Source organism: Pteropus medius, unplaced genomic scaffold (assembly GCF_902729225.1).
Source record: "Pteropus medius unplaced genomic scaffold, Ma_sr-lr_union100, whole genome shotgun sequence".
Taxonomy (NCBI): Eukaryota; Metazoa; Chordata; class Mammalia; order Chiroptera; family Pteropodidae; genus Pteropus; species Pteropus medius.
Window position 1 is genome coordinate 5,334,376 of NW_024344370.1, and position 72,089 is coordinate 5,406,464.

Below are 72,089 nucleotides of genomic sequence, written 5' to 3' on the forward strand. Positions count from 1 at the left end.
GGCAAACAGGCAAGCAGCCCTGTGGGAATGTGAAAGGAACTCATAAATTACTTTTGGGAATTTTCACCTTGATCCTGAGTTTATGGGGAACAGAGGGTGGGTGGCTGGGAAAACTGTAAGATCTAGGGAATTTATCTTTATTATGGGGACTAAATACAAATGATGTGAACTTTAAATAAATATATAGTCATTTTTCCAGCAGACTCAATTAACTGTGCTTATTTGAGCCCTCTGAATTTAAATGGATTACTTAAAATGCAAAGAACTGGAATCGTACTTTGTGGTATGGAAAATCATTTCGATCCCTGCTTCTTTGATGACTCTGGTGGACACTATGCCTCAGCCCTGCAGGGTAAAAAAGGATTGAAGTGTTGTCAATATTATCAACAGCTACTAACACAGGCCTACTAATCTTCCGCTGATAGATAATTAAGATACGATATGGATTTCCTTTATTTTGCTATTAGTAATTGCCCATTGGTGATTACAATGAGCTGGGCACCCTTGATTTATTTCTGTAAGTTTGCATTCACCCCAAGCAGACAATGTTCTGAAAATGAGGTGTTTTTTTTTTTTGTCTCAGGCTAAACTTTTCAAAGTCTCAGTTGTGGTCTATGTAAAGGATAATTATACTTCGTTTGTCCTGCTGCAGTCGGGCTTTTTAGGGCTATGTTACCCCTCTGCTGTTTATACAGTTGAGCTTCTAAAGCTGGCTCACGTCCTAGGCTGCTGCTTAGAATCCTTCCGCCCTCTTATGAGGGGAGGATGTTCCCTTGGTTATAATCTTTCTGTTTGTGTTTGTGTATACCCTCCTGTGTCTGGCCACCTGGTAATCTTCTTTATTCTCCTCCTGCTACATTGGTCTTGAATCTTCTTTCCAGTTTCAAGTCAGATAGCTACCTTAGACTTTTACCATTGTTGGGGTAAAACTTCTAGTTCTAGGTTTTATTTCAACCTTGCTACTCAAAATGTGGTCCAAAGATCATCAGCACTGGCGATACCTGGGCTTATTTTATATTGGAATTTCAGGCCTCACACCAGACCCACTGAATCAGAATCTGCATTTTGAAAGAGATCCCCAGGTGATTCATATGCACATCAGAGTGTGAGAAGGTGCTCTAAACTTCATTCTCTTATTCTGGACTCTGTTTTAATGTACTATAAGCTAGAGGGCTATTGAGAGAAGCCTTCTCACGAAGTAAGGAATAGTGTATCATCATTTGTACTGTATATGTGTATTTTTTTTTTTTTCTGTTTTTCCTTGTTGGGGATGTTTCATTCATTTGTTACCTCCCTAGGACCTGTTATTAAAACTCTGATGGAACTGCATGTGGGTGTACTTGTAATTGTTAATTAGTACATTAGTCTTTCTCTCTCTCTTTTTCTTTTCTCTCTCATTTATTTCAATGAGAACTTTGGCCACAAGAAGAGTCCTAACTCATATCCACACAGCACAAAAAAGATCTTGAGCAATAACTGAGTGGAATATGCTATTGAAGGTCTCATGATGTATTTTCTACTCACTCTCTAAAGACAGAAAGCTTTTATCTTTGAATTGATTTTTCAAGTCTCTCAGAGCATCCTCCTTGTGTAGGCTGCCTGGGAGTGCATGTTTTATGATATTTAGAAGTTATTGTTTCTTATTCATTGGATTTAGCTGATTGTTTGTAATTTGTATGACTCATGCTCAATCTTATTTCTTTTTATTGTAAACACTTGAGAAAGTCTTACATAATCATTTTCTCTGCCATACTGTCACTTGCATTATTTTTTAAGTTAAATTTTCTACAAGATAGTAAGATTTAAATTATTAGATTCAAAATATGCTGTGGAAAGAAATTCAGAGAACGCTATGTACAGGGATCTGATAGACTACTTAATACTTTAACTTGTTATTTCTCTTTAGGGAAAAACAAACAAATTTTCTTCAATCATTTTGTCAACTCCCAATAAGCATTAATATAATAAGCATCCCAGTATTGAAATGGGTTCCATTTCATGTGCACCATTTTAGTCTCTGAACAAAGAAAATTACATAGACTTCAATTTGTCCTTTAGTAGATTTCAATTAAAATGAATGTTACCTCTGATAATCTCCCATATCTAATTGCAATGTAGTGCAGATTTTGCTGGGTCGTTCTTTTGTAGGTTTAAATCTGTGAAGAACTTGGGATGCTCTTCTCTCTGGCTTCATTGGCTCCATCCTACCAATTTATTTTTCTTCCTCTCTGGCAGCTCCCACTCTGCTTCTTCTCTTCTTAGGTTCATATTTGTCTGCTTTGACATTGATTTCTGTAATTTCTCAAAGCTCAGACCTATACCTCCTCCTCATTCACTGCATATTCTCTCCCCAGCAATATCATTCATTTCCATGGCCTTAAATACAGCTATGTACCTATGTGTAGATGTTGCACAGATGACTATCCATATCTATATCTATATCTATCTATCTATCTATCTATCTATCTATCTATCCATAGATATATATATGTGTGTGTATATATATATATATATATATATATATATGTATATGTATATGTATATTTAGGCTCTCATGTGAACTTCAATCTTTTTATTTTTTTAGATATATATATATTTTATATATATATATATATATATATGTATATGTATATGTATATTTAGGCTCTCATGTGAACTTCAATCTTTTTATTTTTTTAGATATATATATATTTTATATATATATATATATATATATATATATATATATATATATATATATATATATTCTGCTTACAGCACAACTCTACTCACCCAGGCTAAGAATATATATATATATTCTGCTTACATATATATATATATTCTGCTTACATATATACACACACACACACATGCACATATATGTCTATGTATATGTTTATGTATATGTGTATGTGTATGTGTATGTGTATGTGTATGTGTGTATGTATGTACGTACATCCACACATACACATACACACATACATATATATATATATTCCACTGGAGGGAGAAAAGAAAGAAAAATTAGGAGAAAAAATAGATCTGATATAAAACAGAGGTATAACATAGAAAGACAATATGAAATTAAGAGAAAACTTTTGACTAGAAGTGGGGTAAAATAGGAAAACAAACCCTGATGATCTAGAACAGATAGAATAAAAGTAAATCTAATTGAGTTAAACACAAATGGGCTTATTGTGTTTATTTCATTTATTTCATCTCTATATGGTCTAAATTCCAAATTTCATCACATGAAAATAGTTGGTATACATGAACTCACAGTACACATGCGCACCTGTAGAAGGCACTCTGGGAAAACCCCAGGAGATCCTTTTTGTAAGATGAGGGGAGGTGACTCTTGGAGAAGAATCCCCTGAGAATGTAAATACTAGACACAATGTGTATCCTAGAGAGACAAGATGAGAAGGTAATTTTCTTTTAGTACATATACCCATATGCATACTCCAACCCATGCCAGTTGCCATGGTTTCCTTAGCTGATAGCATCCTTCAGAGCAGCAGCCCATCCTCCTAGGGTAATGTCCGGAGCTCCAGTGCAGCAATCAGCTCCCCATCCCTTCTTCCTTAAAAAACTTACTTCTATGCCTCTTTCTCTCAGGATCTTTTAGGAGAATGACTTCTGACTAATAATTTCATCATTAAATAATTTAATCATTGAATAATCAGTAACATCTGATTAATATTTTATACTCTTAACAATGTATTTTTCTTCCACTCTCAAGAGAAATCATATTTAAAGAAAGGCATCCTGGAGGCATCAATGCCTTAACCTAAAGAAAAGATTCAATAAAGAGAAAATCTCTGACCCAGAGGTTGTCAATAGTGAAACTGGAAAGCTGAGAGATTTTCACACGCCAAATGACATGTGCTTCACTCTTATAAAAATCCAAACACAGCTCACGGTTACTTTATTAACACGACACTACTATTCCAAGACATTCTAGCCTAGGAAGATGAAGTTAAAAATAACTTTATTAGTTATTTCAAGAACTTTTGGAAAATCTATTTTTTGAGCAATAGGCACTCAGCTGCCTTCCTTATCCGTTCTCAGCATACCAGATCTCTCTATGAAGTTCACTTAATACCTGGCCACTCCTCAAGACTTATTTCCATATCTCACCTCACTCCACCTATTCTAACAACTTTATCACGACCTTTGCCCAATCCCAATTGAGCTCCCACATCCCCACTTTCCACCAAAGAACGATTCACCTTAAACCAGACCACAAACCTTATAAGTATCTTGTCTTTTCCTTCTCTGCTCCAAGATGTTACTACAGCTCTGTCAAGGTAGTGGTCCTTCTTAACTGCAGTAAGCTGTAAACTTATCTTTGTTTCAGCCATACATTATTAGGGTAGTATTTTCAGGGAATCTGCAGTTGACACATTGGTCCACAGTGGGTTTTATAAATTATGTTTGCAAAAATGTCACCCAGAAGATGCTGTTTGGATATAATGCAGATTTTCATATTAGAAATGTGCAGTGGTCGAAGATGCTTGTGGACTTCCCCAGTAGAAGACTTGGGTTAGAACATAGACATCTCAACTGCTTAGGAACCATTTCAGAAGCCAGAAAAGAGCTGCCTGCTCCAACCCTTGACCCCTGACTAGATTGTAATGAAAGCTTTGAGGCATCAGAACTCTATGTTACTGTCATTTTATTCACTACTATCTATCAACAGAAGAAAACTCTGTGTAGGCACATACAGAAAAGATAAAACATATTAGAATTGTTTTATCTTTTGAAGGATGAAAAATCTGTTATCTTATGAAGGGTGAAAAATGTGTTAAAACACCAAATGTTTATATATTTGTTTGTTTATAACTAGAACTTAGACTAATGTCTTCACAAAAAGCAGAGAACAATCAGAAAATTTGCTAGAGCTCATTAGGATGTTTAAAGAGATGAAATTAATGATTGCGAAGAGCATCATAGTTACATAAACACCATTTCTGTTGCAAAGCATAAATGGTTTCTTGAAAACAGAAGAAAGATTTATTTAACTTTTTGAGGTAGCCAGTCCTCTGTAATCAAAATGTGGCCTGCCGAGTTAGCAAATTTCTCTATTGGGTAAATACTTCTACGTCCACTGATGCAATTCTGAAAAATGTACTTACTTTTAATTTGAAAATATCCCATGTTTATTTATATCAGATTTCGTGATTTAGTTAAAAACCAGGCCCACTGACTGTGAAATGGTTTTGAAATGGATTTATAATTTTGACTTAGGTTGCAAGATGGAAGAGGGATATTTTCTTGATTCATTTTGCTGGAGCCCAGTCAAGTCCTCCTCAAAGAACTCTTTCTTGGTTACAGTGATATTATCTGTGAAAAAATTTTCTACTTTGAGTATTAACAAATAGAAATCTACAACAGCAACTAGCATTTATTGTCTTTACTAAGAACTAGGAGGACATGTGCTAAGGCTTTATAACAGCATCATCAGGATCATTTTTGCAACACCCCTATGAGGTATGTGCTGTTATCACCACCACTTCTCATATTGACTAACTAAGGCTTTAAAAATTAAATAACCTGCCCAAGGTCACATAGCTAGTAAGTGACTTGTAGGACTTATCTCATTTTTGCTTGACCATGAAGTCCCTGCTTGTTACCACTTTGCTGTATTACAATATGCAAATTCCTTAAGAATAAGAACCATATTTTATATTGTAGTTCCCTTAGTGCAATATTTTACAAAATATAGTAATGTCTTGATTGATTCAAAAGCTATTAAGTGATATGAACAGATGGACACTAAATAAATGCTGGAGAGGATAGTAGATAATTCAGTGAAAATGCTTTTTATTTCCTTTCAAAAATGTAAGCTGACTAGTCAGAACATCACTTATAAGAAACAAAGGAGCCAAGTTTCTTTCATTCATTTAATAAACTTTTATTCACAGTATGTTTACTGTGGGACAGACATTGTGCCAAATGCCCTGGAAACAGAATTGAGCATAACAGTAACACCATCCATGCTTTCAAGTCTAATAGGAGAGAAAGAGAAAGAGAGAGAGAGAGAGAGAGAGAGAGAGAGAGAGAGAGAAAGGAATTCAACAATTAAAATAAAGTATGATATGAAAAGAAGTCAAAAGTCTAGAAATAGAACTATGCAAGTATAGTCAGGAAGTGTAAAAGCATTTCAATAAAGGCCAGTCTTTTTAACAGATGTCATTAGAACAATTACACAAAAATGAACTTCAACCTAAAACTCACACCTTATACAGTAATTAACTTGAAATTAATCAGAGATCTAAATGTAACATGTAAATCTATAAAACTTTTATAAGAAAACATAAGAGAAAATCTTCATGACTTGGGACTAAGCATGACTTAATTTTTAAATGTGAAACCAAAAACATAGCCCATAAAAGAAAAATCCATAAATTGAACTTTATCAAAATTTAAAACTTTTGCTCTGAGAAAGATTCTATTAAGAGAAAAAAAGGACAAGTCACAGATGGGAACAGATATTTACATATCACATTAGTTGACAAAATAATTGTAGCCAGAATATATAAGGAACTCACTAAACTCTGTAACAAGACAAGCCGATTAGAAAATGGACAATCTTGACGCTTCACTAGAGAATATATACAGATGGCTGATGAAAAGATATTCAACATACTTAGCCATTAGGAAATGTGTAATTAAAGCCATAGTGAGAGATCACTACACATCTATTATAAAGGACAAAATAAAAAAACTGACAATATTAACTTATGGCAAGGACTGAGGTCTATTGGATCTTTTATACATTGTTGGTGAGAACGCAAAATGGAATAGCCACTCTGGAAAACAGTTTGTCAGTTTTTTTTAAAAAAATAAAGTTATACATATACTTACTATATCATTCAGCAGTTAAATATTTATCCTAGAGCAATTAAAACTTATATTTACATAAAAAGCCATTCACAGATGTTCATAGGAGCTTTATATCTCCAAACTGGAAGCAACTTAAATGTCCTTTCATGGGCGAATGGATAGACAAACTGTGGTACATCCATACTTTGGAATACTACTCAGCAATGAAAGGGAATGAACTTTTGATATATAAACTAGAATATGCCTCAAAGATATTATGTTGCCTGAAATAAGCAAGTTTTAAAAAGTTACATACTATCTGATTCCATTTGTATGAAATTTTTGAAATGATAAAATTGCAATGATGAGCAGAACAGTAGTTGGCAGGAGTTATGGTTGGGGAGAGAGTCAAGGGGAGCAACAGGAAGCTTCGTTGTAGTGGTGGACAAGTTCTGTTTCTTGATAGTGGTAGTAGTTACACAAATCTATACTTGAGATCAAATTTTGTAAAAATATACACAAACATGATGCAAGTAAAAACTGTTAAAATCTGAGTAATGTCTGTAGTTTAGAGTATTTACCAATGTCAGCTTCCTGGTTTTGGTAATGTTTTGGTCATGTAAGATGTTATTTATCATCAGAGAAATCCAGGTGAAGTGTAAATTGGAATTCTCTGTATTATTTTTGCAACTTCTCATGAGTCTAAATTTATTTCAAAATAAATAATTTTTTTTAAGTAGGAAAAATAGTCAAGATGTTTATGGGGGTACCGAGATGAAGGTAAAAGATCACTATTCATTTTGAGGAGGAAAGAGAAGTAGACATTTTGAAGAAAAATATAAGAGGAGGAAATACTTAGCAGAGTTTTGATGATAAGAAGAGGTTAGCAAGCATCAGAATTAATTTGTTGCAGACAGGGACACCTCCATGGCCAGCATTTGGTCCAGGAGCCCTTGCTCCTTCATCTGGAATGTGGAAAAACTTCCTAACTGATACCTCTACTTCCTCCCTGTCCCACACCAATTTTCAGCCCTACTTTGCCTGAGCAGTCCTTTTAAAATATAAATCAGATGATATTACTTGATTAAAAGGCTATCCTCTTATTTGGAGAAATAGCCCCTGTCCTTACAATGGCTTCTGTGCTAGGCTAGCACCCCACCACCTCTCTGGCCTCAAGTCCAGCTACCCACCTTTCACTCCTCTACCCCAGCCTCGCTGGCTTCCTTGCAGCTCCTTTAACACATCAGGTACCCCTTCCCTTAACCCCATTCCAAGTCTTTCTTGCCAGCTGTTCCCTCTGCTTAGAATCCCCTTCTCTTTTGTCTCTTGCGGGCTCCTTACCCTCCTTCAAGTGTTTGTTTAGCTCTCTGTTTCTCACTGAGGCCTTCCCTAAATATACTATTTAAAATTTTAATAACTTCCAGCTGCCTTTCCTATCTCTCCTTCCTGATTCATTTTCCCCCTAGTGCTGATCACCTTCTACTTTACCACATAATATACTTTATTATTATTATTTGTCTTTTTTTCTCCACTAGATTATAACCTCTCTGAGGGCAGAAATGTATGTCTGCTATCTTTTTCTTCTTTGCTTTATACCCAACACTTAGACTCCTTTCATTCTTTCAACAAACATATATGAGGACCAGTATTTGTTTCTTATTGCTGCTGTAACAAATTACCATAAACTTTGTGGCTTAATATAACACAAATTTATTATTTTACTGATTCTAGAAGTCACAAATCCAAAATTGGTTTTAAGGAGCTAAAATCAAGGTGTCAGCAGGGCTGTGTTTTTTCTAGAAGCTCTAGAGAACCGTTTCCTTGCCTTTTTCAGCTTCTAGGGGCTGCCTTTAGCCATTGGTACATGTCCTCTTCCTCTATCTTCAGGCTGCATCTTTCTATTCTCTGCTTTCATTGTTACATCTTTCTCTCTGAGTGTGATTTTCTTTTAGGACCCTTGTAATCCTCTTATAAGGACCTCTGTGATTACATTGGAACCACACAGATAATCCAGGATAATCTCTACATCTCATGATCTTTAACTTATTCACACTTGGAACTTCCCTTTTGCTATGTAAGGTAAGATAGTCACAGGGTATGGGATTTGGGATGTGGACATCCTTCGGGGGCCATTATTCTGTTTGTCATAGGGCCTATTATGTGTTAGGACCTATTATATGCTCAGAATAGACCAGTCAGTAATGGGTAAATAAAAAATAAACAAGATAATTTTAGCTAGTAATACATGTGATACTAATAAATGTGGAAATAAAATAGGGTAATCTAATCTACATAGAGAACAACTGCAGAGATAGGAATGAAAACCTCCAAGGAAGAAACTATGAGTTGAGAGATAAATGACAAGAAGAACCAACCACATAAATATTTAAGGGAAGAACATCCCAGGTAGAAGGGGAAAGCAAATGCAAAGACCTTGAGGCAGTAGAGAACTTAGCTTTTTCTGACATGAACAGAGGCCGGTCTGGTAAAGTCAGAGGTTGGAAAAGTAGAGAGAGCCAAATAATTCATTTAGGCCACAATGAGGAGCTCTGATTGTATTTGGAGGTTAATAGTAAGCCATTCGAGGGCTTTGAGAGAGAGGTGATCTATGTTCATTTATGTTTTTAAAAGATGACCATGACTATGGAAAAAGGATTACAGAGGGCAAGAGTGGATGTAGAAGACCTGCTATGAGGCTACCGCAGTGGTTGTCCAGGCGAAAGACCAAGGTCTGCTGGGCTACGGTAGAAAGCATGAACACAGAAAAAAACTCGATATTTTTAGGATGTATTTCATATATAAAGCTGATTGGATTATTTGACTGTGGGAATAAAGATTATTTCAAGGTTTTTGGCCCAAGCAATGGAGTATAAGGCAATGCTTTTTACTATGGAAGACTTGGAAAAGAGCAGATTTGTGGGGAATATCAAAAGTTCTGTTTTAGACTAGTCAAGTTCAAGATGCTTATAAGCCATCCGAGGGGCCATGACAGGAGAACTTAAGCTATATACATTTGAAGCTCAGAGGAGCAGTCAGAGATAGAGCTATGCATTTAAGTATTATGTATCCTTAGATGGCATTTAAAGGCATGGGGCTGGTTGAGACCATTTAGAGAGAGAACAGGTAAAAAGCGATCATGGAAAGATCCAGAACATTAATAATAATGGTAAATTCTCATATAACACTCTGTGCCAAGGCCCACACTTCAATCTTTACCTATATTAATGTATTTAATCCTTAAAGAATTCAATGAGATGGTTTCTATTATCATCATACTTCATTTTATAATTGAGAACACTGAGGTAGAGAAATTAAGAAACTTTTCCCAAGGTCACGTGATTAACTGGGACTCAAACTCAGGATACATAGTTCAAGAGTCCATGTTCTCTAACCTCAAGTTCATACAGTATTGTGCCCCTCATAAGTTGGTCTGAACGAATTAGATTATGGACAAAATCACCACTAAGATTCACTTTTTCCCAGGGTTCTATTAATCTAAGCAACTACTCTGACGCAGATTGGAATTGGAGTAGTGATAAGAGAATTCAGTAGTGAGAGAGTTTAGTTCCATGAAATATATTCTTTTCTCTTAATTAAAAAAAATTAAATTACAGCGGACATTCAATATTTGTTTTATGTGTACAACCTAGTGATTAGACATTTATATAACTTACAAAGTGATCACCTTGATAAATCTAGTACCCATCTGACACCATACATAGTTGTTACAATTTTATCAACTATATTTCCTATGCTATACTTTACATATCTGTGTAAGCTTTCAAATTAAAAACAAACAAACAACTTTTCAAAAGCCCTAGAACCAATACTCTTCATGCCACATTGGCTTGAGATTTGATAAAATGTATATACGTGCTTTCTATAAATAGGTTTCCCAGCAACCCCTAGGAAATTCTGTGGTTTCATGAAAATCAGTTCACCCATCATGGCAAACAGCTCATCCTTGAAAGGATAAAGTATTTGAAATTGGATCCCAGGATGAATCACATTTGAATAATTGCACAAGATTACTCACAACTTCAGGGGAGTTAGATTTGAAAAAACTAAATAAAAATCAAATAAACCCAATTTATAAATTTTGCTTTCAACCTGTTCTCATATAACACCCACAAAATGAAGACTGAACATCAAGATGCACTGAAGGAAAATTTTCACTTCTGTGACTTTGTCAGTAACGCGATCAATGTGGTGATGTGCAATGTTCTTATTTCACTGTGGGGAACATAGAACAGTTTGCTGATTAACTGATGAATGTCTCTTCAAGACAATCTAGAGGTCAGTGTCTGAAGAGTGAGTCAAAGGGCAGATGTCTCAGGAGAACTTTAAACGAGCCTGAGTCTCCAGTCTAAGGATGAATGCAACGATGATGAGAAAGCTGCCTCTGATTCAGGATGTCCTTTGTGTGCAGTGATTCAATAAAATCATTCACTGATGTTTGAACACCTAGTATGTGCCAAGCACAGAGGTTACAATAATGAGTTAGAGAGGCTAACGAGCACTATTTACATGAAGTTCATGGACTAATAGAAAAAAAGACAAACAGATAATAAAAATAAAGTGTAATGGAGGAAGAGAATGTTCTATGAGTATGGGGATGGGTCAAGAAATTTTGTTGTAGTTGACTCACTGCTTTGATGGTGTGGCTTTGATACTTATGTAGAATCTTGGCAAAATACTTGAAAATTGTTTTCAACATTAGTATTCATCAGAAGATTGATTGGTTTTGATTTCAATTCTCTGGATACTTAAAAATCACAAGTCCTTAAGAGAGTAGGGTTTGTTTCTAGTTTTCTCTCGTTGTTTATTTAGATTCCACATGTAAGTGAAATCATATGGTATTTGTCTTTCTCTGTCTGACTTATTTCACTTAGCAGAATAGCCTCTAGGTTCATCCATGTCATTGCAAATGGCAATATTCTATTTTATGGCTGAGTAATATTTCATTATATACATATATAGCATCTTTTTAATCCATTCATTTATCAATGGACACTTAGGTTGCTTGAATATCTTGTCTTTTGTAAATAATGCTGCAATGAACACAGAGGTGCATATATCTTTTCAAATTAGTATTTTAGATTTCTTCAGATAGATACCCACCCAGAAGTGGAATTGCTAGGTTGTACTTTTATTTTTATTTTTTTGAGAAATGAGATGGTTATATTTTAAATACCTCCTATACACTGACTCTGAAACTTTCATCCTCAGCTCATATTCCTCTCCAAACTCCACATTTAACTATAGACCCCAAATCTCTTCTTGAGTATCTATTGAACAACAAACCCCAAACTTGGGCTTCTCCCTCAACTTGCTCCTACTCCAATATTTCCCCTTTCGGTAAATGGTACCTCTGCTTTTTTAGTTCTTCAGGACAAAGCCTTGGACTCTTCTTAACTCCTAGTTTCACTTCACACCCCATATCAGTTCTGTCTGAGAATCTAGTTATCTCTACTTTCAGTATATTTACAGACTCTTATCACCTCTCACCACCACCACTGCTACATTCTTGGTCTAAGCCACTCTCACCAGGCTGAAAATAATAGCCTCAAACTAATCTCCCTGCTTCCATTCTTTTGCAATTACAATCCATTCTTAAAGAAACAGGCATACCTCAGAGATATTGTGGGTTCAGTTCCAGACCACTGCAACAAAGTGAGTATCACAATAAAGTGAGCTGTAATCTTTTTGCTGGTGGAGGGTGTTGCCTTCAATTTGTAAAAAAGCTAATATCTGTGAAGTACATTAAACCGAAACACAATAAAACGAGCTATGCCTGTAATCCTTTTAAAATGTGAATCATTACTCTACTAAAAACTTTTCAGTAATATCCAATCTCACTCAGAGTAAAAACCAAATTCCTCCTTGGTATCTACCCAAGAAAAGTAAAAACATATCTACACAAAACTTGCACACAAATGTTTGCAGCACCATTATTCATGATAGCCAAAAAGTAGAAACAACTCAGATGTTCTTTAACTGATAAATGGATAAATAAATGTGATATATCCACACGATGGAATATTATTTGGCAATACAAAGGAACAAAGTATTGATACATGTTAAAGTGTGGATGAATCTTGAAAACATTATGCACAGTGCAAGAAGCCTTTCACATAAGATTAAATTTTTTATTCAACTTATATTAATACCTAATCTATAGAGGCAGAAAGTAGATTAGTAGTTGCTAGGAACTGGGAGGAAAGAGTAGGGAGCAACTGCTAATGGGTGTGAGGATAGGGCGATGAAAATATTCTGGCATTAGGTAAATGGTGCACAACTTTGTGAATACTCTAAACATCACCGAATTATACTTGGAAGAAAGTATATATCTGAACACAACTGGTATTCTACCAAGAAGGTAGAAAGGAGGAGGGTAGGGTTGAGAAGATGAACAAAAATGTCTGTTTTATCCCAGTAAACTTGTTGACATGCACCATGTTTGTTTGGAGCCTCGTCTCCACTGTTTACATATTGCTTGGCTTTATGTAATTTGCTTAACCCCACATAGCCTCATTTTCTCTATTAGCAAAATGCAATAATAATCGAAATGATTACCTACCTTACAAAGGTAGTTGTGAGAATTAAATGAGATACTGCTTATAAAGTGCTCGTTTGGTGCCTGGCACTTCGTGAGCCCCCTGCCAAAATTCTGGAGGAGCTAATGAGGGGAATCCGGGAATAGGGTACCTTTAGGACGGATCTTGGGAGTCTGTGGGTACTTGGACCGAAAGCCACCGGGAGGAGTGTTTCTCATGAGCATCTGCCCCGCTTTCCATACACATAATGTGAAGTGTTCAAAAAAGACGTGCCCAGAAACACTATGAATAAAAAACAAACAAACAAAAAAAAAACGCTGTGAACACAACAAAGTGATCCTTTGTTTAATTGCCAGTGATTGCTGACATGTACACAAAATGAGCCTTGATTTTCAAAGATGGTAGATAACACTAACAAGATTGTCCAGGTGCCTAAAATGTTATGTGATATTTTTCTGACGAGGTACTGCTTCGCAGTTAGCCTGGAGAACAGCTGTGGTCTCTGTTTACAGGGCTCACCATTACTTGAGTGTCTGTGTTCTGCCTCGTGGACTATAAAATAAGCCAATCCACCCGCTTGCTCAAAAGGGCACTACAAAATTTAGTCAATAAAACCACATCTCCCAACAGAAAATATGCCTCAGCCTGGACATCACTGAGCTATCTGCTGTCTTTTTCTCTCTGTCTTTTTGTTCTTCAGGTCACCAGTAATCTATAACTTCATTGAAAATCCCCAATTCTATATTCTTAGACATGAAAAGGCAATATTGCATCTGTAAGCCAGACCTTTGTCATATCCTGCATAATATTTTATCTTTTCCTGTATTGTCCTAGGAAGACCTTCTTTGCCTTCTCAGCCTGAAGAGAAAGTTAGATAAGTATTACATGTTGTTTTTCATATTTACCCAGACCATTATCACAAAAACTGTTAAGTACTTCTTCTCTCATCTTCATTTTACTGCTGGAGCATTTCTCAGCTGAAAGTTCTCTTTCCCTCTGTTTTTAATTACTAAGAGGTATCTGTTCACTGAGAAGGATTGGCTTACTTTGTGGCATGGTGTAGGAGATTCCAGAGTGCCAAGGCTTCCTCACTGCAGAAGTTGGGGTGTGATGAAAGATTAGACAGCAGTCTCTTCAGCCCTAGACATGTATCAGTAAGTGGCCACTATAGGAATAATGGCTGACATTTGAAAAATTCCTCAGAATGCTCTACTAACCATTCTTACTTGGGTAAGAACTAGAAAAAAAGTGAGAGGCATATAATCCTCAGAAAAATGTCCTCAATTTCCCATGAGCTAGGACCCTGCTGCAGTTCTGTTATGAACTGCTCCATTATGACAAAAGGATGGAGGTGAATTTTGAAAGGATTTTTTTGATTTGTGCTTTTTGTAGTGTCAGTTGGCCGGCTGGCCTTGAAATTGGAACAAGGTAGATCAGACATCAAAACTCAGGGAAAAGTATTAAAGCATCAGAGTTCTTTAATGCTCTTCCTTTAATGCTCTTCATAGTCCTACAACTGGGCAATCCCACATGGTACATGGCCATTTGTGTCCTTATATTTTTACAAGGATTATTAAAATTCCAGCTCACTGGCCAACTAACATGGGAATTTTTTTGACTCTCTGTGGTTCTCAAAGGTCTACAAATAAAATTCAATTTGTTGAGTTCCTTCGTCCACATAAAAAGCCCTTGATTTCTAATAACGATGGAGGCTTGACACTTTTTAACAACTGGCTTTGGAAATCTGGGTGGTTCCCAGAAACTCCTTCCTTTTACTGTGAAGATGAGTCACTGAAAACTTAGTCATCAGCCACGATATGAAGAGGGTACTAAGAGAGATCGTTGGAATTCCCAGATAATCCCCAAACTACCATTTTGTTACAGATCTTCACTAGAACTGCTAACAGCCTTTCACTGATAAGACTTTCACTGATAAGAGCTAGTACCTTTCTGAGAAGATTTAATTTGAGGAATGGGGTAAGAATCAGATAGTAGAAAGAAGCAGCAAAAATTGTTTGAAAACTCATTCTTGTACAATAAATGAATTGTATAATTTTGTGTTATTTTATCTCTTTATCAGTAGAACAGTCCAATTTAAATATACAACTGTTTTATCATTTATTTGTAAACATGAATAGGATAAGAATATCTTTTTATAGAACTTAAACATGGTTTGAGGGGCTGAAACTGACCTGCCAAAAAATTAATGGGGTTTTCCAGAAGTCATATGATGAGTAGTTTCATAGAGAAGAATAAAGTTTTGAATTTTAGAAATGCCATCTGGTTTTCCAATCTCTATCATCCTTCCTTTGCTAATCTTGAGTTTTTAAGGCCTGGTGCTCTTTATTCTTTCATTGAGCTTTTGTTTCTGTCCTGAGAGTCCAGTTTTCTTTCCCATGTAGATGTAAATAAGGACAACTGCACAGAGGAGAAAATAAGGCCTTGGTGTGAGAAGTGGGAGCCTTGTAGGGTTCTCTGGGGGTCCTCAGGAAGGACTCCTCTCTGTGGAAACCACAAGTGAAGTAAATGGGAAAAAGAATGTTAAAGGAGAATTATTTTCCGGTATTTGTGCTAATGCATAGTCATCATCCAGATGACATTGTTATGGACTTTGTATAGTGTCCCACGCACTGGCCTGGGAATTAAGATATCCGTTCTTAGCTTCAGCTCTGCCACTAAAGTGTGTGACCTCAGGCACATCATTTCACTTCCTCTGTTTCTTTATTTATCAAGTGAATACATTAAACTATGAGTGCAACAGTCTTTTTCTATACTAACATTTAACGATGTTAAAAGCTTTGTAATATATTGGAAATAACACACATATAAGCAAACTTCCACTTGTATGCTGTGTGATTTCAGTCAAGTTGAACTTTCTGAGTTTCAGTTTCTTATCAGTAAAATTAAGAGAATAACATTTACCCTTCAGGACTCTTGTGAAAATGAGAGGTAACATATAATAAGTACCTAACAAAATGCTCAGAATGTGGATGGTTTTAAATTAAAAAAAATTATTCAGCGATGCAATAATCTAGTCTTAAATGGCCCTACATTGCACGTGGAAGTAGTAGATTGGTTTCTGTCTGCATGAATAGATAGCATTCAAATTTGTGTCACTACCTCTGTGTGATTGGAAGGGTACATCTGTTTTAGGACCTCGTGGAAGCCTAAGGTAGATGAGAGCCACATTGCACAATTATGCCTCAACCCAATCCCTGTGGCTCTGAGAATCTCCAGACCCAGCTTAATTGGGTGAAAAGGTCTGCCGGTGAGGTAAATGTGGAGAAGCATGGCTGGTGATGTCACTCAACTCCAGGGAATGCCAAGCTCCTTCAGTTTAAAGGGATTCAAAACAATTTCTTTGAATGCTTTTTCTGACATTCTCAAATTCTTGTGTTAAGAATTGGGCAGGACACTGACAGGTGCCGATTAGGCAAAGGCTAGCTAAAGACATCCACGTAAATTGGCCTCTAGTGTTTCAGCCAAATTGGGAATCTGTTGGAAAAATGAGCTCCACTTTGGGAGAAAAAAACAAACAAAAAAACAAAAATAACAACAAAAAAACCCATCATTTCTTTGATTTTCATCAAAACAAACTTCTCTTATTTATAGGAAAAAGAGATCACTTGACACCCTGGAGATTTTACCTGGAGAAAGATAATTTCTTGAAATCTCTTGTGCCCTAAGAGCTAAAAGCTGTTTTGCAGCTGTCAAATTGATAATATATTCATCCACCTCCCCGGAGCCATGGATTTGTAAACTTAACATTGAGCCTGTACTAAAATTATGTCCTCTAGAGGTCACAACAGCACCAGATTTGAAGGCCATAGAGGCTTTCAAATGGTTAAGAGCCAGTGTCTCATTCATATTTATCTGAGTGAAAAAGAAAATAGGGCAAATAAATTATCATAACGGCTGCTCTTAAGCTAGTCTTTGAAGAAATAGAAAATCTTAGTTTGAATAGAGAGTTTTTTTATTGATGTTTCTTGGTTTATTTTGGCTCCTCTCTGCATTGATCTAACCGAAGGAAACTCTTATAATGGTAAAATGCTTCTTCACCAATGGCTTAATTTTAGAAATCAGAGAAGAAACTTTCCTATATGGAGGAAAAATTGATGTAGAAATAGGCTATTTTAGCCTCTATTAACTGAGTGTTACTGTTATTGGTGCTCTGGCCAATGAAGAATGTCTCCATGTGTCTCCTCAGCCTGCTGTCCTCCAAAGGCATGGGAGCACTGAAGTGAGAAGCATGGGAAGTGGCCCTTTAATGAACTGTTATATAATTTCTGAGATGCTTTATGTGGGAGGACTCTGTCTCAAGTACTTACATCTCTGCACATAGAGGGATCAGAATCAAAAAACGTACATAGGGATTACTTTGGTAGTCAAAATATACCTTTCCTTTGGAAGAGCTATCAGCCAAGAGCCACGAAGATGGAAATCTGGAAGTCCTAATGGGACTTTTTTTTTTAGCTGATTTGCTTTTTGTGTTATTCTTATACTTTAATCTTGTGTGAAGCTAATTGTCTCCCTCGAAGAGAACTTGCGTTGAGAATAATACTACATGTTGGCAGCTGGGTTGAACCAGGAGAGTAAATAATGCAGTGCTGAGAGCGCGGGACCTGTTGTGGCATAACCCACTGCTGGTGGCCTGTGTTGCTCAAGCGGTGACCTGGGAGTCACCACCAGCAGATCACAGCATTGTTTCTGCTGCTCTGGTTGCTCTCCAACGAGAGAAATTCCAACACCACGACTTTCCCAGGGTCCAGACACTTGCCAGCAGCTGACCCATCAGAAAATTGCCTCTGGCCTCTTCCTTCCCACATTCTTTCCTGAGCATTCCTCAGCCCAAGGTGTGGCCAGTCCTCAGAAGATCCGCTGGAGTTGATTGACAAGAAAACAAAACCTTCCTCTAGATAAAAAACATCAGAGTGCTATAGGAAATCTATTTGTTCTGGGTGTCTGGGTGGAGCACTCTGAGCTCTAGGTCTCCCGCCCCCGCTCCCCCCCCCGCACCCCTCCCCCCTACTCCCCCCCGCCAATTTCTACATTGCTGACTATGTAGTTTCTTACCATTTCTTTAGGATATATGGAGCAGTCTTCAAATAATGAACTTTGTTTGAGTAACTTAAATTGCTAATTCACAAGGAAGTGAAACACTTTGTCCTAGAGAGTTTATGTGATCTTTCTCAGAGTAATTAGATATTTTTCTTTAGCACTTAAAAAAACCAAAGGCAAATTCTTGTTTCTAAACTGTTTTCTCTAGCTTGATGCCCCTTTGCTGGTACTGTGGAGATATGAAAGTTCAGGAAAGGATGCCACTTATTCATTCTGGAGAATCTTTTAACTTAGATAATATCATAAGCGGAACTGCATAGTGTTGTGCAATGTTTTAGCTCAGTTAGGCTGAGAATGATATCATTGACCTCCTGCCAATGTGAGGCAGACAGAGAGCTTTCCTGGGTCTCTGCTGTTTTATCTTGGCTACCAGTTATATGACTGTGAGCAAGTATCCCTATGTCTTAATTTTCTTATGAAATAAAAGGATTGGGCATAATCTTCTTTAAGGTCCATTTTGAAGTTAATATCTACTCTGAGAAATTAAGGCTGTTCGGTTAAGGGCCAATTGTACCTTAATAAGTGTATTAGTGGCCCACAGCTGCTGTAACAACATGTCAAAATCTGGGTGGTTTAAAACAGCAAAAATTTATTTTTTCATAATTCTGGAGGTTAAGCCCTAAATCAGAAGGACTATACTCTCTCTGATGGCTCTAGGGGAGAATTTTTTCTTGTTTTATCTACCTTTGGGTGTTTGCTGGCATTCCTTGGCATGTAAATGCATCATACCAGTCATATCACATGGTTTTTCCTGTGTCTGTCTTTGTGTCCAGATTTCTCTTTTTTGTAAGGACACCAGTCATATTGAATTAGGGCCCACTGTAATGACCTCATTTTAACTTGATTACTTCTATAAAGACCCTCTTTCCAAACAATGTCACATTCTGGAGTACTGGGGGATTCAGACTTCCACAAGTCTTATGTGGGAACATAATTCAATATAATAGAGAGCAAATAGACAATCTCTCTGTGCTGCATTTCTTCTCTTTAACCTCTGGGTTCTTTCTCCATATGGCTCTGAGCCCTATGAGGCAGGCCTACATGGATCATACCAGAGATCCCCTCTGTCTTCTGGCTTCTGATAGGTTTGCCAATGGCAAAGGATAGGATGTAAGAGGAGAGTGTGGGGTGTTGGGGTGGGGTATTTTTTTCCACTGAAGATGGAAGGTGTAAGAACAGCTGGCTGTGTGTTATAAGGAGATCCCTTTATTAACCTCTCTTCATATTACCCACTTTGGGTGAGCCATCTGTTTTCTGCAAGGATTCCAACCCTCTCCATTCTTAATGAGCATATTATTTTTCCAGAAGTGCAACGTGATTGTTTGGCCCAGAAGAGGCTGGGTGGGGACAAGCTCTCTTGCAATTTGCTAAAACCTGGCTGGGTAATCCTTAGTCCAGGAAACTCCCAAAAGGCCATGTCCTTTATATAACCAAACTAGTGAGGCAGATAAGCAGGGTTGGTGGATATTTTGGATGACTTGTGTTCAGATGTCCGTAAGTTCATCGCTGCCCTGGACAGCCTCCCAGGATAGTTTCATGTCCCTGAGTCAGGTTGGCTTTCACCTGGTGAGTGAAGAAGACCAGGTTTACCTGGATAGTCTCTGTCTTGTTTCTGCATCTTTGCGGACTTCACTTCATTTTCTCACTTAGTGGTCAGAACCCTCTCAATAATGTAATACCTTCCTTTTTAAAATTGTTCTGTATTTCACAATTTCAAAGTCTGCTTTAGATCACCTCAGTCCTTGCTAATGAAAGTGCTAGGGAGAGAATACTTGTTGGTCTTTGATTTCCAAATGGAAAAAGGAGGCACATGTATGGAAGGGAGTGATGAAAATCTCCAGGATGACATATTCTTATACTACTCTATGAAATAGATATTATTATCCCTTTAACCACACGAGGAAACAGGTTTTGTGTGGTTCAGTGAATCTCTCTGCTTACTTAGTAAATTTATAGAGCTAGTACTCAAACTCATGTTTTCAAATTTCATTATTTACTTCTAAAAAAGGTGTTATTATTTTTTCTATAATGTTTACCAGGCTTTAAAAATGAACATTTGTATCATGTGATCGGTCTCTTGACCTTTTCCCTCTCCTGCTATCCAAGTTAGTTCTTTGCACTCAGAGCTCTAAAGACTCCTGCATGGAAGTGCCCGGAAGAGGCAGATAAAAATATCCAGGAACATTGCATAGTTCCTAAACTGCCATTCATAAACTTATTTCTCTGTGTCTGATATTTCTAGCATTTCTTAGGAGCCCTCAATATTATCTGCTATACTTTGTCTTCTTTTTTTTTTAATGGCCTTTTTAAAATGAGTTTCAGGATTCTCTATTCTCTGGGCATCCCCACAGTTGTTACTTCCACTGTTTTGGACCTGGGTGAAAAATCTACACCCACATTACTGTGCTAACAATATCTATTGAAAGCCCATTACGCACTGACTTAGCCGAACTCTGCTGTGGCCAGGAAAATGGACACCCAAATTTAAGGATGGGAATTACACCAAGCATATGAAATGTCTCCTAAAATGTGCAAGGGAGATGGGCACATTACTAGGAAACAAAGAAACACACTGAGTTGAATATTTGTGGCTTAACTTTCTGGTTATACTTAGAGAATTCTGAGTTGGTTTGCATTAGAATTCTTATTACCCACTTTAAGGAAAACAAAACAAAACAAAACCTCATTAAAAAACAGAGAGGTTTTTTTGGATATCAAGTAGCTCTTTCCAAATCACATTTGGCCTACTAAAGTGAGAAGGAATAAGAAATGCTTGAATTCTGTTTTTCCTTAAAGCCCACCTGGGTTTAAGTAAGAAATGGAAAACATCCTACTAAATACATCTTGAATTGTTCAGGAACTCAAACATTTGGAAAGGCACTTAAGATATTTGAGAATGCCCAAGTTGGTTTCAATTTTACTCTGGATGTTTTCTAAGTGCATTATTAACATTATAATTTTAATATTCTAGGCACAATAGCAGCAAGTTTTTATTTTTTTATTTTTTTATTTTTGGAAGATAAAATAGAAAAGGAAACCTGGTGAGAATAAGAATAAGCAACTTTCAAGAACTCTTAATTCTAGTTCACTTTCCGATTTAAAAGGGTAGAGCAAAAGAGCTCCTATGCATGATAAGGCAAAGGTAGTGTGAATTCAGCCCCCTGGGCTGCATAGGAGGCCAATCTTCGTATTTATTCCTTCCTCTGGTGTTGCATTCCTGCTTAAGCACTTAGCCTGGCTCCTCATTGTCCACCAAATCAAGTCTGAACTTTTATCTCTGGATTTCACAGCTGTCCCAAATAGTGTACAACCTGCTTCCCTGCTGCTTCATGAAAAATGGTGTCAGAAGAAAAGCTCAAGGTTTTACAGGTGCTTTGCAAGGCCATCTTGGGAAGGGTCAAGCCTCTGTGTGATGAGCTCATTGAAGTGGTAGAAGTGCTTGCAGACATAGTTTCTGGGGTTATCAAGATCTCCATGCATGTTATTGAGGCAGGGACTGAGGTCCAGCTTCCTGATCATAGTAAAAATGTGGAGACATGGCTGTGGGAGCATGGCAAACACCCTGTTATTTACAATGGGTACACAGGCCCAGAGCAACTAATGATGAGGCTTGGGATGCAATTCTTGAAGCTGTGCCCCTGAATATGAAATGGGGATAGTTCCAAAATCTGAGGCATTCTGAAACTGACAGTCGGATCACAAGACTCCAGAGCTGGAAATCGAGAAGTAGAGGGTGAAAACCCTTCTCTTGTCAAACGGCTTATTTTAAGTCTAATCTGTGTTCTCTGGGCTGTAGACATGCTTGAGCATATCTGACAGATGGGAAGGAAGAGCCATAAGGAGTGTGTTTGCATAAAGAACCAAGATGAATCTGATGCATGTGGCTTTCTCCAGCAATAGGGTGGGAGAGTGGGTGAGAATGAATATAATATAGACTGTCACTCTGTCATTAGCTCAGCATCTATGGATTTATGTCTGAGTTCTAGGTTCAGAGGAAGCTACAAACAAAACCTGGAGGAGTTGTTCTCTTGCAGAATTTGAGAACAAAAATTAGCACTGTTTTGGGACAGAAAAATATAAAATTTAGAGAGATTTTCCTCACTCCATTACCAGACACATCAAAGTTTGGCTGCATTGAGGGCATTTAGAGGGAATAGTGCCATTTTTTAAATCGATGACTCTAGCACATCAAAGGTTTAATTTGGAAAACAGACAAGTGAAGCTCACTTAATGCAAAAATGTAATAAGTAATGAGAGGCATCACTGCATATTTCTTTCAGATTATTTTATTTTTTCTTCTAATTTTAAAAATTACAGGAAATTTTCATTGGGTAATTTATAATATATAGATATGTTTTTAAATTCTTATTTCCTTGGAGTATCATGTTTAAAATAGAAATATATTGCCTTAAAAATTGCAACAGGTCGTTTATTGTATAATTCATGCTAACATGCTGACTTCATGTTATTAAGCACAAAAGCCAGAGATCTTGTCTTCTTGGCAATTCTATTGAAGCAATAGAATGGGCATCCACTCCCTTCCCTTATATGTTTACTATGAACCGTAGAAGTGATTATTATATTAGTCATAATTAGTTATATAATCATATATTATATTAGTATATTTAAAAATTACTTTTTTGTATGATCCCCTTTAAGGAAAGCAAAGAGATGGTTTATCATTTCAAAATTTGATTATTTTTTTCCTCCCTAATTGACTAGAATAATAAGGAAAGATAGTGAAAGAATTCAAAGAATGGGATCAAAAAGCATGGAGAGAAAAGGAAATTACAATTTATTAACATATTTAATCATCAGTTGTACTGGTTCCAATAGTCATTTGTTTTGGCTACCCTGCCATATAGCTGAGGTAGTCCTACTCTATCACTCAAGGACTATAAGAGAATAGTCTGTTCCATAGAAATATTTTACATCCAATACAGGATCTTAAGGATTAAAGAAAACTTGAAATGTTTTTGGTCCTCTAAATGGTATGTTAATGGTAGGGGTGAATCTCTGATGAGTCCTCTGTAAGTGCCAATTAGGTTGAATTAGTTGGTAGTATAGTTCAGATTTTCTATATCTGTATTAATTTTCTGTCTATTTGTTCTATCGATTACTAAGAGAAGGGTGTTAAAATCTTCAGCTATCATTGTGCATTTGTCTGTTTCTCCCTTTCAGTTCTTCAGGTAGTTTCTCTTTTCAGCTTCGGTGAGTAGTTGTATTTGGAAGCTCAGTTATTTACAGAATACACATTTAAGATTATTATGTCTTCTTGAAAAATTGACTCTGCGATCATTATGAAATGTCCCTCTTTAATGCCTAGAAATATGCCTTGTTCTGAAGATTACTTTTTCTGATATTAATATAGTCATTCCAGCTTTCTTTATATTGATGTTCTTATGGTATCTTTGTTTTCATTCCCTTTGCTATTTGTGGCTTTATGCCTAAAATGAGTTTCTTGTAGACAACATCTATTTTGGGTCTTCTTTTTTATCCAACTCGGAAATCTTTGTTATTTAATTGGAACATTAGGCCTTTAATAGTTAATGCAATTACTAATATGCTTTGGTTTATATATACCATCTATTTTCTATGTGTCCCACCTGTTCTTTGTTCTTTTTTCTTTTTTCTTGAAGAATTCTTTTAAGATTCCTTATAGTAAAGGTCTGCTATTTACTTAGCTTTAGTTTGCCTGAAAGAGTTTTTTACCTTGCTTTAATTTTAAAACATAATTTCACCAGAAATAGAACTTTAAGTTGACAGATATTTTCTTCCAGCTATTTAAGGATGCTATTCCATTGTTTTTTTATTTACATAACTTTAGAAAATGAATATATACTATATCTTATCTTTGTTTCTCTGGTGAATATGGATTTTTTCTCCAAATAATTAAAAATTTTCTCTTCCTATTTTTTTAGCAATATTATTATGGTGTGCATAGGGAAGTGTGTGGACATGTGCATGAGTGTATATACACATATATGTTTATCCTGTTTGGATTTTATTGAGCCCCTTGGATCTATGGGCTTATAGTCGTCATAAAGTTCGGAACATTTGACCATCATTCCTTCAAATATTTGTACTTACTCCCCTGTTTCCACCCCACTCCTCATCACCATTTTTCTCCTTCCGGAACTCCAATTACATGTATATTAGACCACTTGGTGTTATCATACTGTCATGAAGTCTCTTAATTTTTTTTCTTTTAATATATTTTTCAATCTATGTGGTTCATTTTGAATAGATTTCATCTCTGTGTCCTCAGATTTATTGATATATTCTGATATTTTCTTCCACAGTTTCTAATCTACTATTAAATACTATTCAGTATAATTTTTTATCTGAAGAATTTACATTTTGTTTCTTTTTATGTCATCTTTTTTCCCTCATTATGTTCTTGTTACCATTGAAATCTTTTAGTGTATGCAACACTTAAAATAGCTCTTTTAATGCTCTTGCCTATTAATTTTATCATCACTATCGTTTCTGGGTCTGTTCCGTTTGATTGATTACTCTCCTGGTTATGAACTATATTTTCCTCTTCATATGTTAGCATCTTTTTTTAGATGCCAAACATTATGAATTTTATATTTCTGATTGCTAGTTTTTTGTTATTTACCTTTAAAGAATATTAAACCTTTTTCTTGTAGAAAGCCAAGTTAGTCGTAGATTAGTTTGATCCTTATAAAACTTATTTTTAAGCTATTTGAGAGTAGGTCTGTAGTAGCCCCTATTCTAGACCTGATTCATCCTTACTTTTAGGGTATGGCATTTTCATGTATATTCAGTGAGGTCTCTCTACTCTACATGGAGCAAAAGTAAACAGTTTCTGGTCTTGTGGGATCACTAGCAATTGTGTTACAGTTCCTGTCATACTTGTTCTTGCCTGATTAATATTCAGTCAAATACTCATGAGAACTCCTATTTAGACATTTGAGCCTCTTTCTCTGCTGCTTTCTGCTCTCTGAATTTCTCTCCTACCAATTCTGGAAACTACATCTTCCCTGAATTCAGATTTTCATCTCCTCAACTCAATAAGATAACTCTCTCTCTTTAGATTCCCCCTCACTGTGTAATAGTTTGGAGATTGCCTCCAGACAGGTGATGAAGGATTCATCTCATTTTCCCCTCTTCTCTAGGGTATCAAAGTACTGGGCTACCTGTTTCTAAAGTCTAAAAAATATTTTTTGCATAGTTTATAACTTTTCTCATGTGAGGGTGATACCAGCCCCTGTAGCCAAAAGCCAAAGTTAATAATTGTATTTTTCACATGAGCAAAAATTCGTTCTTAAGGTTAGAAATGTAAAACTAAACTTTTAGTTTTATATATAAAACCGGTTAATTAATATTTCCACTTGGATCTTTAATAGATACCTCAGTCTTAACATTCTCCCAAGGAGAACTCTTAATTTCCACAGCATACTTCACCCAAAGTGTCCTTCCTTTGGTCTTTACTATTTCAGTAAGTGGCACCAACATCTACCAAATTATTCAAGCCAAGAACCTAGAAGTCATGTCAATTACACTCTTTCCTTCATATCCCATACTCAACACAATAACGATCGTATCAATTTTGTTTCTAAGATATGCCTCCTTCATATCCATTCACTTTATATCTTCTTTGCTGACAACAACTTAGTCTATTACCTCTCATCCAATTATTATAATAACCTCCATACTGATCTTCTATCTTCCAATTTTGCTCTTTTCTTATCCATTGCCCTTACAATAGCTACAGTAATTTTCTCTAGAATGTAAATTGAATCTTATCATTCTTTTCTTTAAAACTTTCAATGGCTTCGTTTTCACTCAGAATAAAACTCAATCTCCTTAATACAATGTGCAAAGCCCCACAAGACCTAGCTCTATCATTCCACTATCATTTTGCAGATTATCACATTGTATTAAACATCTTGAAATCAAGGCCTTTGGCAATTCTAAAGGCTTTCTGATGTTATCCTGTGGTATAATATCTGCATGGAGAATCTGCCTCACACTTAGACACCTTCACCCATATCCCATCCCCTAAACATGCAAATTTCTTTTTTTTTGAAGCTGAATAAACTTTATATTTTATTTAAAAAAATATATTTACTTATTTATTTTATGGAGACATTGGTTAAAAAAATCCAATAAGTTTCAGCTGTACACTTTAACAATAAGGCATATTTGACTCCCTTTACCCCATCTACCTCCTCCCCTCCACCCTCCCCTCTGGTAGCCACTAGTGTATTGTCCATGTCCATGAACATGCAAATTTCTATGCAAACAAAGGGTCATGGAAAGTGGAAAGTTTGCATTTAAAAAGCAAGTTCCTAGTCAGGGTCATTGTTCTTCCTGTTTTCCCAGTCACAGTGTTTCTAAAACACTGACATTAGTATAGCTTACTATTTTGAATTTAGTTACTTCTAATTCTTCCAGGTTCTTCCTGTTGTTTCCTGTAAAGAAAACAATTTATTCAATACCCAAAAGATTCCATGCATTATTCTAGACTCTGTACAATGATAAACTTGTAATTTCATGTCATTATCATTTTAGCTATAAGAAATTGTTGTTAATGACCACATTTTATAGATGATAAAATGAGGTTCAGTTAAGTTAAGTAATTTATACGTTTGTATAACTGGTAATGGGGAGCTGGGGTTTGAAATCAGCTCTTTCAAATTATTGAACAAAAAAGTTCATCCATCCTAACAATTGTTTAGCAATTTCATTATGGAACAATTGTGATGTGGTGAATATGGTCTTTTGCAGCTAGAAGTTGTTTGATAGGCTCTGGGGTAGTGGTCATTATTCTACACCCTGTCTGGAGGGGAAACTTAAATTCTCCTAGCCATGGATATGCCCTTTGGGGGTTTTTAGACAAATGTTTTAAAAGTTTGTCTCAAGCTTTTATTTATATGTCGCCTTTGTTTATTTTCGCACTCACTCTTCATCTAGACATTGGGGGAAACAACATGAGGATATCCTTCATCAAATTTTTAGTTTTTCAAATCATCAGAGTTTTCAGAATTTAATTTCTAGATTACTTCAACTGGAGATTATAGAACATAAGTGAGAATTAGCACTCATATTTATTTAACAAATATTTATTGAGACTCAAGTGCCAGGCACAATTCCAGATATAAAGAACACTTACGTGAAAAGACTGGCAAGGTTCCAGAGGCAGTGGGGTACTTTTTTGGTTGAAGGAGGGAGAGATGCAAATGATAATTCCATTGTTGCAGGATTTTTGAATGGAGAGATGAGACACTGAGGCTATAAGCAGGAAGCAGCGTTTATTGATGCCAGCACTGACTCAGGGGATTCTTATCAGAAGTCTAAGCCCTGATTGTAACATGGCGGGCAGTTTTATATCATCTTGTACTTCCATACTCCCACACAGCTATAGATATTCCTTGTAAGGAAGGAGAACATATGGAGAACATTGATTGGCTGCCAAACTATAAGGAAACCGGCTTAATCGTTTAAGCAGGTTTTTGGACTGCCGCGTCAGCCAGAGGGTCCTGGGAAGGAGGATGCAGTCAGGAAGTAACTTGTTCGAGCAGGAAATAGGCAGGGTCAGCCTGCTACACCATGACTACTAATATTTCAGAGATAGTGCCATAAAAAACAAGCAAACAGGACTACAAAATAGCAAGTTACTGGGGAGGGGCTATTTTATATTGGATAATGAGGGAAGATATAGTGTCTACATGAGTAACAAGACTGTTTTATATGAAATGCATGGGTAAACTGAGGCCTAAGATAATTAAATAAATTATCATAAGATACATAATTTATAGTGGCTAAATTAGACCTGGAGCCTGAGTTCTATAATTTTATTATTATTATTATTTTTAAATGAATCTTGCTATCTAAACAAATGAGTCTTCCTCTTCAAAATCATCTTGAATATTCTTGTCCTTTCAAATAGTTTTTAGGATTATTTGCAATGTTTTACCAAAATACTCCAGTTACTATTTTTATAAAAGTTAAATTGAATTATTGATTAACTTGGGTATAGTTGTAACTGTTATCTTAGTGAGTCTTCCCATCCATAAAGACAATACATCCCTTCATAGATCAAGGTTGACTTGGATTTCTTTTGAATAGTGTCTACCTTTTTTTTAAATTAATGTATATTTTACTATATTTATTCTTAGACACTTTTATAGTTTGGAAGGTTACTGGAAATAATATATAGTTTTAAAGTATATTTCAAATCATTTGCAATGGTTATATAGGGATAAAGGCAATTGATTTTGCATATTGATTTTTTTAATCCATCTAGCAAACTTGCTGAAATTCATAAATTCTAATAGTTTGTCTTCTTTATATGTCACCTTTTCTTTATCCATTCTTTCTTTTTCTTGGGCAGTATTGACAGAAATTTGTCTATTTACAAATATCTAGCTTTTGATCTCATTGGCCTTTTTTGAATAACAGTATAGTCTGAGAATCTGTCATCACTTTGTGATTTTAATGCAGTTCATTTATTGTAATTACTAATATATTTGGATTCATTTTTGAGACCAGAAAAATACAGCAGTGACTAGTATAAACTTTGATGTATACTTTGCATCTTTCTACTCTGTCACTTACTAGCTTTAGCTCTTGAACAAAATTCTTAACCTTCTTATGCTTCACTTTTTTCATCCATAAAATGAGAGTAATAATATCATAGGACTTCTTAATTAGGCTGTTGTGAGGAATAAAGGAATTGACATTTGTAAAACACTTAGAGAAGTGCTTAGTACATATAAGCCCTTGTAACTGTTAGTTGTTATTATTCATGTTATCTTATTTGTTTTTATATTTTATAGGCTTTTAATTTGATATCCCCCCCTACCCAACATTTTATTGTTTTCACTGTTTTCTTTATTTCTTTCCTCACTCTTACACACATGACAATGATATGGAAGTTTTCTGTTTGTTTCTTGGAAATAATTAATAGTTCCCCTAAATATTTTAGGCTTAGTACATTTCAACCCCTATCACCACTTCTGTCTTTTATGTCATTGTCAAGTATTTTAGTATTGCCAAATTTTTGATCCCCCAAATTAGTTGTCACATTTATTTTTATGCAGTCAGTGCATGTTTTGATTTATCAAGTGTTTGCTAATTTCCTTGTTCACCTTTCGGCTGATACCTCATTCCTTCTCTGGGTTAAATTTTCTTCTTTTAATCTTTTAAAATACTTTTTACTAATTTTAATATTTCTCTCACAGAGGGTCACTTAGTGATTAATGTTTTTCATTTAAAAAAATCTCTCTCTCTCTTAAATGATTGTTTAATTAGGCATGTAATTCTATGTTGACAGTTATATTCTTTGACTATTTTGAAATATCACTTTGTATTTTGACTTCTATGATTGTTCTTGGGAGGCCTGCTGTCAGTCTAATTCTTGTTCTTTAAAGATTTTCTGCCGTTGATACTAGGTTATTTAAAAAAAAAATCTCTTTATCTTTGGTGTTCTGCAGTTTAATTGTAGATATAAGTAGATGTGAATTTGTATTTATTTATTTTTATTGGTACTCAGTATGCTTCTTAATCTCAGAAATATTCCTTTAATCAGTTCTACACAATTAACAACCATTTTGTACTTGAACAGTGACACTTTCCCATGCTCTCGATCTTATAAAACTCCTTTTTTCTATCCTTAATCTTTCTATTATATTTTCTGCCTCTTTATCTTTGACTGTTGTTTTGTAATTAGTGTCTTCCAATCTATTCTTTTTTGGTTTGTACAAAAGAACACCTGATATTTATTTTATTAATTTGTCAATTACTACATGTCCCTTATCTTTTTATGTAAATAATCTGTGTTTACAACTAGATGCTAAGCTCTCTGAGAACAGATGGCTATATCTTATACCTCTTTGGAGTATAATGTCTGAGCATGGTTCTAGAAACAGACTTTCTTGGCTTGAATGCTGGTTCATTCACCTACTAACTCAGGTACCATTACTTTGTTTCTCCACAGACAAGTATAGGTATTAGTAGTATATTCTCAGAAGATACTTACTAAGCACTCATCAAATATTGGCTATTATACTATCTTTTCACAGAGCAAAACTGTTAAAATGACCTTGATTTAATAAAACTATGTGGCATTTAGACTGAATTTTAAAGAAAAATTTCAGCAAATTTTTAATGGTGGAGAAGGAAAAGAAAGAATAAAGAGGGAAGAAATGAAACTTTAGACAGAAAAAAATACATACATTAAACAATTGTATTTGAGAAATGTAGTGAATTGCCTTTGCCTCACTCATGACCTCTCAGCACCCACGTGTCAGTACTAAAGATCCTTTCCTACTGAAAGCACTTAGAGCCCTCCACTTGAAGACTCTCTCTTGACCTGCCCACCCAGCAAGAATTCATGGCCCTGGAAGCTGCCCTCAGCCAGTGATGGATGGGTTTGCAGAATATATACTCTAGTGTCATACCTTTTAAAGGTAATAACTCCGAGTTGTGTTCTGCATTTTCTTCCAAATGCTCAGTGGACTTGAACATCAGTTACCTTCTAAGGTTACCTACTTGACAACGCATCTTGTTTTATCTTTTTTGCCTTCTTGGTCCTATATACCTACAGGACAATATACCTATCCAGCCTTCCTTAGATCTTCCCAAAGAAACTGCCTGCTCTCAAATCTTTTTTTAAAGGTCTTTTTGAACACTCGACCTAAAACAAGAAACAAGAAGGAATCTTGTGTAGTTGGAGTATGTAGAGGAACAGAATATGAGAGGATATGAGAGGAGACTATATTGTGAACATACTGAAAAGATTGTCTGAGAAAGTAAGCTTTTAGTATTACAGGTATTTCTTTTCCACAGTCTTCATAAGGTGATCCATTTCGTCATGATTTAAATAATTCATATTAACAGTTACTCTTCCTTCTCTTTCCTTTCTGATATGTAGATCTCCCTATAACACTTGACAAATATCCACATTTTGGGGAGTGACTGAAGCCGTAAGGTAGTTTTGTACTAAGTTGATTTGATATTAGGACTATCTTAGGTTGTACGTAAAAAGGGTTATGATTGGGTTTTTCTAGTTGCAGGCACAAAACATGTGTTCCATAAGTGATATCTGTCTGTTATTATATGCATCCTTAGTATGTTTTTCAAGTGAACAAGAATCTTTTTTTCTTTCCTCTTCTATTTCTTCATGTAATTTATTTGAAAATAGGAAAGGGAAGGTAAAAAAAAAAAGGGCCCTCCTTTTTCTGCTTTTTAATATTTTAAAATGTACCTATGTTATTTTTAAATTAAAATGAAAATTCAAAATAAAATTTTCAGGCAAGGGATGATTAAGTTTTTAAAATTTCATGTCTAAGTGTTTCTACATAATTATCTGTTTTGTTCTTCCATTACTTTGTGTCAACTTTCTGATAAGCCTGCAAAAACAAGATATGTTTGAAAGTCTTTCATTCTATTTCCTGCTTCTGAAATGTAAATGCTTTAATTATTTGAAACTCTGAGGTCTCCTTCCCAAGGGCTGTCAGAACATGGCAATTCCACTCATAAAATCTCTGTCAGGTCAAGTACAAGGTTTGTAATTTAATGAGATAGGCATTTCAAACAATACAATAGCAACTTGGTAGGTGTTTAAGAGCAAAATTTTGATAAAGGTTTTGTGCTCTTCTAAGGATCTTTAATTTTCTTGAATGAAGTCACTTCCTAGGAAGGTATTTATTACGAGACTGACATGCATTCCTCAGATTTAGAAATGAGTTTTCTCATCTTGCAAGAAAACTAAAATTTCACCTCTCACTTTGCTTTCCTATTTGGGAGGAATACAGGCCTTTCCAATGTAGGGGGTAGGCAACATGACTTCCTAGAGTCTTTGGTATATCCTAAAGTATAATAGATTTGTATACTAATAGTCATAGCAAGGACTAGTGTATTTCCATGTTTGTAATCATACAGGTTAATGGTTGGAAAGGCTCTGTGAGGTCACTAGTCCAACCAGATTTTACAGATGATGAATCTAAGATCCAGAGGGTTAAATGGGTTACCTACTACCCGCAAGCAGGTTAGTGTTGGCCAGAGTACTTGTGCTTTTAACTCCTGTTTCAGCACTCTTTCCATGTTATAAAAGAGTCTACATTTCTAAATATTACTTCAGAGAATGATTTTGCTTTGACTGGCTTCAAAGGAAAAATAAAATTATTCAGTTAATCTCCTGCATTATAGAAGGAAGCATTTAAAGACATAATATCATTTATTATCTGAACTCTCACTCTCCAAATATGAGAACTACATCGATTTAGATAAAATTGTTGAGATAGGGCTGGTGTCCATACTCTTCCCACTTAATATTAAAAGTACAGGCACTGAATACTGTAGATTCACTCAACATCCGAACTTACTTTTCTAATTCTTCCTCATGCATCAACTAGATTCAATAATAGGGCTACTTAGGTTTGCAGCAGGACAAATCTGGAAAGATTATGCATCCCAACAATCAGAATCTCTGAGTTTTAAGGAAAGATCCTATAGTTTAAACACATATCTTTTTGCAGAAGGCATTTTATAACTATTGCATTTGACCTGATTTACTTTCCCAGTTGTAGGGGAACAAGGACCAACATCTGGAAGCTCTAAGATAGTTGACTATTTGTGTACACACATACTGACTTAAGTGACCCATTTCTGTCAGTGACTGCTCTAGTGACATTGTTCTCACTAGTATCACCTAAGAATCTTATAGTGTCAAATCAAAGATTATTTTAGTCCTTATACTACTGGAGTTATTGATCTTGACTCCTGTAATACCCACACTCTTAATTCTCCTTGAAATGCATAGTTTCTCCTCTATTCGTAGAATCCTTTTGCCTCCTTTCACCTCTTAAATGTTAGTCTTCTTAGCCGTCAGCGTTCTGTTTTTGTCCCAGTTCTTCTCATTCTATGTAATGTTCACATAGGCATACAAAGTATTTAATATGTGTTTGATCAATCAGACAATAAGCAAACAGATACTTTTATTTGTTCTTAAGGTTTTTATTGCCACCCATATACTGACAGCTCCAAATTTTATATCACCTTGATGACCTGGACTCACATATATATTTATCACCATGCTAGATCTTCATTTATATATTACCTAGATACTTCTAACTTAATTTACAAAATGAACTCATCTTCAGTATTCTCTGTTTCAATTGTAGGACATACTCATTCCCTCAAGATAGAAATTCATTGCCCTTCTTCTCCTCCTCCCTTACCAATTTCAACCTATTGCAAAATTCTGTCAATATTTTCTCCTAAAAGTTCTCTCATTTATTTTGTTCTTCTTCTTATTACCATCCCTGCTCAGACTTTAATCGTTTCTCTTTTACTTCAAAAGCCTCCTAACCTGCATGCTTGCTTTCAGATATGGCCCCTCATATACCACAGTATCAGTATCTGAAACATAAATCTGATTCTATTCTTCTGCTTTGCTATTTTCAGTCACTCTCCATTTTCCAGTGGATAAAATCCAAGTTTCTTAACACGGTCCACCAGGCCTTCCCTATTGAACTTCTCTTGAGCTTTATCTTGTAACATTTTGTCTTTCACTTCATGTTTCAGTTGCATAGTATTGCTTATATTCCTCACCCAGACACCACGCTACCCTACGCTCCATGCCTTTATTAATTTATTTTTAAATTTATTTCAAATTTATTTTTTATTTAAGTATAGTTGGTATACAATTTTAAATTGGTTATGTTTCAGGTGTACAACATTGTGAGTCCACATTTTTATACTTTATAGTGTGATCACCCCACTAATTCTAGTAATCATCCTTCACTGATGCCATCCTTCCCTCTTCTTCTCTTGTACATATTCCTGCTTACTTTTCCTGAATCAGCCCTGGAAACCTTTTATGAAGCCACCCACAAAGACTAATGATTTCCTTAGTTGGATTATGCGCTTCTGTATACTCAGTCAGAGTCACTATCAGTTCACTTATGACATTATTTTATAATTATCTCTTTACATATCTGTCTCCTTTACAACATAGAAATCTTCAAGTGTGGGTACTGTGTCCTTTTAATTTCTATTCCCAGGGCCTGAACTAATGCTTGAAATATAGCAGACCCTCAATAAATATCTATAGGATGAATGTGAGTGAGAGAGGGAGGCTTTTGTCAGTCTTTATCCTATAAATCCAGAAGACTTTAGCCTGGCAGCACTGGAGGTTAGGTGGTTTACTCTGGGAGCTTTATTGCTGGCTTGATCTAGAATCTCTCAGATTTATGGGCTGTGGGGCAAGGGGTACATAGAGGGGGATAAGCCCTTGAGTACATTCTTGTTTGCTCTGATAATATCACAATTCTGTTCATTCAACTTCATAAATATTTCTGAAAGCATCCACTGTTCTTAGTTCAGACTACCACATTGTTTTCCTGGATTCCTGAGCAGCTCTTCCATAAATGGTGTCCTTGCCTTATGTTTTTCTTCCTATTATTTCTCCCACACATAATGTAACCTCAGTAATCTTTTTCAGATGCTAAAATTCTTTATTTGGTTCCAAAGCTCTTAGACAAAAGTCCAAACTCCTTAATGCAGCTTATGATAATTGCATCTTATGATCTGATCTTTGCTTGCTTCTCCAACCTTAGGGCTCACCATACTGTCCTGGCCCATCCGGGCTCCTGCTAGACTGAATGGCTTTTGGTTCATTCAACCTGCTTTATTTCACTTATTTCTGGGTCTTTGGATTTGCTTGGGATACTCTTCCTTTTTACCTTCACCCTCATTTCCAAGTTAACTCTTAACTCATCATTCAAGTCATAGCTTTGGTTTTATTTCCTCCAGAAAGCCTTCCTTGATGTCCAAATCCAAATTAAGAATCTTTTACCTCTCCCTCTTTACCAATTTCTCTGCCCATATTCTGTAACACTCCTATGCCTGTCTCATAGATAAGTATCGCACTATTGTAATTGCCTTTCTTATTGTCTGTGTAACCCACTAAGCTAAATCTTGAGAAGGCAGAAGCCATGTCAATTTTATTCCTTGTTGTATACTGAGCACCTAGTATAGAGGCTTACGCAAATCGCTGTTAAATATTTAATAAATGGAGGAATGAATGGATGACTAAAAGGCCATTTTATATTATCCATTGTATTTCATTTTTCCATACTGCTGAGAAATTATAGGTAAAGACATGTGGAACTCTGGGTTTAAAAAAAGTCTTTACTAGTTACATATGAGATTGTTTCTGATAGTGTCATGTTTGTTATTCTTTTTAGGTGTACAATGAAGAACCTGGGTTTGCGACCTCTGAGTCCTTTCCAGACTTAGTGAGTCTGTCTGAATCTCTGAGTAATCATAAGAGTGAAGATTCTTCTCATAATAAATCATGAATAAAGGGAATCTAGGGACTGATGGAGCTAGGGTAGATAACCTCATTTCTCCTTCTGTAAGGAGGAAAGTCCCCTCTTTCTTCCAATGTGAGCGGGTACCTTTAAGTCACTGACAGTGGTCTAATATGCCAGGAATAGTTTTCTGGAACCATCATGGAATTTGGGTCTGGTTTCATGACAAGAGTGTGGGCTCAGGAAGACAAGTTTTTAAGTATTGTTGTAGAGCATTTTATCTTCTTGTGAGATGTAAGGCTAAAATTTATTAGTGACTCAGCAAGGCTGCCCTATTTTTAGGCCTAAAGGTTAGCTTGCAACACTTCAGAGTGTGGGAGACAGGGAGGAAGTGTTACCAGCTCAATTGAGTCTTATTTTATTTATAAACACTGTGTTGATTAATTTTCAAATTGGTTATATTTAATTTGGGACGTGAAATAGATCAGACACCCTCTTAGTTTCTTCATTTGAGTCAAAAGAAATTAAAATAAGAATTTATATATGTATTACCAAATAGTGGGTATGCTGTGTTTGTGGCTTTATTTGGCGTGTTGGGTAGTAAAGGATTAGGTAGAAAAATATACCTTTCCTTCCTTGCAAATGAGTCCAAGATCCAAAGATCCATCCCTTAAGAAACTTGTTATCTCCTTTTTCTCCTATAGAGAAATAATTCTTAACTGCAGCTTGCCCAGTTATTTTTCGTGTGTGAAATTGATCATTAGATGATCCAGGAAGGGAAATGATGACTCAGTCTGGATGAATCACTACCACTCATGTGTAAATTGTGGAGCGTGGGTTTCATGACCTCTTATACTCTGAGTTCAGGAGGTCTGTAAAGGTGAAGTTTTGTCTGTCTCAGAATAAATTCTAATGAGGTGAGTTTGGTGAGTGATCAAGTTATATACAAACTTTCTTCCTAATTCATATTTTATGTTGGGTCAGTAGTAATTGTGTCAGACAAATATGTTATTACTGACATATTGTATTTAGACAACTGAGTTTGGTCAAAAGAAAACTTTCTCAAGTTGTGTAAGTTTGGGTAATCAGTTAAAATATTTAAGCCTCAATTTCCTCATCTTTAAAATAGAACTAGTTTGAATGTGGCACAAAGGTCAGGAAAATTCACCACGTGGGTCAATGGAAATTTTTTGATGTTACTGAGTAAAATAAAAAGAAGTCATGAGATGGTGTGGTAATGAGTGTCATGGTCAAATTCAGTTAACACACTATCCCCGCCAAATTTACACATACACAAGCTTACTAGTTATTCTCAGGCCCTACTTTCCATGTATTTTCATTAAGGATTTGTATATATTTCATCCAACATCCTGGTGACAACTGACAAATTTATAAGTTTAGTTTCCTTTTAACATAAATAACTGCCATGTCCATGTGGGAAGAAAAATGGAGATTTACTGTGCACCCACTGAGGCTAGTTAAAAGCCCAGTGTCATACATGAATTACCTTGTTTAACCATCACACCATTATCCTGAGGCAGGCATTACTGTGCTTCCAGCCAATAGAATTATTGTGGAAGGAATAAAGAGAGAAAGTTCTGGTCCCGGAGACAGGTTCCATGGAAGTTTAAAGGGGCTGAGTAGAGGGATTCGATCTTGTGGGTCTGCTGTGGTTAAGTAGTTAGTCCTTGTCTCAGTTTTGAGGGAAGATTATGTCTTCCACTATGTATGACTATGTAAAACTGGACGGGTGTTTCACAGCACAGTCCTACAAGGGCATCCCTGCTCTACTCAACAGCTTTGTGCCACGGCAGGAAGCTGTGACTGCTCAGAGAAGGGATCTGTGTGCCTCGCATCTCATACCAAGTAACCATTGGCCAAGCCATCTGCCTTTTTCTAATTTCTGCAAACGTTGTGTGGCCCAGACGAGGTCTAGCTATGGATTAGAGGAGTTTGAGAAACAGAAACAAAACAACCAAGCTGAAGACTGGGCTTTTGTACACAAAGTGCTGGCTTAGCACAGAGAGAATGTAAATTATGTATGTTAATGTCATCTTTCAACCTCAGAGCTCAGCATTTTGATGCTTAGAGCTTATGTTTTTATTTTAGTTTGAAGCTCTGTTGTCCAATATGGTAGCCACTAGTAACATGTAGCTCTTTAAATTTAAATGACTTAAGATAAAAAATTCAATTTCTTAGTTACAGTAGCCACATTTCAACTGCTTAATAGCTATAGTTAGAACAAGTTTGTGGCTATCATAGTAGTCAATGTTGAATTACAAAATATTTTGGTCATCACAGAAAGTTCTATTGAGTAGGGCTGGTATAATAAACTTTTTTCTAACCTATAGATTTTTCCTTAATCCACAATAAATTATTCAGGCCGCTATAATTGTATTTTCTTTAGTAAATGAATGCTTACTAGACCTGAATAGCATATAAACGCATTTGAGAGTTTTAATATGGTTTCCAAATTTTCTAACTCATATTTATTTATTTTTTAGCTCTAACCCTGGTCCTCTCTCTAGAGAAAACTCATGTCATTAGTTGCTTTATGTGTTCTTTCTAAGATTTACAAGAATAGATATAGCACACCCATGTACCCAAGTACATGCCTTCTTTCATTTGTTTTCACTTGAATGATAGCATAATTTACAAGTCATTCCACACCTTAATTTTTTCAATTTACAATGTATCTTGAAGATCATTCCATATTAGTATATAAAGAGCTTCCTCGCTCATTTTGAAAACTATATAGAATTCCATGTTATGGCTATGTGTGTGTGTACTCTTTGTATGTGTTGTTTCTAATCGTTTTCTGTTGAGAATAATGCTGCAAAGAATAACTTATACATTATGTCATTTCAAATTTGTAGGATTATATTTATAGGATAAATTTCTGAAAGAGGAATTGCTGTAGGTAATATGTAGTTGAAGTTTATATAGATATAGGCAAATTTCCCATAATTGAGTCATACCGATTTACACTTTGGCTAGCCATATATTAATGTACCTGGAACATGATATGCCATATCGATATTTAATTTCAAATCTTCTTTAATTTTAAAAGTGTTTTCTTGATTTTTTTCTTTTTTTTCTTTTCATAGTGACATTCATTAATGAAATCCAATAAGTTTCAGCTGTACATTTTAACAGTAAAGTATATATTTATTTACATTGTGTGTTCACCTCCCATAGTTAGATTTCTTTCTGTCACTACATATTTAACCCCTTTTACCCATCTACCTCCTCCCTTCCCCCTCCCCGCTACCCTCTGGGAACCACTAGTCTATTGTCCATGTCCATAAGTCTCTGTTTGTTTGTTCTGTTCATTTATTGCTTTTAGGTTTATATCCCACATATAAGTGATATGTGATTTTCAACTTTTCCTGTTTGGCTTATTTCGCTTAGCATGATTATCTCGAGGTCCATCTGTGTCATCGCAAATGGCAGTATTTCATCTCTTCTTATGGCTGATTAATATTCTATTGTATATATGTACCACAGCTTCTTTATCTAATCATCTATCATAGGACACTTTGATTGCTTCCATGTCCTGGGCACTGTGAATAATGTTGCTATGAATATTGGTGTGCAAATATCTTTTTGGATATGTGTTTTCAAGTTTTTGGGATAAATACCCAGTAGAGGGATTGCTGGATCATATGGAGATCAATTCTTAGTTTTTTGAGGAACCTCCATACTGTTTTCCATAGTGGCTGTACCAGTTTGCAGTCCCACCAGCAGTGTATGAGGGTTCCTTTTTCTCCGCATCCTCTCCAACATTTGTTATTACTTGTCCTGTTAATTATAGCTATTAAAACAAGCGTGAGATGGTATCTCATTGTAGTTTTGATTTGCATTTCCCTAATAGCTAGCAATATTGGGCATCTTTTCTAATATTTGTTGGCCATGTCTTCTTGGGAGAAGTGTCTGTTCAGGTCCTCTGCCCATTTTTTGATCAGATCATTTGTTTTTTGTTGTTATTGAGTTGTATGAGTTCTTTGTATATTTTGGATATTAGGCCCTTATCGGAGCTGTTGTTTGCAAATTTATTCTCCCTTTTGGATGATCGCCTCTTTGCTTTGTCGATGGTTTGTTTTACTGTGCAGAAGCTTTTTAGTTTGATGTGATCCCATTAATTCATTTTAGCTTTTACTTCCCTTGCTTTTAAGGTCAAATTCATAAAATCCTCTTTAAGCCTAAGGTCCTTGAGTTTAGTTCCTATGTTTTCTTCTATGCATTTTATTATTTCAGGTCTTATATTCAGGTCTCTGATCCATTTTGAGTTAATCTGGGTGTATGGTGGCAGATAGCATTCTAATTTCATTCTTTGGCATGTGGTTTTCCAATTTTCCCAGCACCATTTATTGAAGACGTTTTCCTTACTCCATTGTATGTTTTTGGCTCCTTGTTTAAAAATTATTTATGGCATGATTCTTGATATTTCAGCCCCTATAAAATATTTCTTTTGATCCAGTCCAAGATTTCCAGTTGCTCAAGACTTCCTTAAAGCAATTCAACCAATACCTCAAATTCACAATGTTTAGAGATAAAGGTGACCTCTTTTCTCACAATACTATTTTTTTATAGAATTATTAAACCTATCAGCAGGCTTCATACATTACCACTGCACTTTACTCCTTTATATATTTCTCACACTACACATGAATAATTAGTGTAACAACTACAACATTAATAATACTGTGCTATATATGAGACAGTGTAATAGATGTTGGATGGTAATGCCCTTGGACTTGGATTAAAGTTAGTTCTGCCTTGAGCCCTTAGGCTTTTGAGATATTTGCATGTCATAAATCCATGTTAAGAATTATTTGAAAACTTATAGGCATCTCTCTCACTTGTGGTCTGGAGCCCGGCACCTGTACAAATGTTTTTGTGGCCCAAAGAAATGCTTCTCCACATCTCTTGTCTTTTTTCCTTGAAAGAAAAAATGACTATTCCAAAGCCACAAAAACGGCGTATTGTGCCACTACTATGTTGAATATGGACACTTCTTTGGAGTATGGGTAGGTTTGAGGAGTAGAAGCTCTTAAGAATGAAAAACACAAATTATTTTAATTTAACAGAACCTTTTTCTCACATACCATGAATGCAATAAATTCTAACATAGCCAACTATTGTTTTCTAGTAGTACAGAGCAATTACTACTTTTTGCTTCTTATCATTTATAATTCATGGTTCAAGAGGTCTCTTAAGTTATCACATTATTTATCACAATTGTACACTGAGAATAAAGAACATTTAGTAATATTAAATAATTCATATTACTTTTAAGTGAGAATACTTATAGGTCTAAGCTATAACATAGTGAAGCCAATTCTTTGTATTAGCAACTAGATGGAAGTTGATCACTAAAATTAAAATAGTCTTATTTGTATAAAAATATAGGAATAAATTACATCATTTTCAAAATTAAATAAAAATCCTTAGCTTTATTAAAATAATCATAATTTAAAATTTTGATGTTCATTAATAATAATTCTTTATAATTTTGAATATTTAAAAAAAACACATTATTTTTGAAACTATATCTGAAAAGTACTTTTACTTATTTATGGTTGCTTCCAGATGCAGTTTTGATAAAAATATCTTCAAATTTTGGAAACTATGTATATGTTTATATTTTTAATCCTTTAAATCATTGTTGTCAATAAAACACAAATTATATAAAAAATCTTGATCAAGCAACATAATTAATGATCTTGTTGAAATAATGACAAGAAAAATAAATTTATTGAATAAATTTATACTAGTTTATTAATTATACATATTTTTACTGTATTACTAATTCCAAACATGATAATCTATTGACAGCATACTCAGATATATACAATAATAAATAAATTCAATTTTTTTATTTTACTGACTTTCAGTCAGATAAAAACATAATTTTGTATTTTTCAATTTTGTCATTTAAAGATAAATTTGTCAAAGTAAGAGAATAGAACACATTAAATCACTATTTGAGAGTATAATTTATTAACTTTTATATATTGAGGTATATGACATTTGGGCTTCCATTTGTAATCTCGCCCCAGGCTCATGAACAAGTAGGTATCATTAGCCCCATTCTTAAGGACCTCATCTAAGTTCCACCTTCTCAACTTCTCAAAGTCTTTTGCAAGCCTTCTTTCCATTTCCACTTCTACTATCTTAATGAATCTTCTATTAAAAAGAGTCTCTAATTTCAGGGGAAGGACCATGCTTTCTTAACATTTGAAATCCTTCTAATGTGTCTTAAACATAGTAAGGGCATAATAAATAATTGTGAATTGGACTGAATTGAGTCCAAAGAAAAAATAAGAGAAAAAGAGGAGTTGATCATCAAGAGAATTAAGCTGGTGAGTATGGACAAAGAAAAAGTGATTGGGACCATGAAGGTTGTTTGAATCTTATTACTTCTATCATTGACTTGGAAATCATTTCACGTAATTTCCTGAAATATAAAGTAATAGGGTCATATTTCACATTATGATATAACCCTTTTTAAAACTAAGAAACATTTAGCGGAAAACATTATATATCAATCCAGGAAGTCGTATTTGTTTTTGGTTTCTTCAGCAGAGATTTGGAAAGAATTCTCATTCTTAGGTGCTTTTGTTCATAATGGAAAATCTAATCAATGCCTAGCTTCCTGGCTATAGGCACACTTAAATGATTTTTTTTAAAGAAGCTGTGTATGATTTTACATTCACAGTATGAACAAGCTTTCTTTCCAACATGCTTATCTTTAAATGAAGTAAAGGTACTGGGAAAAGCCAAAGGGATCTTGAGAAAATTGAACAGTTGTCATTTCTATGGAAGGAAAGACAAAATCTTGGCTAGTTAGGACTAGAGTTTTGAAAAATCGTTTTGTGATTGATTCTGTTTTCTTTTGAATATGTATTAGAAATAGTAGTTTGGAGACTGCTGTGTGGAAAAAACTCTTTGAAGTGATTATAGACTGTTTCCAGTGCTCAGAAGTTATGAAGAAACTGTCATTTTCCCATCTCTTAAGACAGTCACATACTATTTCTTTATTTTCCTTACTCCATAAGTGAAGAATAAAGATTAACTCAGTATTTTGAAATACTATAGATTAAGGCTGGAGAAAAAAATTGCTATCAAATGTTTTAAAAAATGTATAATTTGAATGTAAAATTTTAGGAGAATAAAAAATAAAAAGTGGGTAGAATTTTTAAAAATGTAAGAATTGCTATGCTTGTTCAGGAAGGACAGTAAGTCAAATATCTGGCTATTTGCTTTATTTAAAAAAAAAACTGTTTCTGGGAAATCTATATTATTTGCAAGGATTACAAAAAATAAACAACTAAGTTTGAAGAAATGACTTCTTATTTAGTTTGCTGTTTCATGCAATATTCAACTCTCTAATAAATGTGTTTAAAGATATATCTCCAACTAACCTAGAGCAGAAATGTGCTAAGGGGAACAGATTAAGAACTGCTCACTCAGGGGTCCTCAACCCCCAGGATGCAGACTGGTACTGGTACCGGTCAATGGCCTATTAGAAACTGGGCTGCACAGCAGGAGGTGAGTGGCGGTCAAGCAAGCCAGCAAAGCTTCATCTGTATTTGCAGCCGCTCCCCAGTGCTAGCATCACCGCCTCAGCTCCACCTCAGATCATCAGGCATTAGATTTTCATAGGAGCACCGGTCCCTGGTGCCAAAAATGTTGGGGACCATTATTAACTGACAAGTAACTATATTAGTAGATACCTTAAATAGATACTATTTGAAAAGGCCATCATGAGGTGGGGAGAGGGAAAGAACAAAGTTTTGATTTGAAATTTTTGTCTTTTTTTTTTTCAATTGAAAAGGTATTCCCTAATTAGGAGAATTACCATAGATATATACAACAGATTTTACGTATTTCTTATCTATTCCCCTTTTCTTTAATGTTCTGCCTCAAAGTTTTAGAAAGAGGGTTTAGAGTTGGATTTGAACAGATATAGCTCAATAGAAGTCTTGCCTGGTTTAGAAGAGGAAAGATTTCATACAGGGAGTAAATGAGATGGCAGCTTAGCTAATGTATCAGAAATTCTTAGTTGGAAGTCCCCAAAGTGATTATTCAACAGATGGAGTCTTCTATCTCCAAGTTAATTTTGGTTTAAGTGATCACTTTTAGCAATAGCCATAAACTAGTAAGGAAAGATACAGTCACCTTGTAGAATTTAGAGGTTTCACGTGTGTGTGTATGTGTGTTTAATGTTTATCTTATTCTATAAAATTATCTACTTTGGTGGAATATATTATTTTTAAAGCAGTTTATTTCTAATAGAAAACTTGAAATTCGTACATGACCATTTTTTTCCCCAAGCCTCAATCACCATGGAAAATAAAGGCTCAACTTATAATCACAGTTAGTTCACATCAGTTTCTACTGGGTAATTATTTTACCTGGATCTCCTTAGCTCCAGAAACCAGTATCTGGTTTCTGCTGTCCTTTTCTACTCCCAGGACTGAGTAGCCAGAGGCCCTCTCTCCTCCTGAACTCAAATAAGCTAGGGCTTCAATCAACAGGTATCCCAGCTTTATTCTCACCTCCCATCCTGACACAATTTTGATTCTGAGTCTACTTCTACCTGAGACTTGTTGAAGACCTCCTCTCTGATTTTGCCTCTGACTTCACAGCATTTTGTGACCCGCTAAAGTCAATCTAAAATTCCTAAGGAGTGTTTTTAGTTCAGGCTTCACTATTTCTCATACTGAATTTGGTTATAAAATCCTATGTGCATTTGACCATGAGAAAAACAGGGTGTAAATTATCCGAAAAATCCTGTGTCAAAGCAGCTTGAAACAGTTTTTAAATACTAAAGAGGCATTGATTAGAGAGAAGTGAAGCTCCTGGGTATTTCTCTGACAAATTGAATCATAATATCCCTATGCAGATAAAACACCCATTTAATTTATTTAATGCATTAACACATATTTATTGTGTACATATTATGTGATATGCATTGATTCAGATACTGGGGATATGACTGTGAACAAAACAATCAGGATCTCTGCCTACATGAAATCTATCTTCTAGAGGGTGGAGCATGCAATCAGCAATTTTCTGTCCTTGCTTGGTAATGTTGTTTAGTAGGTATGAAGAACCTACACCAAGGCGGGGTTAGGGAAGGTGCACTACAAATAATAGAGGCCATTAACATTAATTTTTCAAAGGTTGCTGTTCTTTGTGTTCTTAGCCTGCTGCCCACAGTCTAGCAACTCAGGAAACATTATTTTCCCTTATTTGACTTTGAAATCATCATAAAACCTTTCTGTATCTTGGTTATCTAAAAATTGTAATTCATCAATTAAATAAGTGTCTCAAAAATGAAATTGGAGAACCTCAAGAATCCTCCTAGTCTAGTTTTCTGTCAAATACTGTCTCAATTTTTCATAATGTGTAGAGTCATCTAGGAGTCAATAAAATCAAATTGACCCCAAAGTGACATTGAACATTTGTTTTGATGATTCAGGAGAATTAGAGGGTAAAATACCTGAAGGATACAACTTAGCAATGAGACTGATAAAGCTTATAGAGCTGGTTAATAGATATTTCAACTGTTAGAATGGCAGAAAAAAATAGCATTTAGGGTATTATAGAGAAAATCAAAATTTCTCCATGAACTCATTCAATTTCTTTTATAACCTCTGTTTGCTGCTTTTCTATAAACTTTTTTTATATTCATAGCAAAAAAAAAAATGTTTATTCAAGCTCTTAAAGTCAATATGAGCTTGTCCATACCTGCTGAGTTGGTTCTGTTTATAAATTCGTGGTATAAGTCCAATATATTTTCCCTAGCTTTAGTCCTCTTTTACCATGTTTGACTGGAAAGATTTATTCTTATCTTTGAAGAATTCATCTCCCACATATTGGTTCTCTAGCTTACTGCTGTTGCTTGCTCTGAAGTTGACCTCATAGTTCTCATTGCATTCTGAGGCAAATGAGTCACTCCATCAGCAATAGTCATGCAACTATGAAATCTTTGTGGTGGTTTCCCTGGCCATCTCTGCCAATTTGAAATACCAGAGACACTAGGATGCTGACTTCAGTCTTCACACCCAAACAAGAAGAGGCTGGACACTTAAAAGTGGACAGGCTTCTGTATATATTTATGCAAAGAAAGTAGAAAGGTTCTACAGGAACTGGTCACCATGCAAATTTTCAAAGAGGCCTGACATTGCCCTTCTCTCTTTTCAGTATCCCGAGCATTTCTCAGAGAATGGACAGAGGAGAGCAAATCTTACTTTTCCATCTTGAAGACCCAATCTCTTGGGATCTCTCCCTCTCTTCTCTCTCCTCTCTCAATTTCTTGGGATCTCTCTCTTTCACCTCTCCCCTCTCCCCCCTCTCCCTCCTCTCTCTCTCCTTAACATCCTCAGAATAGATCATGAGCTCCTTGAAAGTTGGCATTGTGTTATTCATTGTTGTATAATGATACTTGGCACTTAGTAGGTGCTTAATAAGTTTTTTTTTTTTTAATGAATAAATGAGAAACATTTGGTATGGTTCAGTTTTAAGTGAGTATAGCTGTACAAAGCTTGCCAGATCCAAGCTGAAAGAATGTGATTGGCTTGCTATTCATACTGCTAGTTCTTGGCTTAGGATTTTTGTCATCTGAAGAACAGTCTCTGCTGAAAAACAACTTCCTAGCAGAACCAGGTTCCTGTTCATGACTGAGATCATCCGTTTGTGTCTAGACATTTTATATGCTGGAGGAGAGTGCTTCTTTGCATGTCTAAGTTATAAAGCTCACCATCCCTGTCTGCAAACTGTTGTAAATGCTTTCAAGAGCATAGTATGGAATGGCCCCAAAGAGGGGCAGGGCTAGTTTGTATCTGTTCAGAAATCGCAAAACCAGTTTTCCAAGATAAACAAGAGATTCACAAATTCTGTCCCCGAAAGTGTTCCCATTTCTATTTGGAAGGGATTTATCAGGTCTAACTCATAAGAAAGGAGGATTTTTGAAGAAGAGCTCGGGGAAAAAAAAGGTGAGAATTGCCTTCCAGTGCAGGAGTGTATGGAGCAGTCTTTACACAGAGCGCCTCATTCTGAAATTCCGTAGCCACACTGAATATCTGTCAGTTGCATATGAAAATATATCTTTTTCAAAGCAATCTAATGCTTTCCCCAAATTGAGTCCGGAAGTGACAAAGACTTCTATTACTTCTGTTTTAAACTTCTCTTCTTGTTTTACATCCAACATCTAGCTCTGCTCCTCAAAAAGAATGTGTTAGTTCTATTACAAACGTACTAACTACAGAGACAATTGGTGATAGTCCTTCCAAGATTATTATTGTGTGAAGTTGCTGTTCAATTGAAAGGGTCCCTGGAGGTGGAAGTAAGAGGTGGACCCAGGACACAGTGAGTAGTGTGCTGCCAGACACCGTTCCCTGGCAGCTTCAGTGTTGGAGAAGCCTGAAGCATTGTGAATCTGTGTGTCACTTCTACAATCAAGAATCACAGAAGCCATTAAAAAGTCCATAATCTCTTGTTAATAGGAAAGTTAATTGATTAAGAAGTAGATCAGTTTCACATTTAATTTGGCATATGTTTTCTGGAGTTATTTTTTGTTGTTGTTGGTTGGTTGTTTGTTGGAATAGATAACAATGTCTTTTGGTCAACTCTTAGAATTATGTTTTGCTTTCCTCTTTAGGATTCATTTCCTGACACATCTGTCATCTGTGACCAAGATTAGCTCTCTTACACTCTGGATTAAACTGCATTTGGAGTCAGATGTTTGATTCATGTTTTTATTAGAAAGGCATTATGTAATTTCTCAGCTACCCAGAAAAGAAAGTGGTCATAGCAGAAAATAGAATTCTTGACCCATTTTTTTCTTTCACTCTTGTAAGACAAAATGGTGCTTCTTGGATGCAGATATATATATTTTTTTGTCCTATGTATCAATATAATAGACTTTCTCACTTACATTTTGAGAAAAACTAATTCCCAGGCCAATGTTGAAAAAAGCACAGCGACCACCAGAGGTGGTTATAATTATAATCATTCCAATATCATAGAGATAAAACAATTACTGGTTTTCTCTCTCTTTCTCTCTTCCCCTCTTTCCCTCCTTCCTTCCTTCTCTCTCTCTCTCTCTCTCTCACTCTCACTCTCTCTGCCCTCCCCGACTAGGTATTAGTCTGCGAGCCCTATGTCAATTAATGCATTTAATCCTCATAACTTTGAAATAGGTATTCTAAATTTCCTTTTAGCAGATTAGAAAACTGTGAGGTGTCATACAGCAATTAGTAATGATAGGTAGTCCACCTCCAAAAACTATACTCTTAACTAGACACTATAGAACAGGGGTCTCCAACTCCTGGGCCACAGACCGGTGTTGGTCTGTGGCCTGTTAGGAACTGAGCCTCACAACAGGAGGTGAGCAGTCGGCAAGTGAGCGAAGCTTCATTGTGTATTTGCAACTGCTCCCCAGCGCTAACATCACTGCCTCAGCTCCACCTCAGATCATAGGAGAACCTGTCTCTGGTGCCAAAAATGTTGGGGACTGCTGCTATAGAAGCTCTTGTAGGTGCAAAATCTTTTATCAGATATCTGATTTGTAAATACTGTCTTCCAGTTTATGGCTTGTGCTTTCAATCTCATATCAGAATCTTTTAAAGAGTAGTAGTTCGAAGAAGTCCAAATTGTTATTTTTTCTTTTATAGTTTTCATTTTTGGTATGATATCTAACAAATCTTTGTCTAACCCAAGGTCACAAAGGTTTTCTCTCATTTTCTTCTAGAAGTTACACAATTAGGCTTTAAAATTAGGTCCGTGATCCAAATTTGAATGAAACGTTTATATGGTGCGAAGTAGTTATCCAAGTTTATTTTATTTTTCGCATATGGATATCTAGTTTTTCAAGCATCATTTGTTGTTCCTTCTAATCCTTTGGATGATTCTTTCTCCAGACTTGACGCTTGTCGTTACTCTGCTGAATACATGAGTGGGGCCCTCTGCAGATTTGCAAGGTTGTCTCTCGATTCAGCTATCTCCTGTCTGGTACTCTGTTCTACGACTCACTCCACTGTGTTCTCTCTGGACTCTCTGCAGAATCTCTTCAGCATAAGGGCTCCTGGCTTCACTGGTACCTGGAAATTCTCTCACGATATTGTGCGGGGCTCATCCTGCCCGTTTCCCATCTCTCAGGGATCACCGTCTTGTGCTGCCTGGTGTCCAGTGTCTTAAAAACCATTGTTTCAAGTATTTTGTCTAGGATTTTTTTTTTTTTTATGTTTCAGGAAGGAGGGTAAATCTAGAACTAAAAGTCAATTAATTTGCTTTTAAGAAACAAAGAGTGACTATTTCTTACCTATATGTGTTCATTGATGTCATAGCTCCTGCATAAGAAAAAGATCTCTTTTGAGTTTTATCTCCTTGAGACTACAGTTTTTTTTATCTGTCTACTTTTATCTCTTCAAAAGTTGGTTCCTTACTTTCTTCTTTTAAATCTAAACCATTCATTATCTCCTAAAAAAAAAAACCGGGAAGGACAACTTTTGTTTTCCTATTAGTAAATAGTTAAATCAGTGTCTTTCAAACTTGCTCATATAGCTAAACAATCACCTTAGCTTTCTGCGGAATGTAATAAAATACATCTTATCTCATCTTATATAATAGAGAATTCCTTTACTTGCAAAAAAATATCATTATATGTACACGAGTTACCACATCTCAAGTAATAATGCCAATTTATTTATTCAACGAGTGCTTACTCATCACCTACTGTGATACATGAATGATACTGGATATAAATTTTATGATTGTTCATAACTATCATTAGCAATTTATTTGGGTCAGTAAGAATCTGTGCTGGGTCTTCTGTTATGATGATTTGTTCTATAATTGAATTGTCCCTATGAGACTTTCCCTGGCATCTTTAGACACATATGCAATCTAACCTGAATCTTACTCTCAGATGATTACGGTGTTGAAAACTTAAGGATTGATGAGGGGATTCTGGAATATCAAGGCTGAAGTTCAGTACCTCTAAGAACATTGCTTAAACAAACAGATATAAACTCAAAGAAGATTTCAAATTATATTTTTAGTTATGTGACATTTTGTGCTATCACATTTAGTACTTAGATATTACATCAACTCTCATGCAAATTCAGAAAAATTTTTCAAAATTTCTGTAAAAGATAATAATAACTCAGTCCCTTTTTTAGTGATGGAGATTCTCTAGTTCAAAGAACATCACAACTGGAAATGGAAATTAATAAAATCTTTTAGAGAGCAATTTGGCAATTGAATCCAAAATCTTAAACATGCTCATATATTCTATATGAACGTCTAGAAATTTATCCTAGAAAAAAAGTCAATGGCTATACAAGTTGAGCTATAAGAACATTCAACACAGTGCTTTTTATAATAGTTAAAAAAATGAGAAACAGCCTAAAATTCAAAAAAGAGATTTTAAAATATATATTGTGATACAGTAATGTAAGAAAATACTATACAATTATTTCAAAAGGTAAATGTCAAGGTTCAGAGAGATTAACTTGAGTAAAATTTTCAGGTTTTAGACTGTATGCATTATATGACCCCTTTGTATATGCATGTGTGTGTGTACATGCGAGTTTCTTTGTGTGAAGCAGCTCATACACACAATGTATAAAGACTGTACAGACATATATGACAAATAGTAACAATTTTCTTTGTCTATATTGTCTATGTTATAATAGCATTAAGCTACTTGAAGTTGAAAGCTGCCCTGAAACCTGTTCATGTTACCTCTGTGACTGCAGACTGAATGTACGAACATGGGGAGAGCAGGAAAAAGAGAAAGGTCTTAGCTGAACCATGGACAATATGGCCAACATCACAGTCAGGCTCCTCAATGAACACTTGAATATTAGCCAGGGCACAGCCCTGCTCTAGAGACCACTAACTTGTCATCTTCATAAAAGATTAAACCAGTAGTTGATGAATGTTTGCTCGGGGTCGTCGATCCTGACTTTTTATCTTTACCTAGTCTCCTGTAACTTCAGGTTTTCTCTTACTTTTTCTCTTTCTCTTCTTCTGCTCTCTCTCTCACTGCTTTTACTTTTCCTGCTATTAAGCTAGAAGATTCTTTCAAGGTACCTATAAAAATCAAACATTCAAAGAGAGAAAATCTGATTGGCTTTATTAACCATTATCCCAAATAGAAGACCCCCCTTAGAATGGTATCTTAGGCTCAACCCCCTTACCGGCTAGAGCCTTTGGGTCAAACACCAATTCCTGTTCCAATCCATCACGGCCAGCAGGTAGGGACACATGCTGCAGGGTGCGGCAACTATGTGGAGAAAGTATGTGTCATAGCCATTCAGAAGCTTCTCTAAAAAGGTTGGTGTAGTAATTAAAAGGATAAAAGAAAGGAAGGAAGGAAGGGAGGAGGAGGGAGGGGAAGGAAGGAAGGAAGGAAGGAAGGAAGGAAAGGAAGGAAGGAAGGAAGGAAGGAAGGAAGGAAGGAAGGAAGGAAGGAAAATAGAGAGAAATATATATTTTCAGTGTCCTAATGATTAGAAAGTTTTCCTTGTATTGAGCTGAAATTTCCCTCTATGTAACTTCTACCCTGATATTGTTCTGTTCTTTTGTATTTTACTCTAACTCTGTTCTCTTCAAATATTGGAGGACAGATATTTATTTCTATCTCCTTCAACCATTCCTCACAATACAGTGTTTCCAACTGCTCTTTAACTTGGTCACTCTCTTCTGTGGTCCTATTTGTCCATGTGCTCTTAGAATATAGCTCCCAGAAATGAACACCATAGCCAGATGCAATCCGCCTACTTTAATTGCAGATTACTTAAGTCTTTCCAGCAAGTTAGACTCCTGGTTTCTATTGAAATGCTCTTCAGCCAGGTCTCTCTCATACAATGGATTTATTGTAACATGGTTGGGAGAATTTGTATTTGCGTTTATGAAGTTTCACCAACTGCATCATCAGAACATTTGTTAGTGTGCTCCAGTTTACAAGCACTTTCACAGACATTATCTCATTTAATCCTCCCAACATATTGATTTTGACCCACAGCTGTTACTTGGTCTATAAGTTCATTTCCAGTTGCCCGTCTTTCCTGTATCTGGTGTTTTTAACATGACTTAAGAACTGAGGAAGGTGGAGTAAATTTCCTCTTATAGCACGAGAGAGCAAACTATATAGAGCGATGCACTGGACAAGGCGGGATGTACAATGTTTTGGGGGTATAATCACTGCATGGACTGAAATCATTATTGAGTTAAGAGAGGATAGAATAGGAGCCAATGAGCAATTTTTCAGGCCATCTTTAATGGCATATATGTCAACAGAACATTTTCTCCAAAATGTAAATATTCTCTTCTCTATGTGTACATATAATGGCAATCAAATGTAAAGTCATGGTCAGATACAATACCTGGCAGTTGACTAAGCTCTTTTACTTCTTGAACACTTGTGCTAGTCTTTTCAAGTTCTGTCCTCATATCTTAATTCTTTCTCACTGTGGAAATATGAAAGCTTTGTGGTTCGAGGTAGCATTCTCCAATCATTGGGCCATTTCCTGGTCTGCATGACTCGCTTGAGAGTCAGTCACTTTGTCAGCAGCATGGCTCACTCCATTATTACCATCTCCTCCTCATTCCATTGCCTCTACTTCCTTTATAAGGAGAGTACTCCGTCTTGTTTGTTTTCTTGCTATGTTTTCGCTGTCTTAGATCATAGATGAGTATCTTAGATCAAAGATTGGTATTTTCCCTCTACAATAGTCAGAATACTACCCAGCTGTAGAATAGAGATATAGGTCTATTGTTTTATTAAAATGAGTTCTCAAGTGTCCATCCAATTTTAAACAAAACATTCTCGTGTTAACTGTCCTGATACCTTAAAAAGAAATGACTAAATTTAAATCAAGTAAATTGCATGAAATCTAGAGTCCATCTTCTGTATATAAAACAGTTCAATCTAATGTCATATAAAAGCAAAAGTATATCTGTATTTCAAAAAAAATTATAAATATGTTTTGGAATTCGATCTATGATATTTTAATAAAATATATCTGATATTCTTATTGAAATCATTTGGAAATCCTTGTAGCTGCTAATAATTTAAATGAGATTATGTGTTACATTAAGACGGTCTCATAGGTAGGTGTGGTGTATGTGTGTGTGTGTGATCTATGACTGTATTTGTCTCTGAATGGGTTGTGAGTCTGTATCTGTATGTCTGTGTGTGTCTGTCTGTGAACATGAAGAAGACAGAACATGAGGGAAAACCACATTCCTATCAGCTGTTCCCCTCCATTTGGTATCAGTTCAACACCAATAAATGTAAACACAGACAAAAGAATACAGAGAAGTTCTTGTTATTGATAACAAAAGACCTAGGAAAAGATGAGGGCATACATACAAAAGCTCCTTCTTACTAATTCCTTATCTCCACAGTTGCTAGTTGGGTATGACTTACTAATACTTTTAGCAAATTTCATGAATGTGTGACAAAGTGTAGTTTTTAGAAGTTGAAAACCAGTTTGCTAGAGAGTCTGCTGAAATGGCTCATTTGACAACTATTTCCACTCTCTGGAACTGATTCAGATATTTAGTCCAATAGCTGCACATTTGCTCACTTTGTCATCAGCGTTCCTTTTCAGATGGGTAGATCCTTGTTCCGTGTTCCAGGTAACAGGCATAATTTATCTCATTGCTCTCCCACATAACTAGTCTTTACGGTAGATATTTTTACGTCTGTTTGACAGATGTAGAAAGGAAACTTCAGACAGTTCAGTAATTAGCTGTTGGCCATTCAGCTAAGAAGTGGTAGAACCACTACTCTGGTTCTGTTTGACTGTACAGTCCACACTCTCCTGCTCATATAGTTCTTCCCCAATCACTCTTGGGTACTTTCTATTTTGTTTACTCTGTGACTCATAAACTTGATGACCTGATCTATATATGTTGCTTCCAAATAACTACTTTAACATGATATAACATTTAACGATCAACATTCCCAATAAAATGAAAGGGTTATTAACAAAGCACATGTTCCCACTCTTCCTCTCCTGAGCCTCAATAACTCATGAATTCTGCTTCTACGTGAGAGGAAGCTCTCAGATAACCACTTAGCCTTCTTGTCATTTGTCTGCATCTCACAAGAGAGCAAATCCATGCCTGTTATCAAGTTTGTTAGTCTTGTGTAAGAGACACTTTTACCTGGTATTTAAACATATTTAACCTTCAGATACTTCATGTGGAGGTCCTCATTGCTGCATTATCTAAATAGTCGGCATTAAGAGAAGACTTTTCCCAGGGACCTGTCTGAGAAGAATTGAGAAATGATGGTTCTCTCTGGGTAGCTGTAGGCTTTTATCTTGGCTTTTGCAACAATCTAAAGAAGATCTAGCTTCACTCATACTTGTGGTGCTGTTTACGAATAAGAATGCCTGTTTCACTTGAGTTTAATTGAATCATTGTATTGTGATGCTGACAAAACACTGAACAAGGTTAGTATCCTGGACCCCAATGGATTTGCAATGCTTTGGTAAATGTTTAATATTCATCGCGTTGCTCGTTGCCATTTTCCTCTACCTAGGCAAAAGCTGGATGCTAACTTCAGCTCTGCATCCATTTGCAAATTTTTATGTTGTCTAGAATAGCATATATTATCTGAGAAAGCAAGTTCACAACTTGGCATCATCATAAAACTAATCAGGAGTATCTACATCATTGAGGTTAGTCATACCCTTTTTATTCTCTAGCCCAGTAACTTCCAATTTTCATTCAAAAGTAGGAATGAATAGAACAATATTTGAAAAGAAAAGAACATTTTTCTTTAGGAGAGCTTATCAAATAGAATTGCCTATTTGTCTACTAAAGGTTTTATTTTCTTAGAGGCTCAAATTCAGGGAAGTTTAATATTTGCTTCTATTTGCACTTTGATTTACACATTAGTTCAACAAATATTTATTGGGCCCAGGCTGTCTGTAAGGGACTATGCTAGTTACCAAGAACACCCAGATGAGAGTAACCATTACTAACCCAGCCTTCACCCAGTGGTTTTCTATATAGAAATCAGGTTTCAAAACAAACCTCATTTCAAATTTGTCTCTTTTCCCTTTATACTTTGATGCAGCTTGGATAATTTTTACTTCATCTGTTTTAATAAAACCTTTAAATGCCTTTGCAGTTAATATACCTTGTTTATACACAAAGGGAAAACAGGGTTGAAGTAACTTATATTTTCTACCTTAAAGCAATTTGTATTACTACTGGAATTTATTGAAAATGTATATAAATCAGATGAGCTAAAGTAGTTGTAACAATAGGTGAAAAAATGGACAAAACAATAAAATTTGTTTTATAACATGGATATTATTTAAAGACCTATATAAGGAAAGCAAATCCTAGAGTGTTCCTCAAATGAGGCCATTTTAAAGAAACCCTGACTCATCACTGCAATATATAGATATTCACATAAGAGGGTCCACTTAAAATTTACTTCTTCATTGTGAGATAATAGAAAACATATATATTCATCTCTGCCCCCCAGTTCCTGAACAGAGCTTCTAAAACCCTTGTAAATTTCTAAGTGATAAGAGTACTGGGAGCATCTTTTGTGCTAATGAGGTGACTCTGGGTAGACTCCTGAGTTGGGACTGGTCATTAAAAAGACCAAGCCATAATTAGAAGATTGAAATTTTCAACCTTGCCCCTCAACACCCAAGTTCTCTAGAGAGGGGAAAAGGGCTGGAAATGAAGTTAATAGTTAACAATTGATCATGTTGTCATGAAGAAGTTTCTATTAAATCCCAATAATAGGAAGTCAGGGAACTTCCAGAATGGAGAACACTACCACACCAGTGAGGGGTGAGAGTGGCAGGGGCGGGGGGAGGGGGGAGGGGAGAGTGTGACTCACCCAACTCAATGGGATAGAAGCTCCTGAGCTCTGGACCCTTCCAGACCTCACCCTGTGTATTACTTAATTTCACTCTTCATCTGTATCCTTTATCATATCTTTTAATAAACTGGTGAACATAAGTGTTTTCCCAAGTTCTGTGAGCCACTCTAGCAAATTAACTGAATATGAGTAAGAAGTTGTGGGAACCTCTGATTTGTGGGTTTCAAATCAGACAGAAGTCGTGGGTAACTTGCCGGCCAACTGCTTGCAATTGACATCTAAAATGGGGGACAGTCTCTTGGGCTCGAGCCCTTAACCTGTGGGATCTGATGCTATCTCCAGGTAGACAGTGTCAGAATTGAGTTAAATTGTAGGACTCCCAGCTGATGTCACATAAATGCTTGGTGTCAGGAAAACCCACATATCAAGTGTCAGAAGTGTTGTAAGTGTGGTAGCAGTGTGAAAGTAAAGGAAAAACGCAGAAGGAAAAACTGGGGTTTTTCCTACGTAGCCTTTAAATTGCTAAGCATGCAATAACGTTATCACAAATAGTATGAATCCAGCAAGTCTCTATTGAACATACTTGGAATCAACGACATTGGAGTATATGAAAGGGTCAGACTTCATTAGAAATATTTAAAGTCTTCTTTAGTCATTTTAGGGAAAAATTTATTATATCTTCTATTTATCTAGATATTAGCAAGTTTACTTCTAATATCGATTTACCCAAGCTATACAAATTCTTAGAAGACACTATTTCAGTTCAATTCAGCTCTATGCTACACAAATAACAATCAAAAGTAGGTTCCCAGTGAGCATAAGGGCCAATGAAAGCAAACGTAATATCCAAACTAGAGGAATCACAATGACGAGTGTACTTTCAGTAAATCCTCCTCTATTTCTACACCGACTTTGACAAATTCTCTTGTTCAGCATCATTAAAAAATATATGGCTAAGAGATTCCACTGACTCAGACATAGAAATGCATTTACCTCTTCTAAGAAGTTAGCGGAGGGGAATGGAAACAATGAATGAGTTTGCTTCTGAATTCAGTCTCAAAAGTGTCTTCGTTCTGGGCCTAGTTTTGTTTTTTTAAGTACCTAAGAACTTTAATCCTAAGAACATTTCAAAAAAAAAAAAAAGTACCCTTTTTGGTACTTTGACACTACCTTTGTTTTTCATAGCTTATAAGAGAAAAGTAAAAGTTGAGATATCTGGGGACATTTTTACACTATAAATTGAAGAATATTATAAAACTTTATGAATATGAAGATTGTTGTGCCCTCAAGCCATTCAAGCTATAAAATTATTCATCCAGTCATTTCTTCATTTACAGACAAGTCTTCATTAAGCACCTAGTAAGTATAAGGCACTATGCTCAGAGCCAAGGATGTATTAATAAGCCAGATAGGCCTGGTTTTTGCCTTTATGAAGTACACAGTCCTGTGGAAAACATCATCAAGTTTTCAAGCAAATCTGTGTAGACTCTTCACATAGACTCTTCACTTTCTAAAAGTGCAATGAAGAGAAGTATATGGTCCTATAAAAGTGAAAAATTAGAAAATAGGATTTGGTCAGGAAAGTCAGAGAACTGTTAATTAAGTTGAAATCTAAAGAGTGGATAGGAGTGAGTAGAAGTATGTAGGGAAAGAGGAGAAAACAGCACATTCCTAGCAGAAGGATGGTGTTATGGGCTGACTATTGTTCCCCGAAACGATATGTTAAAGTCCTAACCCCCAATGCCTCAGAATGTGATTTTTTTTTTTTTTGGAAATACAGTTTTTGTTTGTGTAATTAATTAAATCAAAATAAGGTCATACTAGAGTAGAAGTAGGCCCTTAATCTAGTATGACTTGTGTCCTTATAAGAAGAGAGAAGACACAAAGAGAGAAGACCGAATCAGAGATTGGAGTTGTGCTGCTACAAGCAACTGGGGCTGCCAGAAGGAAGACACAAAGAAGGATCTATAGAGGCTCTAGAGAGAGCATAGGCCTGCCAACACCTTGACTTCAGACTTCTAATTCCAGAATTGTGAGACAGCAAATTTCTATTGTTTTAAGCCAAGTAGTTTGTGGGTCTTTGTTACAGCAGCCCCAAGAAACTAATACAACCAACATCTGTAAAAGTCCATGGCAATGAAAAACATTTTAAATTCAAAGGACCAGAAGACAATGTTGGTTGCATTGTACTATGTGGGAGAAGTAGGGTTGCTGGATAAAATACAGGGTAACCAGTTTGAATTTCAGATAAACAACAATTTTTTTTAAGTATAAATATGCCACATATTGCATCTAAAAATCTTCAAAAACTATTTGTTATTTATCTGAAATTCAAATTTAACCAGGCATCTTATCATTGTATTTGTTAAATTTTACAACACTATGGAAAGGACGCATGGTGGAAGGTGATGGGAGAGGGATGGAGAGGCTACTCCATGCCAGATAGAAGTGGATTGGATTGTGGGATATGAGGAAATAGTGATAGCAGGTAGAGGTAATCCTACAGGGTTTATCTGTAAAAGGTCTAAGAGAGATACGGTAGGAGCTGGGTAGGAATAAACTAATGAATAGTTGAATGAAGGTAAATAAATTTTTTTAAATGGAAGAGGTTTATGTATGTTTAAGATCAGCCTTAGTCTATCCCAGCTGTTACAACAAAATATCACAGACTGAGTGGATTATAAACAACAGAAATTTATTTCTCACAGTTCTGGAGGCTGGAAGTCCAAGATCATGGTGCCAGCAAGGTTGGTAAAGGCTTTCTTTTGGGTCACAGACTTCCATCATATCCTTATAAGGTAAAGTGGGTTAGGGAGTTTGTGGGGTCTCTTTCATAAGGGCATTGATCTCATTCATGAAGACTCCATCCTCATAACCTAAGCACCTCTTAAAGGTCCCTTCTCCTATTACCATCACACTGGCTGTTAGAGTTTTAACATAAATTTTTGGGGGTGGGGGTGGGGGGAGGAATATACAAATATTCAGACCATAGCAAGAGCCAAATGATAGAATCCAGTTGAGAGTTTGATTTTTCAAGAGTAGAAAAAAGGGATATACAATATCTATGGCTTGTGAGAAGATGAAAAAATGATAGGATCCAATGAGATTCATCTTAGATAAAAGAAGAGGCATAGCCTCCACTGTAACAAGAAGACTGGAGGATAGTAAGTGTTCAGTGTGTATTGTTTTGTATACCTAAAATTAGGGAAATATTTTATATTTGGGAATTCTCATCTGGTAGTCTCTATCATCTCTTTAAACTAAGAGACTAGTTCATATGCTAAACATCAGGAAGAGCAAGACTTTTTCAGAAGTTTGAAGGGAAAAGAGAAGTTTTAATTAGTCATGTGGGCTGGATTGAGCAACCGAAGAAGATGTCAGGCAGTGTTAGTGGCCCATTTGAGTTTTAATCTCAACAATTTTACAATAATGTAGGTGCTGTTTTTGCTCAATGAAATAATTTTACATGGGGACATGGAGGAGGAAGTATTAACTGGAGTAGAAAGAACAGAGTCCAGGCAGGTGTAAAAGAAGAGGAAGCAACTGTGCTGATCAGATCTTGAGAAATGAGTAGGATTTTCCTGGTATGAAGAAGGAGGTGAGATTGAGTTGCTTAGTGTAGAGAGAAATGGAGGTAGGAAGGGAGAATTTTATTATTTAGTTCTCATTGTGCTACTAATACACTTAAATATTTGCTTTGGGGGAGAAGAGAAGAGAGGATAAATCTGACAGGAGCTTGTAGGAAAGAAAAATCACCAGAGACTGGGATAGTTGGAAAGGTTTCTGAGAAGAGAGGCTAGACTCGAAAGGAAGAAGGACTAAGATTTCTTAAATGGAAGCATAGTAGAAAGAATGATTTAAGATAAGAAGTAGTAGTGCCTGGAAAACCTGGTTTTAGTTCCCAGATTTTCTTTTCAGATGCCTTGATAATTGAAAAACTATTTTAAAAAATTTTCTATACTCATATTATCTTTTTGTTCATGTAGGTATTTGAAATTGCTTACCTTATTGCAGAGGCTACCATATTTACGTTTAAGCCTTATGTTTTTGCCAGGGATTTTCTTGCCCTTGAGTATGGAAGAATCTCGGAAGTTCTACTCATCTAGAAAATATGTATGGAATGAAATGCAGATTAGTGCTGTGAGCTGTCATTGTGGAAGATGGTGCAAAGTGCTGTGGGATTAAATGCCAAGTGCTATGGCTAATCATGGCCCCGTAGGAGAGAGTTTATAGGCAGAAGTGAGCACTGTGGCTGCAAGGATCACAGATGGCACAGTGTGATGGCTAGAGGCTGGCTGTGGTCTCGGCCTATAGGAGACTAATCTATTTCCAGGATTTTATTGCTATTTTCAGGATTTCATTAACCCAAACTTAAAGTTGTATGAATTTTGTAAGAAAACTCCAAAAGTATGCCTTAAATATGGGTAGTAGATGAGAAATCCTCCTTCAGGATCACTCATTGAGTCATATTTAAGGATTTCCCAGAATATGAGAAGCACCACTCTGAGTTTTTTATATTTGCACTAGTTTGTGGTTTCCTAAGGATAATCAGAACATTTTGGGGGAGGGGATGGGGGGCGTAGTACTAAATTAGTAATTTAAAGACTATCTATCCTTTATTCTGAAATTATGATCTTTCTACCTTTTTGTTTTAAAAGTCTTATTTTGTGAAATAGTGGTGGTTAGATCATGGTAGGTTTTTGAGATTTCATTTTCTTGTTTTTAATCTCATGCTTGCCAGAAATTGCTTTTAATGTTATCGGATCTATGAGATTTAGACACCTAGGAAACTCCAATTGTGACCATGTTACAAAAAGTTGCATGTTACCCCCAGAGGACCAAATGAGGCTGTTTCAGACTATCATCAGCATATGTTACAGTAAGGGTGGTTGTGTGGGCACAGTGCACCTGGCCCTGGCTTGGGGAAGCCTCCTTTCTACTTTTAACGTGGATGCATGACCATCCGGATTAATAAAAATCCAGTCAAAAGTAACTAAGTCTATTGCTGGCAGCAGTCAGAAGCTCTTTTCTTGGATAGGACTGGGTGCCAGATCTAAAGCCAAAACACGCATTCACCTCCTCCTGCGGGGAAACAAAACAGAACAATAATAACCTCCTAGAACTAGTCAGCATCAGTAGCTCTGCCAGACACATTATATCTCACTTTTCCATTCTCAGGAAATCAATGGTAAGATTTTTATCAGAGTAACAAACTCCTTCATCACTTGGGTGTGGACACTGCTTTGGGCTTTTCTTAATTGAGATGGCAGGAGTCCTGGGCACTGACCCAGTCATGTTCCTCTGTGAGATCTGAGGCAGAGATCTTGCTTTCCTCCATTGTTGGACATTGGTCTTTAAAACTGGGAAAAAATGAGCAACCTCTACTTGAATTAGGATCTGAAGCCAAATTGCCAAAGTACGGACAACAAAATCAGCTCAGAGTAGTTTCGCTGAAATGGATAGATAATAAGAAGTCTTTCATTATAACTAGAGTTGAAAGAATCTGATCCCCATCACTACAGAATAACTCTTGTGTTACTCTAATTCAAGAGTGTGATGTAGCTGGATTCTAACATAGGGTGAGTGAGGATGGGGTGGGGCCTTCAATGTTGGTTAGAGAGATGAGCAAGTATATAAAAATGGGCTGCTCTTTGATTACCATCTATACATGGCTCATGGTCTTGTTTGCACCCTTCTTCCCTTGATATCTTTCATCGAAGCCTTAACAATTGCCTTTAAAAACATTATTGAAGGTTATACTGAAGCAGTCTTGTTATACATCTAGAATGGACCCATGTCTTCCTAGTTTTCTTTCAATCATCTGGCTTTATAATGAACAGGACTGGATTCTAGCTTAATCCATAACTTGAAAAAGATTTCTTCCTCTTTCCTGAAGAAATACAAGATAAATCCATCTTTGCCTCAGGATTTTCTTTTACCTGAAAAGGTTAATAAGCATATTCATGATTATTTAATGATCATCAACTAATTAATACTGGTTTATCATTTGTAATAATCATTAGCTAACATTTATTTGGTATATACTATAGAGTACACACTGAACCAAGCCTGTCCTCGTATGTTATCAGTTGGCATATGGATCACATACCTAAAATGAGATATAACATGAAAGGCAATATGGACTAAGTAAGTCTTATAGACAACGATGTATATGGACTGTGGAGTTAGAAACACAAGGTTTGAATTTTGATTCACTCACTTGTTAGCTTGGCAAGTTTAATCACTCCTAGCCTTGATTTCTTTTTATGTAAATTAAGGAAAGTATGACCTGTGTTGGGGATTTGCAGTGAGAATCTGAGAGCATTTATGCAGTGCTTGGCAACCAGCAAGGCTCAAAATCACAAATCTCTAATTACCACTAAAAGTGAAAACAGAAGTGATGTAGGGAGAGTTCACTGAGCATGAGGGATAAAGGAAGAAAATGAGAAGTTGCAAAAAGTTGCCTTTGAGTGAAGAACGATATTTCTGTGAGAGTAGGTGGGAAGGCATAGTGAGTAGAGTACATACAGGGTAAGGGGGATGGGGGTGGGGATAAACTATTGTTTGTTGAGAGCCAGTTATGAGTCAGGGACTGTATAAAGTACTTTATATATATTGTCTTATTTAATCTTTGCTGCAAGTCAACAACAAGGGAAGTAAGAGCTGCATTTTTTTTTTTTTTCAGGTGAGAAGTTGAGGTCAAGGAACTTTAAATAAGTTTCCTAAGCTGACACAGGTAGTAAGAACTGCCTCTTGGATTTGAACCCACTCTCTCAGGTTATGGCCATTGAAAGCCCATTCAACCCATTTTAATTTTGGTCCTAAAAGTAGAAGATGTAGGGATGGTGTTGGAGTGCTGGTGGTATAGGGACGGAATTTAGCTTGCCCTGAAGGTATTCCAACTGAATGCTCTTTCGGCTATTGTCATTTGGTTGGGGAAGTTGCCTGGAGCAAATGGGGCATTGATCTACCTCTTTATAGGTGGCCTGCCTATTCCTGGGCAGGACTCTTTCTCATTCTCGACCCACAGCACTCTAGAGTCTATAGGCAAACCTGAAAAAGAGAGCGAGCTTCTATGCATATCACTTGTTTTCACTTGTCCTGGATCCCTTAACAGAAAATGAGATCTGTATCAAAACAAATGAAATCTTACAGAAAGTGCAAGACATTCATCAATGAAGAAAAGAATCAAATATTAATCTAGCATTGCGCACCACATGGGATTCATGCGGGACATATGTGGTCTACTAAATCCTCAGTACAAGCTTGTGAGGTAAATATTATCATTACACAGATATCCAATAGAGGCTTTCTCTAGGTCATACAGACAAGGAGTTTCAGAACTGCTATTTGACTCAGGATAATTTAACACCAAAGATTCGACAGGCACAAAAATATGAGAATTTAAATAAATGATTAAGCATACATCAAATAATCTGGATAAGTTACGATATTGCTTATTTTCTATCCACCAAATTATATATTTTTATTTATTTGATTATAAAGAATTCTTTCAAATATTTTTCGCCTTTTCGTCTCAAAAAAACAAAACTTCTGGCTTCTTATAGTGGCTCAAATGGTGTTTGTTGACAAATGGCAAACTATATCTGTGAACTATATAGAGCCATACTCTATAAAGGCTCGAAAACTGTTTGGAAAGAGATAGAAACCACTTTGTCTTCTAAGGCTAAGAAAAGTGGAATGGATCTGTAGGCTCAAGGACATAAAGGCAATCTGCATCTTACGTGTGTCCTTAGCTGCTTTATACAGCTGTTCAAAATACAGCCGTATATATATGACATTACTAGCATGTTGTCATGTTGCCTATTTGAAATACTCCAGTATTGGCATTGTGATATAAATAGTAGTTTCCGTCTGCTCTCTGGGGTGGTTAGTGGCCCTTGTTGGAAATATATATTCCATGGTGTATTAGTTTCCTAGGGCTGCTATAACAAATGACTATAGATAGGCTTAAAACAATGGAAATTTATTCTCTCATAGTTTTGGAGGCTAGAAGTTCAAAACTGAGGTGTTAGCAGGGCTGATTCCTTCTGGAGGCTCTGAGAGAAAATTTGTTCCATTCCTCCCTCCTAGCTTCTGGTGGTTGCCAGTAATCCTTGAGGTTCTTTGGCTTCTAGATACATCAATCTCATCTCTGCTTCTGACTCCGCAAACTGTTCTTCCCTCTGTATATATCTGTGTCCAAATTTTCCTCTGCTTATAAAATATTGGTCATTGCATTAGAACCCACTCTTGTTCAATATAACCCTGTTTTCACTTGATTTTATCTGTAAAGATTCTATTTCCTAATAAGGTCGCATTCATAAATTCCTGCTGGACATGAATTTTGGGGGTATACTCTTCAACCCAGTCTATATGGTTTATTAGTTAGCATCTAATCGGAAGATTCTGCTCCAAAATTAGATACTGCAAGAAAAATCAGCTGCCTGATGAATGTCAGTGTTTGTAAAGTGGCATAGCAAATGTCAGAAGTAGGTTTTTGTTCATGAAATTAGTGATGTTTGAGTATGTGGACTGGCTAGAAATGTTGAAGACAAAATCCTTATCCTTGCATGAATGAGGCATTAAAATATAGCAAGCCAGGCTATCTGTGCCTTTACATGTGATACTCAAGACTTAACTTTGACAGTCTCCAGTTAACTTGCTGATTCGGAGTGCTTGTTGGCCTGAATTTAGCTAAATCCTGCCTTTAAAATACTGTTGCATTTGCTTTGAAGACACTTTTGATATAAGATATGACCAAAGTACCTAAAGTTCAAAAAACTAAAACTATACAAAGCTTACAGTACTGGCTATGTGATGCTTTTTGTTATTGCTCGATAATAAATGTGTGTAGAGCAGAATTCAGTTTGAGACTCGCTATCATATGTGGTAGCAAGGTTGAAGGAAAGAGACTGAGAACACTCACATACCTCTTACTATAGGACATACTACCAAAAAAACCCTAATAATTATGAACAGTGAAATTGGTTTAGGTCGACAGCACATATACACTGAGTTTTTTTTATTATAGCAACTCTAGTTTTCTTCGGACCACCGTTCTTATTCTCTTTTGACATTTAATTCTTATGAAACAATATAACCAAGAATTCAGAAAATTATTCCATGATTAGAAACCTTATATCATTGAAGATTTTCAATAAGAAAATGGATTTAGCGAAACTTGAACTCCTTGCCTGGGACTTTCCCATGTCCCTGGCCATGACCAATGGTGGCGAATTGGCTCCAAGTCTGACTCAGTGTTTCTGGAATTCCCTCCTTCATACATTCCATGGGAGCCTATGTTTGGTGGCATTTTGTACCTGGTGCCAGGCATCTGTCGATTTGGCTTGGGTTCAACCTGAACCTTTGTTGTTTGCCTGGGTTTTGTATTTCCAAGGGGATCATTAATCGTAAATCACAAGCTATGCTGAACGGTATGTGTGGTTGTTGGGAGAGAGAATTTAATTCATTGTTACTATTGGAAATGTAATTTTTAACAATCTTCAAAAGTGCATGTAGTCTAGATTTTCACAAGCAATTCTTTTGGAAAAAAAATGATCGACTGTATGGTCCTCTTATGCTATTTTTCCTTCGTGCATCAACGAACAAGCACACATGCAAACAAAGTGATGGATCCATGGCATTTCTCCTTGGTTGAGGTTCAGACTGTTAATCTCCATTGATCTCCATTAATCCGTGCTTCAGTGAGGAAGTCGTGGGGGTAGCAGGCAGGGGTCGTGGAAGAAATGAAATCGCAGAGTAGATGGAGAGTGAACAACTCGCCCAGGTGGATCCGTTCCTCTCTTCCTACCCTAATCTCTTTCTTCTCATTAATTCTAATGAAAGAATGCTGGAGGAAGAACTAATTGCAGGAAAGGAAGCACCCGAGTGAAGACTCTCTCTGGACTGAGCACTGACTACAAAACCAAAATGTGAAATTGGCTCTGAAAGATAGTCGTTTCTTGTTTGTGCTGTGTAATTCTGAGTATGCGTGTGAATGTGCTAATGTGCGCCGCACTTCCCAAGAGTAAATGTGCCCAGACTCAGGGATCATGTCACCTGATCAATACCAGTGATAAATCAGTCACCACATGCTTGTGGAGGTGGGATGGGTGCAGGAAAATATGGACGCATGTAACAGTGGTGATAGTAAAAGTTATTTTAAGAGTTAATGCTGTCAGATTAATTTATCCATCACGTTTAGGTCGCTAGTGGTATTTTAAGGGAGTTTTTCAAGTTGAACATAATTCTTATATTTCACAAGCCACACCTTTGGAACAGGTACCTGATTTCCAATTTACAGCAGTTTTTCTCTATCCTTCCCATAAAAAGTACCAAGAAGACTGATTAGTAATTGTTCAAAACTTTGTTCCTGTGTGACAGTTCATTTCTTACATTATAAAATCTAAGGCAATAAATGTGTCTCTTCCTTTTTTCCCCTCCTGAGGATTCTGTTGATCCAGTATGTGAACTTTGATGGTTCGTTCTCTTAGTGATTTAGCAAACATTTCATGAGTGCCTATAAGGCAATAAATATAAACATGAATAGATATGCGGGGAAAATAAAAATGAACAGAAACTAAGAGAGCTGCTGCTTATGTTTAATGACTGCCTTCTGTAGCCCAGCACTCATTTACGAATACTTTTTATGATTAAAAATATACATAGATATAGAAGTCAAATCATTCTTCAAAGCATATAGTGCAAAATATTAGCCTTCTCACCCCACCCACCTTAATGCTCATCCCCTAGAGGAAACCACTTTTAATTCTTTTAGTTGTTTCTTCTGGTATTGACCTCCATAGTTTTACATTCTATGCTATACTGCTATTTATTAATTTTTAGATATTACCTATGAACATCCTACAATGGAAGGCAATGAATTAGCTTTCTTAAATACCTCCTCTCACCCCAAACACACACATCTACTATGTGTTTTTATGATATAATTTAAATTATAATTTTTGGTAAGATTAATATTCAGTCTGTGCCTTGCTTTGTTTACATAAACGTTATTCATAGTTAAGCCATGTAGACACCGGGCTATGTGGGGAAAAGAAGAAATCCCAGGGTTTCACGCCTCCTTATAAAGACTGAATCAGTGTTCTTGTTTTCATCCCCACCAACACCCACTTCCAAAGTGCCTCCTGCCTCTAACCCCTGAGTGTTCTTTGTAACTTCATTCAGCGAAGGCTTTTTGTGTTTGTTGGTCAGCCAAATCAGTTATCATAAATCAGTCCATTGCTTTCAGTACATACATACATACATACATACATACATACCTACATATATATATGTGTGTATATATATATAATATATATTTTTTTTTTTTTTTTTTTTTTTTTCTGTCTTGTCTTTTTTCCTTGCTTTCTTTGCCCTTCTGGGTTTAAGAAGTTTTTATCTATTCGTTGAAATTTTAATGTTTTTCTAGAGTAAAACATATGTTTCGATCTGCTATATTTAACCAAATTCTCAAATATTCTTTTAATATTATGGCTAATAACACTACATACCATTAGTAACCTCCTTTTATAGATGAATAAATCAAGGATGGGAGAAGTTAAATAACTTACTCAAGGTTGTACAAATAGTAAGTGGAAATTCCACTCACTAATAAAAATCTTGTTCTTTCAAGCACATTGCCTTTTATTTCAAGACATGATTCCTGTTTCAAGGGGTTCACAGTTTTGTGAGAGATAAGACAAGGGCACAGACGTCAGAATACAGTGCATTAAATGTCAAGAACAAGAAAAATGGCCCAATGTGAAATGGAAATTCAGAGGAAAGAGAAATGTTTTCCTGTCCCTTTCTTTGTGTCTAAAACTCCATTCGGAATTGAAGTATATGTCTTTTAGTACTGTGGCAACATTTCTTCATACAGAAATGTTATTTTAATAGGATTTAACCTCAATTCTTTAGCTGCTTGGGATTCCATGAGGTCTTTGGAGTGGAGTGTATTTTCATGTAATTATCCTTAAGGTGATATTTTAGAAAAAAATACAGTGGATTTTGACTCACTAGATATCTATGAGTGTACTTGACTAAGGCATTAAAGGTAATTTTGTCCATATTTATTTTTGCCAGTGATGATACACAATCTTTGATCTTGTTAAATCTAAAGTGTATGTCTGTAAATGGCATTCCTAAATATCAAAGATGGTTTCTAAATTTATCCACATCTGTCCAGATGTGAATTAATCTCTCTCTCTTTTTTTTTTTTTTTTTTTTGCCAGTTAGAACTGTTATACTCATGCCATTTGTAGTCTGCAGACCCAAAGTGCCATCTGTGTAGCATCCCGGGAGGCAGACCCACATGGTGGGTTGGCATGTGGTCTCTGGAGTCAATTGGGCTGTGCTCCATTCCAGGCTCTGCTGTTAGCTGTTATGTAACCCTGGGAAATTTCACTAACACCCTCTTTTTCTCTGCCTGAGATTTCTCATCTGTAAAATGGGGATAACTGCAGAATCTAGCTCACAGTGCTGTTTTGAAGATTTTTGACTTAATAGATAAAACAAATATGATACACTTAGAAAAGGGTCTAGTACACATAAAAGACTGTATCATTGACAGTTCTTCTAGGAACTTTGTGAAGAAGCAATCTCTGTGGGCCATGTATGCTTAAGGCGCTATTTTGTTTGATGTAGAGGATACTTCTTCAATCACATGTTTATTATTTTATTTTGCAACCACCTATTGAGTGCCTATTGTGCACCAGACATACTGCTCAGTGCTCAGGATATAATGGAGACCAAAACCAGACATGCCTCTGCCTTCATGAAATCCTCAGCAAAATGAGAGAGTCACAAATCAACTAATTATGCAAAAATATATATAATATTACACTTGTGGTAAGCGCTAGGAAAGACAGGCTTTATGATTCCTTATTACTTTTGAATACACAGAGTTTAGTGCCTGAAAGAGCAAAACTGTGTGTTTCTTGAAGAATCCAAGAAGTGCTCTGATGCCAAAGAAGGAAAGGGCTATTCAGTGCAGAAACCGAGAACATCCTGAGAAACTAATTAAAACCTTCCTTTTTGATTACACCCTAGAGGATGGGAATAGCTTCCTCTCTCGCCTTTCCTTGACACAACTTGCTCAAGAGGAATGCAAAGGATGGGTGGGATCTTCCCCAACACAAGAGTGAAAAGAAGCGACATACCAAAGAGATGACGGTGTAAGAACTGCCGCAGCTGCTAATTCCACCTCCACCCTGTGGGACAACTGCTTAGCAATATTTCAAAGGCAAAGGCAACTTACAGGAAAGAAGGAAAAAACGCATTTAACAACTTCCTTGTCTGGAGGTCTGGATAAGAGTGGAGCACATTTTAATGTATCTTTATGGCAGAAATGTATGTGGCTTTACAGACATCTGTGCCTGGGGTTCCCAGAGCCCAAGTGTGCATTTATACATGGAGCACACTTAGTTTTTCAGGGTGTTTGGCAAGAAACTTGAACATTGAGGTTATTTGAATATAATACTTGTTCATCTCAAGTGCATTGCTAATGCCAATTTTACCAGAAAGTTGTAGCTGGGAATTACATTCAGAATTCCCTCGGCAAGTTTTCATTGCCAATGCGTGAAAAAGCAGTGTCCTCCTGCTGAACTTTTAAAATTGTTAATCTCAGAAAAACACATTCCCTTTCAGTATCATGTAGCAGATGAAGAGAAATCAAGTTTAAATATGAGCAAGGACGGATGTCATATGCCAATGGCTTAGAAACAAAATTTAAATATTTCTCCTCTATTTGACCTATGTATATATGTATATATGTAGATATCATTGATCTAACTATATCTCATTCACTTTCTCTTCCTTCAAGGTTTTACATTTCATGTTGATTCATGACTCCGCATTCAGCATGTAAAACAATTAAGTGATTTTTTTCCCGAGCAACTACTACAAGTTCCACAAGAAATGTCCTTGAACTCATGAAGAGTCCAGTCTAGAAGTAAAGACAGACATAAAGCCTATAATTAAAAGTACAACGAGTGTCAAGAAAAGAGATACATAGGATATTCTGGAATCATACAGCAACAGTAATAATAATAATAACTAAGATTAATTGAATGCTTACTATGTACTCAGACTCTGTTCTCTATGATTTATATAGATTCTTAATTTTAATCCACATATTTCACCAGTGAGGTAAGGTTTATCACTATTTCCATTTTATAGAGTAGAAAAGTAACCCCAGAGGGATTAAACCCTTAGGTACCTTTCCCCAGACTGCCCAGGGAGAAAGGAACAGGCTGGCATTTGAACCCATGTGGTTTGACTCCTATGCTCTATCCTTCAGTACACTCTTCTAAGGAAGAAAATTTAGCCTAGTCTTCCTTGAGGAAATTTACGGAACTAAATAGTATATGTGTGTGTATGTGTGTGTGTGTGTGTGTGTGTGTGTGTGTGTGTGTGCTGTGTGTTCATATATATGGGTATATATATGTATATATGTATATGTATATGCATTATATATAAATTATATATAATTTATTTGAGTACTCCTTTAATAAAATTAATGAGAGCAAATATTTTTCTCTTTAATAATTAAGATAAATTGAAAATAATATAAAACTCCTCTAAATGTAATGCAGTGGAATCCCAGGGCGGGGGGTGGGAAAGAATATTAAGAAAAATTTAGTGAAGTTCAAATAATTAGTGGAGTTGTTAGCAGTAATTTACCAATATTGGTTTCAACACTGGTAACAAATAGTAATATAAGATGGTAACAGTAGGGGAAGTGTGTGAGGGGTATACAGAGGCTCTCTGTACTATTTCTGCAACTTTTCTCTAAATCTAAAACTATTCTAAAAAAGTTTACTTAATAAACTTTTTTTACTTAATAAAAAATAAAATAAGTGCCTGTCAGTCTGGCCAACCTACACTGAACCTTTATTAGTTGCAAAACAACAGTTTTCTAGGAGAGAGGCTCCTCCTCCTTGGCATCCTCCCCTCACTGCTTAGGCAGGGCAGCGCCCTCCGCCTCGCTTAGGGCATTCGCGCCCATTGGTTTCCACGGCTCTTTCCTGGCAAGGCCAGGCATGCTCAACATTTGTGCTGTGCCATCCCCTATAACATATATAACCATGTGCTCAGCATCATCTCCTTGTTCTTCCTTTCTAGACACCGGGGTCTTACATTCCTTGTGCTGATTACATCCAACAAAATGGTGTCTTAGCAACTTTGTCCTATTGAGTCTTCCTGTGGCAAGATTTAAATCAAGTACTGAAGTCTGGGGCGTCTGATTTGGCCTTCCCTGGCAGGGTTCTCATTCTGCATTTGTAGAAGCTGGCAATCTGATGACCCAGACAATAAATGACTCCTGTGGAGGGTGAGCCCCTGCTGAGACTTGTCTGCCCCAAACATGCAGCATCCCATTGTTTTTGCCCTTTTATTGTGGTTACAAGGAGTTTGAGAACTCTTAATTTCTGCCATTCAGCAAATAGCTTCTCAAGAAAGAGGCTATGTCAGCTGGCTAAAGAATGAATACAATAAACATCAGTTCCGGAACGTGCAAAAAAGTGAGAACCACTTTGGAGTAGGTGATAAGGGTTATTTTCATAAAGGCCCAATGAATTTGCCTCCTAAGTATTTCTCAAATATAACCCCTTCTATATCAGTCAGAGTCCAATTAGAAAAAACAAAAAACAAACAAACAAACAAAAACACAAACCTCTTTAAATATTTTAAAGGACAGTTTTATACAGAGAATTAGTTATGCAGGTGATGGAAGAGATAAGAAACCAAACAGGAGACGATGGAGCAACTTAGATGTTAGCAGCAGGAACAAAGGGAGGAAGTGGGGTTCCCAGATCCCAGGGCGGGATCCTTGGGCAGAAGCCAAACCTGTGGCATGCATACACACGCCAAAGAGGAGATGCAACTGCTACTAGAGGTGTTACCCGAGACCTAGAGAGAAAGAGGGTGAAATATACTGTATCTTTCTTTCCTCTTGCTTCCCAGTCTCCTTCAAGTAACTACCACCGGCCCAAGCTAGAAACCAACTGACGGTAAACCAACATCAGTAAACGTAGCCCAGATAAGTCAGCCCTCTTTCCACACAGCACAGAAACACGGCCACAGCTTAGGTGGAGGACTCTACTGTCTCTTCCTTATACCATTACAGCATCATCGTAATTGTTCTCTTGACTCAACATCCTCAGTCTCTCTCCAGTTCATTTTCTATACTTAAGGTGGTGATATTGCTAAAATACAAATACTGTATGTGTGAAGCCCATATTTAAATCCTTAGATGATGTCCTGCTGAATACAGGCTAAGCCCAAATTTTTTGGTGTGTTGGACAAAGCCTTGTCGGGCTCCTTTTCCACAGTTCACCATGTGGCACAGCTTCAGTGCACTGAAGACAATGGGGAGACACATAGTGGTGTCAGCTACTTAGTGAGTGCTTCTATGTGGACCTCAGAAGAGGCTCCTTGGCC